Source organism: Solea senegalensis, linkage group LG16 (genome assembly GCF_019176455.1).
Source record: "Solea senegalensis isolate Sse05_10M linkage group LG16, IFAPA_SoseM_1, whole genome shotgun sequence".
Classification (NCBI taxonomy): domain Eukaryota; kingdom Metazoa; phylum Chordata; class Actinopteri; order Pleuronectiformes; family Soleidae; genus Solea; species Solea senegalensis.
This window is the reverse complement of record NC_058036.1, coordinates 2155608-2216555: the sequence shown is the minus strand read 5'-3', so window position 1 is coordinate 2216555 and position 60948 is coordinate 2155608. Positions and strand designations below refer to the sequence as shown.

The 60948-nt window shown below is 40.4% G+C and overlaps 2 protein-coding genes across 2 annotated transcripts; both read right to left on the bottom strand.

The window, feature by feature from the left end:
* Positions 1–243: 243 nt before the first annotated feature.
* On the bottom strand, positions 244–29578 carry dnaaf9 (dynein axonemal assembly factor 9). Its single transcript, XM_044047136.1, has 37 exons — positions 29404–29578; positions 27741–27820; positions 27443–27568; positions 27222–27346; positions 26200–26296; positions 25981–26087; positions 25817–25894; positions 25135–25236; positions 24933–24988; positions 24717–24852; positions 23564–23645; positions 23413–23449; positions 23251–23335; positions 23101–23177; positions 22940–22984; positions 22135–22180; positions 21918–22029; positions 21669–21739; positions 20960–21007; positions 20760–20850; positions 20562–20665; positions 19661–19804; positions 18860–18945; positions 18655–18756; positions 17446–17563; positions 17272–17360; positions 17033–17167; positions 16828–16953; positions 14064–14101; positions 12844–12979; positions 11807–11893; positions 10977–11083; positions 10644–10718; positions 9295–9458; positions 9103–9168; positions 7107–7200; positions 244–6483 (listed from the first exon to the last, which is right to left on the bottom strand). Exons 1-37 carry the CDS (start codon positions 29457–29459, stop codon positions 6377–6379), a joined length of 3435 nt encoding a protein of 1144 aa, XP_043903071.1. The 5' UTR covers positions 29460–29578; the 3' UTR covers positions 244–6376.
* A 5420-nt stretch (positions 29579–34998) lies between these two features.
* cfd (complement factor D (adipsin)) lies at positions 34999–38585 on the bottom strand. The gene is made up of 5 exons (XM_044046826.1): positions 38492–38585; positions 37808–37964; positions 36676–36817; positions 36306–36599; positions 34999–35354 (listed from the first exon to the last, which is right to left on the bottom strand). Exons 1-5 carry the CDS (start codon positions 38556–38558, stop codon positions 35175–35177), a joined length of 840 nt encoding a protein of 279 aa, XP_043902761.1. The 5' UTR covers positions 38559–38585; the 3' UTR covers positions 34999–35174.
* Positions 38586–60948: the final 22363 nt, after the last annotated feature.

Below are 60948 nucleotides of genomic sequence, written 5' to 3'. Positions count from 1 at the left end.
AGCAGCCCCTGCGTCCCTGTGAGGTAGAATTGTTGATTTTGTCAATGGACTTTGGCGTGAGGGCGTTTACATCAACTGCCGTCGTTTCTGACTGAAAGAACAAGATACACATCACCTGTAATATTCTATGATTATATTCTATTATATTCAAACGAAAATGTCCTCACAGAGCGGAGAAATAAACTTTCAAACTAAATCCATCAGAAGAACAGCAAAAAATAAAAGAAAACAACAAAAGAACGATTTCGGATCAACCATATAAATATTTAATGGATTACGAGGTGCAATAAATACAATTAGGTTATTATAAAAAGCATCAGTCACAGGAAAAAAACACAAGTTACAGTAGTTTTAGTGCAAATGCAATTTCAGTTTTGCTCGTTTTCCTCCAAAAACAAAATGTGGAAGTCAGTTTGGCACTTCAGAGCTTTTTCCTTTGATCACAATAAACAATAAGAAGTTTTTTGTCTTTGGACGGCCTGTAGACGAAGGGAAATAAATAAGAATAAATAATCTAATTCTGTCACCGTGACATCAAACACGTCCAGGCTTCAATCAGGACGTCCTATTTTTACACGCGCGCCAACAGAAAATGTTGAAACCACAATTTCAGCTGGGTTTTAACAGGGGGCAGAATGTGTAAAATCAGGTGTGGAAATAATTCTCGCACACCTGCGCGTCGGCTGCAAGGTGACTCCATATTACCGACTGCATCAGTCCGACAGTCGCCTGAAGGCTGGGAGACAATTTAAAAAAATCAATCAACTTCTGAGCCGCAAAAAGTACCATTAAAAGAAAAAACTTCCTCCGGAATCTCGGTCGTAAATTTTCAAAGTCTCGGAAAGAACAAAACCCCGCTCGCACTGCGCCATCGCGTCGCAGTACACTTTTTTTTTTTTCTCTCGAAATCAATTGACACCAAACTTTGTTTTTGTCCTATAACTTCAGCTACAAAAATCGCTAGCCTCCACACACAGGATGAAGACACGAGGGTGCTCGGGTCTTTGTTTTTTTTGTTGCCAGAGAGCTGCGTGACGGTGGCAGCAGGAGGCTTGTGGAGGGCTCCGTGGGCCCCCAGTGTGCAATAAGTAAGGGGTCGCCCAACTTTAGTCACAGACTCAATCCTCCTTATTTCTTTAAAATCGTCTGATACAAACAATTTCATATCCCAACTCAGACTGAGCATAAAACGAGACACATTTCAATTTCCCAGTATTGATTTTTTGAAGTAGAAGCAGTAGACACTCGCTCATGTCTATAACATCACGTTAAGACGGCGTTTTCAGACAAGAAATTGAACATTTGTGTTGATTAGTCAACCGCCGCCTCACGTCACTGCACCAAAGTCCATAGAGAAAACCAGCGATTATACACCACAGCACGACAGGAGTTGTTGAGCCACTGCTGCCTCTCTCTGAACACTGAAACGTGTTATTTTTTAGACTTTATTAAGTGTTTGAAATACTTTGGATTTACCACCGCGACACAGATGTATAAAAGGAGGCAGAAGCGGAGCAGCAGCTCCTGTGTCCCCCGTGAGTTTAAAAACGCTAAATTTCTCTATGGACTTTGGTGTGGGAGGAGTCGAGTGATTTACAATCTTTAGTTTTCAGCCAGAAAAACCTCGTCTTCCTCAGATATTGTAGACTTAGGCTGGTGTAGATTTTATGAGGTGAGGCTTTTTTTTGTTCAGTGGCTAAAATCTCACAGTTTAAGGCAGTGCTGATGATGTTATCAGTACCTAAATGAAAAAATTGCACCATGTCTCGTTTCATGACAAAATCCAACTATTTAGCTTGTGGTTTACACAAAACCAATCTAAATAAACCATCAAAAATGACGTACGACTGTAAACACAACTGTCTCGGTGCTCAGCCGATATCGCGATCTCTTCTTTTTTGTCGCTGTCGTTTGTTTTTGGTTCATTTATGGTCCTGAGCCCTCCGGTGGCCTTACCGCGCATGGCCCCGTCTACTTTACCCTCTGGCTTAGTAATAATATAAACAAACACACATTGCTTTTAAGAACAACTCCATGGATTCCTTTCACCAACACTGTTGAAGGATGGATCCTTGCCTGACCACACCTCCTCCTCCTCCTCCTGTGACAGGGAGCAGGAGGACGGAGCTGTGAACGCAGCGCTTTAATCTCTGCGTTTTCTTTTTTTTTTTCTCTTTTGTAGCCAAGGCACTGCTGGATCAGAGAAAACACAAAAACCTGACGTTTCTTACGATCGATCAGATTCTCTACTGAGTTTTTATTTTTGTACTTAAAAAAAAATTTGCATCTGCCTTGTGAAGCTTGTGCAGGCGGCGGCGCCGACGTTTTTCAAATTCACAGTCTTATAAAAAAATAGCATTTGTCGCGTTGAGGTAATTCGAATTCTCCGCCTGGACATTGTAAAAAAAAACGAAAGTCGTCATCGTAATTCTCTCAATTGTACCAGTTTGGTGAAAGGCAAATATTCTTTCCACTAGAATATATATATATATGTGTAATAAGTGGTGTCAATCGTGTTCACGTGACATCTTGACACATGCAAAACAGTATAGAAATACTTGTAGTAGAAGTGTATATACGTGTGTGTTCACGCTAAAAGCAAAGCAGGTTTTCCCGCGTTCGTAGCGTTCAAGTGCTTTTTTTCACACAATTTTTGCCCCAAATTTGACTTTTGTTGTGCAAATTTGAAGAGAAAAGCGCATCTATACGCGAAGAGTTAGCTTAGCGTTTTCTGTGAGTGCACCACCACCACCACCAGCAGCAGCAGCAGCAGCAGCAGCAGCAGCAGCAGCAGCAGCGGCGGTGGTGTTTTGATTGAAGTGTAACAAACATCTCGCGTAAAACCCCCTCGGCTCTTTAAGGACTTATCTTTTCGGGTCTCTTTGCCAATACTGCTCTTCTTCTGCCTCGCAGCCATTTCACTGCCAGTCGAGGTAAAAACCTCTGCAGTATTATATAACTGTCAGAGTGACGGCAACTGTTGCTGCCAACAGACGGCTCCGCAGAGAGAGCGATAGAGATAGAGATAGGGCATCTCAGAGCATACGGCCTAATCGGGCTTTTCTTTTTTGTCAACAAAGGATTTGTGTTGCATGTCATCCTCTGCGCTCTTAATAACCAGCTCTTTAATCCGTTTGTTCCATCAGTCATTTTGAAAGAGCCCGTAATGTTTTTCATTCAAACAAAGACAACACTTCTCTTGATTTGTGACGTTATTTTTTGCAGGACTCACTGCCGTGTGCTAGCAAGTCGGACAAAAACCCGGAGAACAACCTGGTCCAAAAGCTCCACGCGGTCCGTGTCGTGTTTCAACTGAACACGATCTGATTGGCGAGCAATCGGCTGGTGCATGTGCGCTCCCTCGGTTCGGATTAACAACACGGAAAGCCTAACTCAGTGTTGGGCTACTTTTACTGTTAACTGCACTACTGTTAAATCAACAGTAAACATCGCACCGCTCAATTTTTTACGTGCTTTTTGTAAGCGTAAAAATACCGCGTAGAGTGTTGGTATCTACTAGCATTGCAATATATATTTGACTCTGTGTAGTTTTCGGACTCGAGAGGTGACGACATTCCCAGCTCCGAGTTTGTGCTACTTTTTGTGAGGCTGACGTTTGTGTGTCGTGACACAGAATAAATCAAAGAGCAGAAATTTGCTTCACGTTCCACGACAAGAAGACGACTGCGCCGTCATAAACTTACGATTATTACGTATTGTGAATTGTATCGTTCAGGAATCGGTATCAGAGTCCAGATATCGGTATAAATTGGCAATCAATACCCAGCCCCTCCCACGATGCCGTTCAGCAACACGTCACAGTGCCGTCTGAGATACAAACACTCAAAACGGAAGCAGCGTCCGACAGAACACAGGCCGCGACATTTGTTTGTTTGTCCTTAAAGAGCTGTGCGAGGTTTCGCCAAGTAGAATATTTATACATGTATATATATAATAAAAAAAACACAAGGTACAATTGCACTTCTTTTTTAGAGAAGGACTGAAAGAGAGGAGTTCAGGGAGTGAGTAACTCGAAGTCTAAGCTCCTCCTCTGTGTGAACCCCCCTCCTCTGCTGGCTAAGTGGAATGTGCCAGGGTAATACAGTACATGCTGGAGGCGCGTACGTCTTTGATAATATACGTTAATCTAATCTCCTAAAAGACAGTGGCACATCTAGCGTATGGTATGGCTTTGTTGTTTCGGATCACGGACCCGATGGACGGACGGACGGGCGGGCGGACAGACGGGGCCAGCAGTGTTGGGCTGAGATCAGGATTACGATCTACTCACAGCCAGGTCATGTGGGATTAAAAAAAATACAACATTTGCCAACAGTGTTTTTTTCCCTTTTTATAACCATTTGCTGATTTAAAGCTGGGAATAAACAAACGTTTCTACTCTAATGTGGACTCTGAACACAAAGGCCAGTGTAATCTATCCTAGCGTTGTTGCCGCAGCAGTGATTAATAATGTATTTCACATAGAGCAATTAACCCACTTTGCGTATAATCTACAAAAGTAATTGCCATCTATTTCATAGATTAATGACTCTGAATAGTGTTTAAATGTGAATAAGTTGTGGTTTCTTTAAAAGGGAAGTCTGATTTGAGGAGGAAAGTTTTCACGATTTTGCGATCAAATTCACCGACAACTATTAAAAGGACGATTGGGCTCGACCGTTATTCAAACAGCGGTCACACTGCTGACCCCATCATTAATGAAAGCCATCATATCTCTACGTGTAGATGTAGCAGGGTCCCTACACGCTGTCCTAACCTGACCTAAATCCCACATATTTACCACACTTTTAACTCCTAATCGGACGAGAAAGCACATTTCATGACCACGTGCGCTGCTGTAGGAACCCTGATGAGAGGAACATACGGTTAAGTGCATAAAACAAACGAGTGCAGAGCAAAAATAAGTAGCGTCGCTCTGCAACATCACATCACGGATACAAAACCTCATCACCTTTCAGTTAAAAAGTTCTACTCGTGACCAGATTTCACCTGGATTAGTTCATTACCCTTTCCTCCCCCTGTGACCCATGATATATGTGTTAAAAAAAAGGGGAATGTTCAAACTTCATGAACAAATATTTGGACCAAACCAGTGAAATGTGATGTTTTTTTCTCTCTGAAATTTAGCAGCATTATAATAAACAGAAGTCAGTGCTTTAGAGACATTGCAGCGTCTTTTCTAACTTCACCGCGGAGACAGAAATCCTCCGGGTTTTTTTTCATTAGATTCACTTTAGGAGTCTTAAAATAAAGCGCTGGGGTGGCGTACAGCTCCGTGATTAATGGCATCATCCATCAGCTGTCCGCAGCCAACAGGCTGGCCAATGTTTACAGCTCTACGGCCAAAGCGCTCCCTCTGCCGCAGACGAGCCGACAGGTGGGCCGTGGATTGGGTGACAACAGAGGAGGAGCGATTCTTGAGAAACCCCACCAGGGAGCTCACCGGCATCACACGGCTATCCATGCCTGTCCAGAAATAGAGGCTTTAATTTGCCAACTGTGATAAACAGAAAGCTGGAGCGGCGAGGGCCTGGAAATTCCCTCTGATTGTGAGAGAGTCTCACGGCCCGCCGCGGGCTCAGCGGTTTGTGTAAAAACCGATGAGGTTCGCGTACGCGCTCCTGTGCTGTGTCGAGTTTCAGATTGGTCCGGAGCTGCCGAGCGACTCTCTTCACTGATTCTGATCCGAGTTCATAAGCAAGTGACCGCATCCGATTGCCACTTTTATTTGATAAACAACACCGGACTTGACAAACCGCTAGCCGCTCAATTTGGCGGAGTCGCTGAGGGACGCGAGGCGCGAACAGCCACCGTGTGGCATCACTGGCCTCTGATGGGTGATGTCATTTCATGCAACCACATTAGGAGACAACGTGACAAGGGCTGTAAAATAAATGAAACACTGAATAGCACCGTCTGAAACTGAACCAGAAAAGGCTGACGAACAAAGGCAGCCGACTGAAGTCAAGGCACCTAAAAAACAGGAAATACTACAGCTAAAAAATATGCCCCACATCAAACAACTTCATATTTGTGTTGTCATTAATTACTTGTTATTTTTGTTGCTATCGCCTCCCCGTGGTATCGCAAGTGGTATTTGGAGTATCGAGTATCATCCTGGCTATCGCTGTATTATTAAAAACAACCCTAAATGTGACCCAGTGCACAGAAAATGAACGGAGTTTTGTCGATACGTGCTGTGTGAACGCACATTGAACCATTCCAGTGGAATGTTTGCTAAATAAACTCCCTCCCCGACTCCCCGCCCTCCACCCTATGCCCTCCCACACTGGTTATCTTGGATTTGAAGACAGATGGAGGCAGTGGACGTGTACACAAACACACCGAGTCTCCATCATGGGTCAAACAGGTCAGGTTGCTCCTGCAGCTCCAGCTGACGGTTGAACAGCTCGATGTCTCTGTTGGCCTCGGCGACGTATTCCTTTAAAAACTCCTCCATGTCTGCAGTAACGGCAATGTAAGGGAACCAAGCAACACAGGAGGCATTATGGAGAAGACACAGTTCATCCATAAGTATGTGTATTTTATATAATTTTATATAAATGATATCTGATATCTTCTGGTATGTGAAGGCCGCCGTAGTTCAAAGACAAACTTAGGAAGCGTCTTCCATTTGTTGCAATCTGTAGTCTCACCATTAGAGGCCACTAATTCTTACACGCTGGACCTTTAAAATCATTTTGACTAAAAAACTATGACACATATCTTTAAGTACCCTTAAATTACCCATGTCCTGATTTGTAAACAATGCATGTAATTCATTTTTGCGCACAATTTAAACCGTATTTTGTATTTAGTCATATTTGACAGCTGATTCCATATTGGCTACATTAGTTTTGATATATTGTTGATCCTAAATAAAAGGTGTTATGGCTCTCCACCCATTCATTTGGACAGAGACCTGGTGTCATTAGTCTGAAATAGTCGCCTGTAGGAATTAACAAGATGGCTGCCAAGCGGGGAAGACTAATCTAGAGGGACTTTCACAATAATAATTACAGATAAAAGCAGATCTGCATAATCAAATTAGTCAATGAAATGTCAACTGCTAATGAAGAGGATACTGGGATGGAAGCTCTGTTTGTCTCCAAAGATGTCGACGTACTGGTAGCCGTTGTAGAAGAAGCCCGGTGGGAGCGGGTCCAAGCGCCTGCTCACCTGAACAGAAACACGATAACATTTCACAACATAAGCCAAAGATAATCCAACGAATACGTATTCAGACATTTTTATCAGGCATTTTACTGAAGGAATGGACTGATATCACTTTTTTTTATATTTTCTAAATGACTTAAGTTTAAGTGGGCAGATACCGATGACTGAGTCCTGTATTGGCTCACCCTGACTTCCATCAATCATCGTCTTTTTATATCTGGCCATGTGTGCGTGGGTTCTCTCTGGGATCTTTTGCTTCCTCCCGGAGGATTCGGTTATTTGGACACTTTTTAATTGACCATAAAAGTGAAGTGGTTGTGCCCTGTCTCTGTATGTCGACTGAGACTGGCTCCTCAGGAGAATAAAGCAGTTGAAAATGAATGAATGAATGAATGAATGTTTTCAAAAACGGAAGCCTCTCATTACAAAATACCCTCGGCTCAGTTCACTGTAGAAGTCTCACTGGCACCAATTACACCATTTTTTTTCTTCAAGGATAAATCTCTACAGACTTCCATGCACACATGGATTTGGCCAGTTTATCTTTTTCTTCCTGGCTGATCGTCACGGGCTCCATCGGCCTGGGTGACAGCCGCCACCTTCAGGTGTCTCCACACACATTTTATGAGGTTTTAATCCGAGCTTTGGCTGAGGGCAGCATAACAGTCAGAGTCCGTGCCCCGGAGCTGCACCAGCATCGACTTGGCTGGTGCGCTGTCGTGCTGAGCTCTAAATTTTGCTGCTTTCATGCTTCCCTCGGGTCTGACCACTCTTCTCGTCCCTGCCAGTGAGAAGCGCTGTGATGAGACCACCAACTGGAGAGATGGAATTATCCAGCGGGTGAGTGTTGAAAATAGATTTTCAGTCCTTTTCTTTTTTTTGTGGAGAGTATTTTTCAGTTTTGGGTTCTCACGTCCTTTGAGATCTCGCTCACATTCATGAATGACTACAGTTTAAGTGAAACATCCGGGAACAGTTGTGGTTCCTTCAAACATTTTTTTTTAAACACGATTGTGCTCCTGGGAACATTCACAGCCTCAGAAATGGTTTTACACTTTTTAACTGGTCTATGCTTCGTCACACCTTAATAGTGGTAGAGAGGTCTACAGAGACGTCACAGATCAGACATGTGGAGTAAGTGTGGGGAACTTGTGTATACACAGGCGTGTGCTTCTGTAAATTATGTCATTTCAATGTATTTGTGCCCACAGGTTTAGGTTCTTGACATTTCTCAGGGACATTTATGGCAAAGCTAATCAGAATATATTGTATATTTAGAGATTTTAATATTATAAGTCCAAAAATTAAGCCACAAATCTCATGCACAATGTGAATAACTTTTTAAAGGCAGTATAGCCAACTTCATAGATATGTTTACTTGAATGGCTACATTATTTCAATCCATGTTTACATCAGCTACACATCAGACACTTCTGCCATGAGAGCTTCTGTCAGGGCACACATGAAACCTTCAGAGTGGAACCGATTATATGCATCGTTTGCATACTCGTAATTCAATATATACCAACAAAACATTCCTCACAGTAGTTTTAACGCAGTTCAAATTCCATCAAATTCCATCACTGCTAAATACAAACGCTATAAGTGAGTAGTATGGAAGTTGTGCTGAAGTTGCAACTCTAACTTAAATAAATAAATGTGGAAAAACCTGACTCCGATTGTTGATCAGTCGCAGCTTTACACTGCTGACCCCATAACGACACCGGAGCAGAGAATTAGATCAGAAATAGATTTGAAATGACATGCTGTAATTAAACAAAACCCAAATATGCTACTGTAAAACCCAGTGGAGGAACGAACAGGACATATGAGCGACACACTGGATACAAAGCCTCATATCAGTAAAGGGACGAGGCTGTTTAATAGAATTATAAACACACTCACATGTATGATCTTGATTTCCTGTGGCGAGAGGGTATTTTTGGTCTTCTTAGGCTTCTTTTTCTGCCTCTGTCAAAACAGAGACAGCCTTGAGCTCACAAAAGTATGTATTCTTTCATATTTGACTGACTGAAATCATGACGGTGGATCAGTCACTGAGTGTTTCCATCAAAACAACAGCGTTTGAACGTCTACCTGCTTGGTGCACAGCCTGAGCCAGTCTTTCAGTCCATCCTCAGTCAGTCCGACGCCATCAAAGACAAGGAAGCAGGAGGCGCCGGGGTCACCGCTGTGGGCGGCGCCGATGCTCAGGCTCCCGCTCAGCGCGTTGTAGCTCACCTCCATCACTTGCTCCGAGTCTGGAGGTTCCAGAGACGAGGGGGCTAGTCACACATTAAGTTCACACCTCGCGCGACACCTTCTGCAGCAGCTTCGTATGGTAACAGCATGCTGTTGGTGGGGTGTTAATGCCTAAAACATCTATGCGGCCCCCCGCTGTGACTCCCAAAATGACTCACAGAACTCACGTGAGAAAGAAAACAAGATTGAAGACATGTCAAATATGCCCCGGGCTAAATGTAAAATTATTGTGCTTGATGTACGACGGCTAAGTAGGACAACTGAAACAAAGTAAAATAAGTGGACATAAACTGACACAGTCTCCACACTCACTCCATTCTTCATTATCTTCCCAACTCTCTACAAATCTCAGCAACACTCTCTGCACATCTCCTCACAGACAGCCTGCACTTTCTCCTCATGCAACAGCTCTTATAATATGAAACAAAAGAAAGAGTGAGGGGAAAACTGTGTGGAGGAAACTTAACAAGTGAACTATGAGCTTGAATGCTAAACACCAGACACCAGAGCGGAGCAGCATTCCTACCGTCTGGAGCTTCCTGTCTGCCTCGAGGGCAGCCTTCTCTAAAATAATTTCCCAAAAAGTGGGAAATGCAAATGCAGGTCAAATGCTCACCAAAGGAAAGAAGTCACATTTGTTTAGTAAAGCTGGAATTCAAATATTTGATCTGGAAATTCAAAAAGGTTAAATCTGCAGTGAGTAACTTTCGGTGATTAACAGAAATGAACAAATTTTACAGATGCAACGATTTGTCACGCAGTACTATCAGACCTGACTGAGGGAGCGTATAAAGCAGCAGCGCAGGGCCAGGTGGGGACAGAAAAAACGTTTATCCCATCAAACTGGTGAATGACCGTGTGTTTCGAGGAGTCAAATTCACTTAAGAAACTTTTCTTCTTCCGTGCTTTTCACTCACATTAGCTCACTGTTGCTGCTGACGCCATCTGTCTTTAGATAAAACAGATCACTCTCTGTGTGCAGTGTGTGAGAATGTAACCGGAATGTAACACCGCTATACAGAGAAGCAGCGCAGAGCTGAGAGACTCAATCAGCATTGTGTGACCTCATTTTACAATGATTTTAATCCAGCCGACACGTGTACGCGTTTGAAAGTTACGCACTGCAGTTTACAAAAAAATGCATTTGAATGTGACAAAAATGAAACGGAGACGTATACAATTACCAGAAAATGTGACTCTTCCCCAGACGTTGTACACGTTTCCGTGGAAGGGACTTGGCTTTAGTGACGACTTGATTGCTAGAAAAAACCAAATTGGAAGGAGATAATACATAACGTGAATAATAATGAAAAGCAAGACGCAGTGCAACCTGGTGAGAAAACAGATTGTTTCACTGAAAAGGCTGAAAACCACTTTGAGACTTCAGTTGTCTCCATATTTGGAGGAAAGGCAACTTATGTAATCATCATCAAAACCCTGCCAGCTCATATCTGGAGCCTGTGTCACGTGTAAGAGTCAAAAAAACGAGCACGGGGGGAGCTTTCTTTCCATCTCACCTTTACAGCGGGTAACAAACAGAGGCCTCTCTAGGGGCCGACTGAAAGCCACGCGCTGCTGGGTGAGGACCAGAGACCCAGAACCGGAGAAGAAGCGCCCTTTGCACCTGAAATACACAACACAAGCACATTACACAAATAGTGACAAGTTCAGTGGCTGGCAAGCCAAGTGTTTGTGCTCCATTTTGTCTTTTGGCTTGGGAAGTTGTTTACTCTACCAGCTGCTCACAGGAGAGCAGCCAGTGAATGTGATTTACTGTTAAAGTTGTGGAAGTGGATGATGGATCTGTAAACGCGGTCGCTTTCATGTGGACGGTGGAAAAGTTAAGACTTAAATGAAGATCTAAGAAGCATCTCAAACACGCTGATGTAAACAAACTAAAGCTTCAAGATAAGTACGTCAAAAATGGGGCCAGGCACTGGCCAGATATCCAGTGTATGATCTGTGGGGAGGATTTAGCAGAGGTTCATATTAGGCTGACCACTGAGGCATGAAGGCCGAATGGACCAGGTCCAGAGGGAAGGAGACCCCCTCTGTGTACATGGCAACTGCATGGCCAACAGCTTGTTACTGTGCAGCCAGGAGGCATCTGGTGATAGAACACAAGATGCCCTGAGGGACTTTACCGCAATCAGCAGCCGATACCCCCACCGCTGCAGTCAAGTGGCAATTAAACAGCAGGGAGAGAGAGAGAGAAACGAGGCAGGACAAGAGGAATGACGGAACGCAGGGACCAACGGCAATCTGTTGCTTAGCGGCTAAAAGTTTGAGTGTCGAGGACACGCGAGGGTCACAGCGTGCACAGTGGAGCGCGGAGGGAGGGTCTTACCATCCAGGGTAGAGGACATAACGTGCTCTCAGCATCTGTGGCTCGTTGAAGCTGCTCTCAGACAATATCAGATTCACATCTTCATTCCTAAACAAGAAAAGAGGGGAGAAAGTGCAAACTTACATTGCCCATGTTATTCTTCTTGTGTTCTAAACAGAAACAATGTGACGTTATTTGTTTGCCGTGTTCTTCACCTGAAACCAGGCTGGCTCTGTTAAGCAAAAACATCAGACCTGGCTGAGGGAGCGTTTGTGTGTATACAGCAGCAGGGCAGGGGGCGTGCGGGGGAAAAGGAGTGTTCATCCCGTCAAACTGCCGGATGACTTCTGAAACCTTTCGTGGACGCTTCCTTGTGTTTTCGGTCGTGCTGTCTCACTTTGCTAGCACAATATTCAAACAAATCACTTCCTGTGTGCAGCGTTCAAATGTCACTGGGTGTCACGAGATCTTAACACTGCTATACTAAATTACACAGGCTTCACAATTGTCAGGTGTCTTGACTATGTGTGTGCACTGCCGACTTTGACGCTGTTTGGATGAGAAATGCAAAGGCGCGCTTTCATTGAATGGAGCGGTGTGGTACTGTTCCATGTTTTAGCACAGGAAAATGAGGAGCGCACACCCCGCCCACCAAGTAAAGGAACTGTTCTCAGTCGAAAAAGGGCTTTATTGTTCCAAACCATACTGTACAATGATGGAAGCACAGCTCAAGAGAACTGGTATGGGTACTTCACGTGCATAAGGTAAACGGGAGATGTCTGATAACACAGAGACGACTGCAACGGCTCACCAGAGCATAAAATGAAAACGCTGTGGGACTCATTTAGAGAAAACAATTACCTTAAGAGTCGCACGAAGGATAAGTACTTGTATTGTGATCTCACAACATTCCTCACATTAAGAAGACTTTGAGAAATCAAGACGCATCCCTGTGCAAACAGATTTACCCGTGGAGCAGAGCTCCGTCGTGAATATTTTAGGCAAGGATACGTTAAGTGACTGTTTGTGTCACGGATCGTGATTCTGTGGGCACCCACCTGGTGACAGCTCCCCTCTCTGCTTGTATGAAGGCCGCGGTGGGGTTGGCAGAGCGTACCAACTGCTGAACATGCTGCATGAGAGGGTGCTTCTGCTCTGCTGTCAGCCCGGTGAACACCACTGTACTCACAGCACCTGACACCCAACAAGGCACAGAGAAGGGAATATGAATCACAGGAGAGCGCTGGCTCGCGTTTCCTTAAAGAACACTGTCTGTGTAGCCACTGCAGAAACACCACATTTCACACTGGGGCTGATTTGCTGGTGTTGCTGCAGCTGTATCCTGACAGCAAGCTGGAGATGTGACACACCAAGTGATGTGGTACTAAGGCCACATCCACGCTACTCTTTCATTTAAGAAAATGGCATTTTTAGATAAAAAGGATGTGCGTCCAGGTGAGCATTTTAGAGCCACATTAAAAGTAATCTGCATTCATACATACTTACAACCTATTCATTCTCTCCTCTGTAGATTATTTCGAATTTTAGAACAATGTTTGAGCAATAATTTCCTCTAATGGACCACACATACTATTGTCCATGTTGGGCACTATAACGAGTGGGTACTACCAAGAAGAGAATTGACACAAGAGCTGAGAGGTGGGCATTTCAGGATTATTTGGTGAATATTCTTAAATCCAGTGCATGAGAGCCAGTGAAAGTTAACAGAGGATTTGCAGTATGTTGATCTTAGAGGAGCAGCTAATGTGATGCATTCAAGAACACCGGTAAATGTCATCACTTCTGCAGGGTCGACAGTGTGTTGAGCTAAGCGGGGCAGGTTCAAGATGCATCACCAGTAATGTAGTTATTGGGTGGAAATATTATAATATATTATTGCCATCACTCGTAAAAAAAAAATCTGTATTTTTCATTTTTAGTAATTTAATATTTATGCCCATCTCTAGGGTAAACACTTCACAGGTCAGGTAAGCCAAAACCAAGGCACTGCTAAAATATTAATACACTTTTTTTTTTTAACTGGCTGCATTTTTTCATTATTTATTTTTCATGTGTGCAACTTTTGGTCAGACTTTTTTTCACAAAAAAACATCTCTTGACCTTTAAGGATAATGCATTACAGGCTGGCATACAGTACGGCTGGAATTGCTGAACTTCTAAAAGAGCAACACACAACAACAACAACAACAACAGTGATGATCAATGAGGTGTTTCCTCAGTATTGCATGAAATAAAAAGGAAAGCACACAGATCTCACCTTGGCTGCACTGCTCCAACAGCTTTGGAAAGGCAATTCTACAGCAACAAAAGAAAAGAGACATAAAAATGAGCAAGGTTTTTTTACTGCCTTATTTATCCGTTAAACATTAGTTAATTTGGCTTGAACTAAAATAGTCCCTGCTGCACTGTAAAAGGATTAAGCAGAAAATAGGATTAGTGTTTTAAAATGACACACATAATTAGTCTCAATCTATTTAGTTAAAAGGCACTGTACATAGCATTATACATTATTATTCATTTTGTGGTCTACGTGAGCTTATGGTGGCCTTTGATATGGAAATGTAGAAGTCACTTTTGACAGCTAGTAGGTGAGTTTCTATCGAAATGTGTCGCAAACTTTAGTCACATTTTCAAAGATTCCATGGGAATGGGATTATACACCACTGAAAACATGACCATAATTGTTGCGTTCCATTGTTACTTATAGATCCCCCTAAATCCTACACACCAGACCTGGATCTCATGTCTCGTTGCACAACATCACCACTAATGATATCTGTATTTATGACTAATGGGCGTTCGCCAAAGTTGTGCAGCCATAAACAGACTAATTCCATGTTATGGCCCTCGGCTAACGAGCCGGTTATCCATCACACGGCATTTTTCATCAGAAGACATCGCGGCTGAGACTGGCAACTGACCAATGTAAAAGCTTCCTGTAATCTCGTTTAATCTTAACATAATTTATCCTGAGTTTATAAATCGATCAGTGTTGTACAGCAGCGCTCTCTGAAGAACCGTGCCGAGCCAAGTCGCCCCCAACAGCCACGATGGATCTTCTCAGGGAGGGGGGGATGCGGAGGGAGGGGTCAGCAATTTGAAAGGCATTTATCTTTCCTGTCCTGATGTAATGAACTGTCTACATCCATCATAAAGAATGGATCATGACCGACTGATGAGCTTCACTGAGGACGGTGTGTTGGTCACACATGTGAATCTGTGGGATTAGAGAGCTATGTAGGGGTGTGTGGGAGGGGAGGGGTGACAGGCAGGTCAGGTCTAAGATGAGCTAACCACACCCAATTAGGGCCATAGAAAGAATCTGCAAACCCCTATATGATCCATGGTGACAGACGGTAATGGGGGCTCGGTTGAAGACGCCTCACATGGAGAAGTCAGCGATAACCACATTTGCTGAGTGAACCTATTATTACACATTTTTCCACAGCTGAGTCACTTCAGGCAGGAACATCGCAGCATGTTTATAGCACAGGGTCTCAAACACCTTTTAGATTTATTATTAAGTTTAAGTTAATCTGGCTAGGAAATCACCTCATCTGAAGCAAAGGTTCTAAACCAAATGCTCCATGGGGTCACGAAACCCTTTCAATTTTAAGGGTATGATAATATTATAAATAACCCAGCATTAAAATAGTAATTGAATGTAAGGGTTACATTCAAGTAATTATTTTTTAAAAAAACATGAAAATCTTGCAAGATTATTTCAAAATTTGGCAATTTCTTCAAACCTGAACCGTAAAAACTTGTTAGAGTTCAAAATATACAGCTTGGAGTGCTGTGTTTGGCGTTGGTTTGGTTTTGTGTGGAAATGCGTGTTTGGTCCAGTCGAGGGCGCTCTGACCACAGCCTTGCCTTACACGCCCACTTGGCATCAGAATAATAAAGCTTTCCCTATGCTTTCTTTAAATTTTTCACAACAAAACTTTTTGTTCTATTTTGCGTTTCGAGTCGTTTTCATGGCGTGCTGCAAAAAAAAAAAAACACGTGGACCTCAGTGTCACAGTGGCACTGGAAAACAGCATATTAACCAGAGTGCTATGTGATACTGTGTGGAGGAGCTCATTCAATCCATGACAGCGAGTGAGAAGCTCCATAAGCTACATCTAAAGCCTGCAACAAAAGGGGAGTGAGATTAAATGAGGGGCTGATCCTCTCAGTGAAAGGGAACCAGCCTTGAGATTTAATAGCTAAACGTGTCATGTGACCTTGTCGTGGAAACGACCACAGCTTCAACAGTTTATCAACATCCGGCCCTGTCTGTCATCAACCGCTACATTGCAAAAACACGCGACCGTTTGTGGCGTTTGTTGCAGCTCATCTTTGTTGCCCGACAGAGCCACAGTTAAGTGTTAACATGCATTACTTCCACTGTAACTGAAATTGTAGAGAATTTTCTCTGAGATTCTGTTCATTCAAAATTAATAGATGTGGTTGCTCAAAAGAAAAAGCCTTTGATAGAAACCCTGGAGAGAAATAGGATGTTCTGCTTTTCAGGATTCAGTTGAAATATGTTACATGCAGCAAAGATGATTGAACTAAATCAATAAATCACATTTTTTTTCCTGCATGTACAAGCCTTGAAATGTTGGCTGACATACTTATTTCACATTTAACTGGGATTTCTAAACCTGTATGCGTTGCACTGGGAGTGAATGCAGATCTGGTGGAAAAACCAGATTAAAAACTGCAATTAAAAAGGCTTGTTGACCAAAAGGAATTGGATATGTGTTTCTCGTCTAGGAGGTTTTGTTTTCTGGGCCATGTGTCTGTATAGATATGGAGATTCCTTTTTAATACTGCAACAGAAATAAGGCACAACATCAATAAACACGTCAAGTCGAATTTGGTGCAGAGCTAAATAATGAACCCGATATTAGTGTCGTCTGAAGTCTGTGCTCTCAGGGCAATTTCTCCTTCAGTGTGGTACCTTTCATGATTGTGACACATATTTGTTTGTTGCATTTTGACGCAAGAACTGGAGGATATGAGAGAAATCCCACCTGTGCTCCAAACAGGAAGCGACAGGGTCCACACAGGCGGTGACCGCACCGATGGCGAAGCGTGTCTGGACTACAGGGTCGGGGTGGAAAAGCACAGCCTGGACCACGTCGAGAACATCGGTGTATCTGTACAAGGAAGAAAACAGGCTTTTAGTTCAACTCTGCTCTCCACAACAAGTCTTGACAGATCAGCGGGTCTTCTTACCCAGGTGAGAGAACCAACAGACGGGGTTTTCCTCCTGAGCCTCTCTGACTCTGCAGGAAGCTGGACAAATACTGCTGGAGGTGAGATGCTGAGAAGCCGTCACAGCTGTCAACACCAGGCTCATAAACCACCCACCTGCAGATGCAATGAAATTATGTACAGACAAGTTGTTTTTGCTACTGTTTTAAGTTCAAAAACTGGGGGGAAAAAAAACAGATTATGTATGTACTAACTCGTACCGTCCGTGTTCCTTGTTCAGCTTGACCAGGTACTTGCACAGTCTCTCCTTGTGGCTTCCTGGCAGCCCGGTGACGATGCTGACGACGACCTTTGCACACATTAAAAAAGAGCCCACATTAGACATTTTGTTGTTAATTCACCATGTCATTTTCAAATATAGCCGACATGCTCACCCTGTCTCCCGGGGCGCCGACTGTGTTCCTCAGCTCTGTGGAGGGGAACAGCACCCCCAGGTGGTCGTACAGGATGGGCTCCTGACTGATGCTGCTCAGGGCAAAGTGCTGAAGAAACCTGGAGAGAGTGACAATCACAGCAATGAGTGCACACACGACATTGCTCACATTAGGACAGTTAAATGACTAGAATATCAAACTTAACAACCATTTTGTATATTTTTGGGGAAAATTTTTTTTTTTCCCTGCTTCCATTTTGGATTCAAATCCTGGTTTACATCATAATGTGCTTTCTTAAATTTCTACTTCTTCACGAGGAGGTTTCCATCAGTGTGAATATCTGCCCTTCTGTTAGCAACTTCCTGTCTTCAGCTTTTCACGGATCATTCCGACAAAATTTGGACTGATTTCCAACTAATTCTGATCCAGTTGGTCGCAATTTAAATGTAACATGGTTTAGTTCCATTAAATGGTAAATGGTCTGTATTTATATAGCGCTTTTCTCGTCTTGACGACCACTCAAAGCTGCTTTACACTACAGTTTAAATAAAATAATGGGTAAATTTTACCCAGGAGCAGCATGGGGTTGCAAGTGTCTTGCCCAAGGACACTTAATCTTGGCCCCCAAACTTAAACAAGTTCAGATCTGTTCATCTCAGCGACTGATCTGAACAGGTCAGGAAGAACTTAACCATGTTTAGGTAAGCAGGTAAAGACATATATAGATCCAGAAAGTTCCTTTGGATCCAGGGGATCAAAATGTAAGAATTCCAGGTGTTTTAGACTTGGCGGAGGTCTACCAGTCTGAATCTCTGGTGATACAGTAACGTTAAAAATTAGACAGCGAACGCACAGTTTTTGCAAAAGCACTGAGCACAAACTCTTAAAACAGTTGGATGTATAAGTTAAGCTGTGACAGATTTAAAAATGAAGAAATAGCTTAAAAAGTCCAAATAATAAAGCCGTATTATCGTATATCGTAAACAAAATATCGTATTATTTTGTTTGTTTGTTTTTGTTACCAGCAGAATGACGGAACAGAAGTGAAGATATCCCCGTGTCAAGAAACCCAGGCTTAATAAATACTATTTTTGGCATACATAGTCCTGATTAAGTGATACCCACAGCAGCGTCGGGTTTCATGGCTCGTTCACTTCTAACTCTGCAGATTTGCACTGTGTGTGTGTGTGTGTGTGTGTGCGTACTAACATGTCCTGCTCTGGCAGCTGCGAGTACGAGGTCTTCAGGCTGCCTCTGCGTTTGGCCACTGGGGGCTCCTGACTGGCGTGCAGCTTCTGCAGTCTGGCGTGCCTGAAATGAATTAAATAAAAGTTTGTTTTTTTTAAAACGAATGAGGTGGAAGGACCATGAGCGCTCCGTCTGGAATCTGGTGAAGAAGTTCACGCGCTCTTACATGTTTTTCTGGCTCCAGCTCAGTTGCTCTTGGTCCAGCAGCTGCAGATTGAGTCTAGATTCAGGGTTTTGCCACGCTGACAAAACCTGCAACAAGAGAGAGAGAGAAAAGTGTCACGCAATATGTAGATGGAGAAGTCCATTTTCAATTTAAATTGTTACAGCGGCAAATACAGTCAAGGTAAAGGTAATTTAACATCTAGGTGTGTTCAATGTAGAAAAAAATTTAACTAATGGGAAAACAAAATTAGTATAAAATATATACAAAAAATAATTAAGTAAGATAGATTTGACTTCTTGGGAATTCTTCAAATCACTCCCTAAAACCCATTTTTACAACTCTTTGCCCTTTATTCTTTTTATCTTGTGCTTTATTGCTTTTTTACGTTTATTATTACTCTTTTATTGGCTCTTATTTGCTTTTATGATACGCTTTCTTCTCATTGGTTTTATTTATTTTGACAATTGCAGGTCTGAAATTTTGCGACGTTGCCTTCATGTTGCGTTGTTCCTTGTTTTTTAAGTGATATAAATATTTTTCATCATCATCATAAATATTTTTACTCACAGTGATGGGTGAAATACTTATAACTATTGTATGGCGAGAGCCAGAAGATGTAAACGTGCTCTAAATCGTTCAAGTCAAACTTATTTCTGTAGCACATTTAAAACCAACATAAGCAGAACAATGTGCAAGATACATGCACAGCAACACAATTAACAGAAAGTCAAGTTTACAAAAACAAACAATAAGTGCATTCAACGCCTGTATAAGTCCATGTTTATGTTCAGCGTCACTTACCTTGGAGTAGAAGGCTCGGTGGCTCTTAGACCTGGGCTGCAGCGCAAAGACCAGACAGTGGTCGGCGCTGTGGAGCGGGAACGGGAGGTGTGGGAGCAGACTGCTGCCGTACTCCACAAACAGAGACGCCACGGCGCTCGAGTCCTGGGGAGAAGACGACACGTTAGGGCTGCGGCATTCGATCTTTTTCTTTCTTTTTACCCCATAGTTCCATTTGCGGTCGGAGCACGGATTTCCAACTCTGAAACTGCCACCATACAAACACTGCTACTTTTACCTTTAATAGCACTTATAGGTTTTATAGGTTTCAGAGTAAATCATACGGACACATCGTACTAAGAGTCATTTCTTCAACGGTCGACGTGTTGCTACACTGTTTTTGTGTGTAAAATAATGCTAACAATGACAAACCAGAGATGGATTTTTCTGCTTTGCCAAGTGGAACACAGTGACGTCACTCCCAGTTCCTACTTCCGATATAAATGGAACGCAGCATAATATCCGACTCTGACTCTCTCTACGCAGATTAACCGCGTGAAAATGCAGGATAAACAAAATAAGTTTAAGAACTGTTAAGAAAATCATCTATTTTGGATGATTTTGACAAGAACTTAAAAAAGTATGTTTCCAAACTGGTTTGAATTGATATTGTTTGTCATCTCTCTTAGTTTTTTTTGTGTTATTTAATTAGCAGTAATTGTAAAGCACTTTGCTTAAATGATGAGCTTCCAAAATCTCTTTAAAATTTCACAACAAATGCACTTTCATATAGGAGAAGTGAACGAGTGATTTGATGCAAGATGAACTAACGTGACAAAATTACAATATGAAATATATATTGTATATGAATATATAGATAGATATAGACATAAAACAGTTCTATAATATTAAAAGCACATACCGGATCATAGAACTTGATGGCGTTGATGTGATCTTTTGACATAGTGATGCTGCCATACTGAGAATGAATGAACAGGATTCCCTCGGAGAAGAAAATGATCTTCCCTAGGATTTAAAATTTAAACAAAGACATTAAGCATGATATTTAGTATTACGGCAAGATTGTAAAATAAGAACACATTGCGAGAGAGAATGTCACCTTCTTCAGGCGTGGAGAGCTGACTGCTGGAGAAGACATACGCCGCGTCTGCTACGGTCAGAGACGTCCCCAAACAAGTGTCCTCCTCGGTCTGTTTTTCGGACAAATAAAGCAGCTCATTGTAAGCACAATGTTAATATACTTACAGTGCTTACATTCAAACATGCCGCTCAGTGAACACGTGAAGCTTGTGATTATACCTTAGTGAGATGCTGCGCTTGTTCAGACTGCTTCACATCAGACTCCATCTAAACATAATGGGGGAAAAAACAGTTTATTTCTATTGTAGACTATGGGGTTATTCAAATAATTATATAAGACAGAGAGACTGCAGTCTATACTAGCACTAAATAGAAATAGAAAAAACTGCTGTGTGCTTTTTAGTTAGCTTGTAAGCCAGACTTTGGCCCAAATATTTAGTGAATTGTGTTTTGTTTTTTTCCTCCATTTGATAAAATTAAATTGTTTAATGATAACAAATACAACATGCATACAACACGTCTGCACAGCAGTGCAAATCCCCCCAATAATTAAAAAAATGGTATGACCTCCAGTTAAAACCATATAATCGCATCAAAACCAGCACAAAACCCAGGGAGGAGCCATTTCTCCTGAAATTCAGGTAACTAATTCTCATCTAATCAATAAAAAAGCATGCAAATTGACTCCTAAATAAATCAGTAAATTAACAAATACTGGAACAAATACTCACATAAGCAAATAAAACGGCTGACTTATTTATACTAACAAAACAAGTGAAGGGAAAAAGCCTAATATTGCAGTTTGAGCACTGACGTGTGCCAAACATCTTTGATGCTGAGCCCAAAAATAATATTCCGTGACCAACACACAGTGCAGTTTTCGCTGTGATTATAAAAACACACTGTATTTTCTGCTGCGCACACGTACCAGCCAGCAGGCGTAGCGCGGCACAGTTGTCGTCAGGATGGTGTAGCAGCTGTCTGAGGACACAGTGCCATCTGCAGGACAGGAGACAGACTTGTCAAGGATGGCAAAGGCAGAATAACTCATACATAAATGATCGTCACAGGAAAGTGGTTATTTTTATACCAGACAAACATGTTTAAATCAAATTTCTGGTGTGGAAACAATTGGTCGATCTAATTCTGTTTAGAGGTTATTTAATCCGTACTGTACCTTTCTGCTGAATGTTGATGCTGGACTCCAGGAAGGACTCAGAGAAGACGACAGAGCCCAGGTTCCCCTGATCCCACTGCAGGTCTGGGATGTCGTGCACAGTCATGGAGGCCTTCATAAACAAAGAACGATTAGTCTGGCATATTCATCAAAATATTTATGCCCAAGTCTTTTGATTGTTTAAAAAAAAGTTAAAAAGATGTTTTTAAAAACGTACTGTTTTTGCCACATAGCGGCTTTCTTCATCAGTCAGGGGAATAATCCTGAAAAACAAGAAAATAACTGGCCTGACAACCATTTTCACATGCGTTTGTCGACTTAAAGGAAACTGAACGTGAGGTCAAACAGTTGTGTCAATTTTGAAATCTTCTTCTCAAGGTGAACAGATAAAAAATGCAAAAAAAGCTTTTTATGACGTCACAATAACCTTAATCTTTGACATTAATCTTGGTCCAAGTTGATGTTTTGTGCTTATTGTGAGGAAATCCTCTCATCAAGTGCTACATTGCTTCTTATTTTTTTTAATCAATTAACTTGTAGACTATTAGATTATATTTTGGATCGACATCATATTATGATACGGTTTCTGTGTTTCTGATTTTGGCAGGTTTTACAAAGGCAAAATAATATTTATGATATTGACTACATTGTGAAATACAACTAAATATTATAATTATTAAATTAAATTAATTATTTGTGTTAAAGCTAAATCTGACAATTTTACTGTTTTTATCTCACGTAAATTTTGCCAAATAAATAAAAAGGTATTATGAATATATAAAAGGTAATAATAAGTGTATTTTACGATCATGTAATACAGATCATGAACCGTAGACCTTTTATTTTAGAGAGAAAAACTTTTACAGATTATTTATTCCATCATTTATAAGCCACATGAACCCAGCCGTCCCTTAAAGCTTGACAGGAATAATAATTTAATTTATATCATGATATATATCAATATCGAATAACATATAAAAGTAAATCGAGACAAGATTTTGAGAGGACGAGCCGTCACTCACCTTCCTTGCTTGTTCACGGCTTGAATGCTGAATTCACATTTTGACCTGAGGCGGGAAAAACGCACAAATCGCAGCAAATCAAACAACACGCTTTCACCTCACGCTCGGCTGAGAAGTCCAAAACAGTCAACACCAGCGAAACAACGGGAACCCATCTGTACCTGAGAGAGCTGCGGTACGCGCTCAAACCCATCGAGTCCAAAGCCACGAGGAAGGTGTTCTCTGCGACATCCTTCGCCTACAATATCACACATTTCTTAATCAGAATTCGCACAATCATGTGAAATAAATGAGTTTTTTTCCCTTCTTACCTTGGTGGCACTGGATGTAGAGGAGTAGCATTTGATTCCAGAAAGGACCGCTTGAACAGCAGCTGAATAAATCTGTGACAAAAGTCTAGGGGAAAAAAAATAATAACAATCAATGGCTTGAAGGAAAAAATGTGAATAAAAATCTTAATTTAAGTCACTTACAAGGCTTCTGTTTTCTTTTGCATGGTGTTCTGATTTCCTGTGAGTGAAAACAGTACGAGACAATTTATGCTGGGTTGTATTTTCTTCCTATTCATCAAAAAAATGTAAAATATTTTAATATAACACTGTAAGATAACGAGTAAAACCTCACCAAGGTACGGGGAGTGAGAGGTTCCAAAGAAATAGGTTCGAGAGCAGGCTAGCGGTCCTTTGGGAGAAACACACTGCAGGACCTAGAAGAAGACAGACATGTTGTTATTGTGTCATGTTTATACTCCACACTGTTACACAGTGATTTTAATCTGACGTCGGATTACACAAGACGACAAATCGGTGATGATTTGGTTTGACTGGGACGTTTCCTACGTGGCGTTTATTCATGCCGTCCTGTTTTGTCTGGCTTCTCTGAACGTGAATCCCTCAATTTGGACAGTTTGTCCCTCAATTTGAATCTGAAAAACTGCATTTCGTTGGGTTGAAAAAATCCAGCTCCCTCATTCGTTCTCACAGTTTACTTTCACTTCTCTCAATTCTGCAAATGAAGTTTTCGTGCCACACATCCGGGTCCTGGCGGTAAGGCAAAACCAATCAAACACAGATGTGTTTTCGGATCCAGTTTTGTCTGGGTTCTCCTGCTTCCTTCAACACTTCAAAGCGTCCTTTGTGCGTCCTAAGATTGGATCACTAAAATCCACATTCAGAGGAGGGATTAGAGTCCACCTCCTCAGCTGAAGTCCTCTGATCCGATGCAGTTACACAGTGTATTCACACTAATCAGCACTTCTACATTAATTCATTTCTATTTTTCCTCTAATGGTTATAATCTTATTTCTTGTTAAAACAACGCAAGTAGAGATTAAAATTTGCACCTTACGTAAATACTGCCTGTGCGTCATTCTTTATTCAAATTTTTTTACTTTGACTCCATTTATAACTTGACAGACTTGTTCTGTGTTCTGTGACAACTGCTCTATGTGCCTTGAATTACCCGCTAAGGCCAAATAAAGGGTTTTTAAAGTGAATTGAACTGAATATGCACAGCCACTTCCTCCGCTGTTTCCAGGTGGCTGTCAGCCACTGACGCAGAGATCTTCTGCGGTCGTTACCGAGAGCATTTTGTGACAAATGATAGAATTTACACAGAGGTGCTTTTGTTGTCATTTTAGGCCACGCTGATTCCCCCAGGGTTAACTAACTAATAAATCTCGAACAAGCAAGTGCACGTCGTCCATTCTGAGACACAGGTGTGACCAGATTTCTCAGGATGGATGTTGATAACGGGGTCTTTTCCCTCCTTTACTCACCATGTGTGTGGCTGCAGAGCCCTGACGCCCCGTGTTGCGGACCTGATGACTCTCTGAGGGGAAGTTGAAGGAATAGTTCTCCATATCCTCAGAGGAAGAATGCTTCCCGAACAACACGAAGGGCTGCTGACTTTTACTGGAACAAGAATCAGGGTTTTTATTTTCACATGGTACAGAAGTAGAAATAAACACGATAAACATGAACAATATCAATACCTTTTATCTGTGATGTTGCTCGAGATCAGTCCGTGGCAGTAATACGTGCGGAATGCCTGTGGATTTACGGGAAAACACTTTATGTAGACATGCAACTAAAAACTAAAAATGGGACGCCGAAAATCACTATCTGAAAATGCATTTCACATTCAATTATTACGTCTTAATATACAGACGTAACATTTTGTGGGTGTGGACTCACCTCGCCTGCCTGAGCTTCAGACAGCTCCAGGATGGACAGATGACTCTCCAGGTCCATGCTGGAGAAAAACTGACTCCACTGTTTCTCAAAGTTCACCAGGTCCTAAAATAAACAACACAAATGTTAAAAAAAAACTTCCAAACAAACATATTAAATATAATTGGAAGAGGTTCATGAAAGTAAGAGACCTCTAAATTTTAAGTAAAGGTCATTAATGTAACAATAACAGAAGAAATGACGGATCATTTTCACAAAAACTACAAAACAACTGATAAAAATGTGCGTGTTTCCTTTTTTTTTTTAATGTAACTGACGAGAACTTTCAGTATAAGCTGACAGTTAAGTTGTATTGTATTCTGTATGAAAGTTCGGGATGATCCAATAATGGCCAAAAATATTATATATTGTATGCTTCACTATGCCCAGAGTTTATTTCGTCTTTATGGGAGAAGAATATTTGTTACAAACATGGAGAATTATGTCTTTGAAATTGCTTGAAATGGCTGGATGTGGCAAATAACCTAGCAAAAATGTGTGGTTAACATCTGCGTGATTCAAAAGTTGTAAAAATGACTGTATTGGACTAATTTCGGTATCGGTAGAAACTCAAGATTGCAATTTTGGTATTGGTATGAGATATAGAAAAGAGACCCCTAATTATAATAACCAAAATCAGTGTTACCTCTGCGAGCAGACTGTCCAGAGACACTGGGTCCAGTCTGTTGTACACCTGCCACAGCTTCTCACTCATATCCATGAGCTGGGGAAAAAAAGCATAATATAGAACACAATTACACCAAGCACAAATAAGAAGCACATTTAATGTTAAACCTGAGAGCTTCCTACCTTGTATTTAAGAGTAAAAAAGCTCCCTTCACCGATGCCTTCAAGAGCAAACGCCTGAATCAGGGGCCATTTTTCCACCATGAACATGTCAAACTTCTGCATGTGTCCTAAAAAAACAGTAAAGGAAAAAAGCGTGTGTTGCAAGACAGTGAAACTCATTTGTGTTACAGGTTTACTGTCGTGATGCAACTCGTCGTGAATTAATGTGAGGATATTTACCCTGTGCGCTGAAAGGAACGCCGATACGATAGCAGTCCTGCACCATCGTGACAAAACTGAAGATTTTGAATTCCTCCGCTGCTTCCTCGTCTTCGTACTGTGTGTGTGTGCAAAGGTGGGAAATAATAATCAAATAATATGAGCTCTCGTTAAAACTATCACAAGCTATTAAAACCTTAATCTGATTGAAAATGATTCTGGATATATCAATTAGGAATACAACTGACGATTATTTTTTGTTTGGTCCATAAAATGTCAGAAAATGTTGAAAAATATTGATTGTTGTTTTCCAAACTTTGAGATTATGATGTTCTCTAATGTCTTGTTTTGTCCGCAAACCAAAATTATTAATTTTGAATGATTTTAGTGTCATATGGAGCAAAATGACAAGAAAAAAAACAACAGTGACGAAGCTGAAAAATCAGAGAACTATTTCATAAAAGAAACACTCAAACTGATTAATCGATTATCAAAGTAGGCCCTAATCAATATCTTTACGTGTGAGAAACAAACCATAATCTGGTTCTTTCACTATCTGACAATTTATCATGATAAACACATTTTGATATCGACTGATTCTACAATATGATTTTGTGACAACATTTTCGGCTTGAGCTGCATCAATTAATCAATTATTAACTGATTACTAAAGCAATCTCAAACTGTTTTAATAATTAACTTTTCTTGGTTTGAAAGGATAAACAATTAAAATAAGCTCTCTGATTTTTCAGCTTCTTAAATGTGCTTTTTTTTCTGAATTATTTGCCCCACCTAATAAAATACATCATTAAAACTGAATAATTTTAGTTTGTAGACAAAACAAGACATTTGAAAACATCATTATTTTGATTTTGGGAAACACTGATCAACATTTTTTCATTTTCAAAAATAACAGATTAATCGATGGTGGAAAATATCCTACAACTGCAGCCCCCTTTTCCAGCCATATCGCCCCGCCCAATCTGCAGGGGATTAAGCCGCAGCCTAAATAGGTTCCTGCTATGCTACTTTTCAGGACTGACCTCTGCCTCTGTCATGCAGTAGAGATGCAGGTTCCTCCAGTGAGAGATGTAGGGCAACAGGTAGCTGTAGTTCAGTGGGTTGCAGTACAGATGAACACACTCCGCCTTGATCAGCAGGATCACATCTGGAAAGCAGACAAACAATGTGTCGGCGCTGAAAAACACCACAGCAAAACACGAAGATATGACTGAAAAACCTGCGAAACAACATCTGAACTCACCATCCAGCATTTCCTCTGGGAATTCCTCAAGGGTGTGTTCTATATTCAGCGGGTTCTGCCCATACAGTCCGTAAAACAGGTATTTCGCCAGCTCAGTGCACCCTTCATTGTATCTGCTCTCAATTCCTGGAACAACAAGGCATTTATATTCAGTAGCTGGTCTGGAATGATTACATTTCTCTCATCTGCGGTGGAAAAAGCAGTTTTCTCTACCCTTAGGTGTTGACAGAGCGGCTAACCATGGCCAGATAAAAAAAACAAAGGTTCAGGATAAAACACCATTTGAGACTTCACATACCAAGAGAGCACAAGATGCCGTCAGGAGTGGAGACACCGCTTGCACGAAGCAGAGACTGGACCTGACGCAGGCGACAGCAACTGGGAAATATAATCATATATTGTTTTATAATACAGCCAGAGATTTCTTCATTATGACAACAATTTCAGATCAATAATCAGCTAAAAGATTAATTCTTAATGTCTGAAACAGCAGATAAACATAAAGGTCCAGTTCATGTAGTGATTCCAAAGATTTTTATGACATCTGGTCCTTCAATTATATCAATCTACAGAAGGTAAATGTTGAGCATTGACTGCATTTTGATCTTTTTGTTTAAAAGTAGGGGTGAAGATTGCAAGTGGGAGTACCAGATGCACTGTTTTCAACACGTTTACCAAATCGCTCATTACCAGCATTACTAATGAGAGGCTTTCATTTCTTCTTAAAGAAAGAGTAGAATAGAAATAAAAGACTTATTAGAAATGTTCAGCCTTTGCACAATCAGCCTATATGGCCATTAAATAATGCAATAAACTCTGTGTTAATCTGAAAACCTGCACAGATTTCCAATTTCTAAGCAATCATTTGACATATTGCAGCTGCCATTTTAATTCTGGATACATAGACATCTTACTCTACATTATATATTGTGTGTGAGTGAGTATGATCTTTATTTCTTGCCCAAGGACTAGATGGAAATTGTCTAGAAGTTGTTGGTTTATAAGGTGCACTTACTACTTCTGCTTGCTTAAGAACTAATGTTTTGGGCCAAGATTCTCTTGACTGTTTATGTCTGTGGGGGTGCACAACCTAAAATAGGATTGAACTGAAGTTTCTAAAAATGCTGTATTGCATTCACAAATTCTCTAAATTGTCAAACAGTTGTCAAACTTCCAGTATTTTCTTCATCCCCGATGGAGCACACAATTTAAACATACGCACAAATACACACGAGGGACTTACTACAAAACATACTACAGTACACATACACAACATTAATCACAAACACTCTTTCTTAATGTCCATATAAACTGGGCATTATAAATATTATTCATTTGGACTAATTGCAGCAAAGTCAAACTAGACTAATTGTGGCCAGGTGTACCTAATAAACATGGCCAGCAATAAATAGTGCAATTAACAATTGAGGAACTGAGACAAATTTGAATTATTTAGAGTAAGTCAGGACTTAAACTATAATAAAATAAGAAATAAAAAAAGCACTTGTGAGATTTTTCTCTGGTTTCTTTGCTCCAAATAACAAGAAATCACTAAATCCCAATCATTTAGGTTTGTGGACAAAACAAGACATTTGAGGACATAATTTCGAGGATTTGGGAAACACTGATCAACATTTTATTTTATGTAATTTTACAGACGAAACAACTGATAAATCGGATATAGGCAACCGTACTAACAGGCATCACAATAAAATGAATATGTAGCTGAAGCAGCTAATCAAAATTAGCAAAAGCATCACTATCTGGCTTTAATATTACATCTGACTTGTTATCATTTTTTTTATATTGGTGAAGTGTTTATACTTTCTTTAGCACGTTCATTTACGACATGTTTGTTGACTTATCGACTGTACATAACGGATACAGCGGTTGTGTCCCACGCTAACATTAGCTAGGTTAGCTTGGCTCGAGCTGTAAACACAGCTCGATATTGTCGTTACCTGACAGCTGGGTTGACCCCCGACAATTTCCCGTTAACTGTTCTTATACCGGCCATTGCGACGACGGTCACGGTGCACGCACAGTTCACGTTTTTAAACCGAACAACGTTAAGTATTTGTCTTGTCTGTTCAGGCCGAGAAACTACATCGTCTTCTTCTCCATCACCCTGGTGAACGTCCACATACACACACACACACACACACAGGAACGGCACGGCAACGGAGCGAACCATTTCACTCACGGAAAGGGGAGGGTTTAGAATATTGTAACGACGCTTTGACGAATTTCTGATCATATAAACCATGAATTGTGAGTCTATGACGACTTTTTAATTTTGTATTTTTTTGGATTTCATTCACAATCGGCGACTTCAAACCATTAAGGCGTGCTAGTATATCCAAATTCGGCAGATGACACCTCAGTTTTGCGGTGTCGTAGTGTCTTGTTTTGACAGAGGCAGCAGCGCGCGGCACAGCTGCTCGGGGCGATGGTGCAATCCCTCAGTAATGTCAGCTGTGGATTTCTTTTTTGACGATATGTTTGGTCGATTTTGACCGATCATTACGACAGTACATTAGATTCAAGATTCAAAGTGTTTATTGTCATATGCACAGTAAAGAAACACGTTTCCCTGTACAATGAAATTCTTACTTATTATGAGGGCCAAACTGAAGATTTTTTTAATGTTTCGGGAATAAAGTCGTAATATTCTGAGAATAAAGTTGTAATATTATTAAAATAAAGTTGTAATCTTTCCAGAATAAAGTCTCAATATTTTGATATGAATTATTATAATATAATTAATTATGAATTGTATACGTTTTTTATGATTTTGTAGGTATTTTGACACTAAGACACCATTTTGTTGTGGTTAGTTTGTTGCATGGTAACAAGAAACAATCATAGATAAATATATGATATGATATAAAATATATATTGTAATATTGGTATAATACAAGATACATATTTCATTTAAATACATTAAAAAATATCAAATAAAAAATAAAATGTAGTAAAATAAATAATAGTAATCAAAATAAAATATACAATACACTTATTACAAGATATTAAATGTGAAATTAAATTATGAAACAGATTTTATACTACTCTAAACAGAAATGTATTTTTAATGTTTGCATGTGCATTAAAATGTAATTAAAAATATACATATATCACATAAAAAAACCCACAAAGAAGCACAACAGAGGCTACATTTCAAAAGAAAAGATGAAAGTCCACACAGGCATGAGGAAGACACATGTTCATTCCAGGTTGTTTTGTGGAATGCACTTCCTTTAAAAAAAACCCCACACAAAACAAACAGTGAATGGCTCTGTCTCAGAGCCAGAGAATCCAGTTTCATGTGTTGTTTTCTGGAGCTGACAAGGATCTAAGAGCAGACTCGCTGCTGGAGCACCTGCCAAAAACATGTCCCACCGTGAGTAATGCTTTTCTGTACATGGAAATCAGTGTTCTGAGTCTGTCTGCAAACGAGAAGCACTTCAACTTTATTTGAATTGCTGCAAAACCTTTTTTTTCTCACTTTATAAGAAAACAATTGCTGTTTCAAACTCTTCTACCTTAATTTGTACATTTAAAATAGTAACTGACATCTCCTGACTGTTATTTGTTTTATCAGACAGTGCTAGTAACATGAGGAAGATGGTGGTGGTCATCGCCACAGTGGAAGAATGGTCCTCTTTTAAATCGCTGCTGCAGGAGAGCTGCGGAGATAAACACCACCACGTCACCGTCACCTCTCTGGGATCAAACCAAGTGTGTGATCTGACTGTGCACGGACGCTCCGTCGGTTTGCACTACGCAGATCTGGAACACGACACAACAGAAAAAGCCATCAGCCAAGCACTCGACGGTTGTTTTAAGTCTTGCACAGGAGGAGTCACTTCATTTCTGCTCCTGATCCAAGGAGGATTTTACACCAAGAGAGAAATGAGATTGATGGAGTCGGTACAGGCTCAGTTTGGAGCCGAGGTGCTGAAATTCCTGGTTATTCTTTCCTTGGAAGATGGAAACGTTGCCGAAGTGCTGCACGACTCCCTCCTGGATTTGATCCACATATGTGAGGGAAGATATTGTCGCATCACGTCATCAGGTAACTTGTGGTGTTCCTCAAGGCTCAGTGATGGGCCTGATGCTGTTTTTTTCTCAACATCAATAGTATAGTAGCAATTTGATGATTTTGATTGGTTTGTTGATAAATAGTATTATTTTTACAATCACATTTTTGATTATTAGTATTTATTTGTATTTCCTGTATACCTAATTTTGTTTAGCATATTTGAGTTTTTGTCATCTAATGTGATTATTGTGGGCATAGCAAGACATGGAATTCTTCATTCCTCTGGACATAAAGTAATGTAACAAAGTATTTGATTAATTCTTTTTTTATGGGCACTACAATTAGTATTCCCAAGGTTTCCAAAACTGCTAAAACGTCTGATATTTCCCGATGTTACAAAAAAATAACACTTAATCCGAGCAAATGTAAATACATTTATGAATGTCTAAGGTACTTAAAGTAAAGGACGTATAGGGAAATACTAAATAAAACTAAAAAATCCAGTCTTTATGGGGTGAAAAAAGCCATTAATATGACACATAGACCCAGTTCTCGAGAAACAAGTAACCCAATCTCCATTAAACTAAAAACAGTCACATTTGAAGATCTGTTTTTATGGCCGATCAATTATGTACAAAGCTAAAAACAAACTATTATCACTAGAAAATAAGCTTATATAACAATCAGATGTTAAACTAACACCAAATATCTGTGCGTTACAACCACAATAAAAGAACTGAAAACATGATCATTAAAACTGAACTTTACTCCTGCTCCTTTTGGACACACAACATTATGTATTTGGTTGACTGACCTGATTATTCTTGCCTTTTTAAGCTTTGACTTTTAATTTGTCTGTCGTCAGCGAGTGACAAGTTGCAGTTCCTCCTGGAGATGATGGACCACAGCGAGACTGGTTACCCTGAAATCATGCTGGCTGAAGTGAGGAGGAGGAGCACGGAGGACGCCGCCATGATGATGCTGAGGGAGAAGGTGCGGGAGGCAGAGGAGAAGGAGCAGACATTCCGGCAGCTGCATGAACAGCAGGAGGAGAGGAGGGCCAAAGAGATGGAGGAGCTGAAGTCCAAACATGCAGAGGACAGGCGGAAGGAGGCCGCAGAAAAACAGAAATATGAGGTGAAAAGAGAGAGTCTGGAGGAGGCGGTGAGGAGTCACAGAACCATGCTGCAGCTCCACACCAATGCCACTCATGGTAAGACTTGTTTGAACTGTTTATCTGTGAAGATAAACAACACAGAACGATCTCCTTCATACATATTCACATGTGAGGCAGTGTTTACTAGAATATGTGATCATATTTCATGCAAGTATTTCATGTAGAAATTAATTTAAACTTCTACCAAGATGAAAGTTTATGTGCTGAACCAGTGCTACAAATTCTGCCACTAGGGGGAGACAAGAAATAGACACAGAATTCTCTTAATTGCCCAATTCGTTTTATACTGCAAGGAACTTGTTTTGGTGTTTGCGTCAAAAACCAACATCGAAATAAGGCTAAAATAAGGTTAAAAAGACTGAAGGACTTTTTAGCTATTACTGCAAACAAAAATCACTCAAGAGGAAAAAAACACTACTTCAGGTAATAAACGAAAAAACCACTCATGAGGGGAAAACTATTGACAAAAACAAGGGATAAAGCTAGCAAAACAAAAAACACTCTTTCGAGGAAAACTAAACAAAAGCTACTCTTTTGAGGAACGCTAACCAAAACAACACTTTTGAGGAAAGCTAACAATCAAAAAAGCACTACATTCGAGGAATGTAGGAGTAGATCAGCAGCTTCTGTGTCACCATTAGCTAAAAATGCTGATTTTGTCTATTGACTTTGGTGTAGGAGAGTGACCGGCTAACAAACTTCAGTTTCTTGCTGTAGAAGAGCGAGATGCCACGAGATATCATGGACTTCTGCTTTTTTAGTCTCAGGCTGGTTCTCGGCACGGATGGTGTGCACAGTGGAGTCTGTGCTGACTTATTTCATGATATTTAACTGATGTGGTATTTTCCCTGCGTTTGTTAACCTCTTGATTTCCTCTCCTGTTTTGGCTTCAAGATGACGAAACAAAGAAGCTGTCCGTCATCCTGCTGGGCCTCAGTGGCAGTGGGAAGTCCTCCGCTCTAAATCTAATTCTGGAGCGGGCCTGTAATAAATACGCCGTTAATGAGCGCAGCCGTGAACCTCCACAGCCAACGACGGCTTGTGAGAGGAAGGTGGTGTTTGCAGCAGGGAGGCAGCTCATCCTGGTGGACACTCCTGAGCTTTGGGACGAAGACGGGGCAGAAAACCTGGAGCTGGTCAAGGACTGCTTGGCCTTGTCTCGGCCGGGACCCCACGTCTTCTTGCTCGTGCTCCAGGTGGGACGCTTCACGTGGGGCGAGAGCGAGATGCTGGGGCACCTGCAGAAGATCTTTGGAAGGGAGTTCACGGAGCACACCATCGTCCTGTTCGTACGCCTCGACGCAAGCCGACACGGGCCCCAGGGGATCGACGACTACATGGCTGGAGCTCACGCGGCCCTGCAGGATTTGGTGAGGAAGTGCGGGAGTCGTTACTACGAGCTGAATGTCACAAAGACCCAGAATGCTTTGAGCTACCCTCAGCTGAAGGACCTGCTTTCAGGAATGAACAAACTGGTCGCGTCACACGGTGGCCACTCCTACTCAGTGAAGAGGTTTTCTGCGCAGGAGCTGCAGGAAAGGAAGAAAGTGATTGAGGAAAGAAAGGAAGGGATGATGGAAGGAAACTACTTATTGAGAGAAGCTTGAGAGATCAACATCGCTACAATGTCATGCTATCCAGTACAATAGACCTGCAGAGTTGACATCAACTATGTGGACTGTAGAAATTTTGAATGAACAGGTGCTGCAAGTTCTAGACTACTTTGATTGAGGGGAATTAAAGGTAGTTCACATTTTTGGGTATTCTTGACACATGCAACTGATGGAGACTTTCCCCAGGTCTTTTCTAGAAGTGTGGTCGTATGAGGTGTTGACATATTATCAACAGATGCCACCTTAAGTCTACCATATCTGCTTTTTCTTGCCTTTTCTGGCTGGAATCTGACATACCAATGCCCATAGAGAAAATCAGCAATTTTACTTCCTGGCACACAAGGGTTGTTGATTCATTGCTGCCTCCAGTACTTAGTATCAGGACTTTTCAAACGTGCTATCTAATGACTTTGGTGTTTGAAAATGTTCATTCAGCTGGCATAAACTTCACAAACAAGGCGGCAGTAGACCAGCAGGTGCTGTGTGAGCTAAAAGGGCTGATTTTCTCTATGGACTTTGGTGCAGTGGGTTCCAGTGTTGATAATTGGTCAATACCTTATAGAAAAACCCTGAAATGTCCTTTTAGGTGAGGTTGACTATGTGCTATTGTGTGAAAATAGTGTTTTTTTCAGCATTGTAAGTTATAACATACAGTGTTTTACATCTAAAACCAAAAAACTAAAACAAAATTACTTGAACAACAACTGAAGACAAAAACAACATCTGAATGTAATTAAGTGTATTTTATTGACAAAAATTATGTGATATATGTTATTTTGGTGAATCTTTTGAGGTGGTTGAACATTAATGAAAGCTCATAAACATAATTCAGCCAAAAGGGTGCTTTATAGGATGTACAAAAATAAAATCCTATTAAACTGTCACCAAGGTCGTCACTGTTTAACTGCTGCCATCCGGCGGCGCAGTGGGCTGTAGTGCCGTGGTGTTGTCAATCCACTGAGTGTAGTGGGAGATGATGGTGTAAATCCCAGGCTTTCTCACTTGGCCACACTTCTTTCCACCGTTGGACGTGACGCCCACTGCGATGCCGCTGTAGAGCAGAGGACCACCAGAGTCACCCTGAGGGTGAGACCAAAAGAAGACAGCTTCAAACTTTAGCGAGGCCTGCTACCTACAGCTAACTACTGAGGATTTGGTAGCACGTACACCTGAACTAGCCCTTTGAATGAGCCTCTCGCAACTGATTACAACCCATAATTCTGTTTTTAACCCTTTAACACAAGCACGTGTAACGCAAGCGCACGTTGCACTACCGTACTTACGCGACGTCATGTGCCGATTATGGCAATTTCAGTCGGGCTGTTGCAGAAAGCTGACAAATCTTTGTCACTAGAGAGGGAAAAAAACTCAAATAATTTCATTTTAAATGTGTGTTATACTGTTCAAATTCAACATGCAAAATCTGGTGTTCATTTTTCTTCGTTTTAAATTGTTAATACACTATTTTAACATGCAGTAAATTGTAAATAACTGCTAGCTGTTGAACGCTATTCTGGAAAAATGGGCAAAAGGTGTCAAAGGGTTAAAATAGGCGCCTCTAGTGGTCACATAAATAACAGCAATCTGGTTCCTTGGTTGTGTCATCATCAAATAGTGACTCGCTCATTTGTGGTATTGTGCGTGTGTAACTTATTGCCGAACCAAGTCTTATTTAATCCTAATCTCACTAACACTTTTCCATGATGCAGTTCTAGCACGACTCGGCACGGCTCGACTCCTTTCGTGATAGTACCTGGCCACTGATCGGTCGGAGGGCGTCTTCACTGGAAGAGTCATGAGCGCGACGTCCGACACAAGAATCAAAGCGAACAATGCCGAAATGTAGGAGGAGTTCAGTGCTATTTCAGTTTTCAGTTTCAGTTCTGTGAAGAAATCTTTTTAAATCGACTGATTCTAATGATTCAGTTCCACAAGTCACTGGTTTGTGTGTTTGTGCCGCGTAGAAAACCACGCCACGGCATTTTCTGAACATGCAAATTGAGCATCCTTCATTTTGAAGTCAGTACTTACATCACAACTGTCTTCGATCTCATACGGTTGATCACAAGGGTCCGGGCAGAGTTTGTGCGCACACAACATGTTCGTGGTGAACTTTCGGCCAAAGTAGTCGGAGCGACTGCAGCGAGTCGAGCGGACCACCTTGACCACCACCTCTTTGAGCTTGTCCGGTCTGGAGCCCAGGTTGTTCAGGGATCCCCAGCCGGCCGTGTCCACCTCTGCGTCGGTGGTGGGGTTCGAGCCTCCGCCGGCTCGCAGGAATTCCACCGCTCTGACAGCCTCAGAGGAGACAAACGGACGGTCCAGCTGCAGAAGGAACCGCACAAACTGTGACATCGCATATCCTACATGTTGTACGACATGAAACACAGGATGCACCTACTTTAAGTAAAGCAATGTCATTGTCATAGTTTGAGTTTCTGTAGTCTGGGTGATTGTGGACCTCCAGGATGTCAAAGGTTTGCTTGGTGTCTTCAGGTTGACTCAGAGAATGAACTCCCAGCACCACTTTCCTTCCACTGGGCCTGTGAGCAAAAATACTTAATAATCCTTCACATCATCATAAATGTCACAAAAAAGGGAACAAAATCCTGAAATTATTAATAGAATGTTCCTCATGACATCATGAACAAAGACGACTTCATCAGTTCCTCCTTAAAAATTGAAAAAATCCAATCAATCATCGGCATCCCTATATAATCTATAGTGTGAGATATGTAGAAATAAAATAGTCAAAGATCAATTCATTTAGTAAATTGAATGATGAAATGTTCGTTAATGATTCGATTCGATTTTTCATATTAGCTTGATTTTCTTATTCAGTTTGGATTAGATTAGGTTAGTTTAGCTAGATTAGATAAATGTAGATTAAAATAGATGAGGTACAATATAATTACATTAGATTCAATTACAATAGAATAGATTATTTTAGCATAGTTTATCATTTGTTTTGCTTAAATTAGATGTGCTGAGATTGGATTAGATTAGGTTAAGTAGAATTGTATTAATTTTGATTGAGAGATTTGAATAGACATGATAAAATGATTGAAACAGATTAGGTTAGATTAGTTAGGATTAGATTAGGTAAAATTGTGTTACATTATATTCAGTTACAATAGAATAGATTGTTTTAGCATAGTTTGGAATTTGTTTTGATTAGGTTAGATGAGCTAAAAGTGGATTAGATTAGATTAAAATACACAAGATTAGAATAGATATAATTAGATGACATTAGATTTAGATGGATTAGGTTAGTTAGATAGGATGAGATTAAAATAGATTAGATTAGGCAATATATCCTTAAATTAGATTAAATCAAAATAGATTACATTTGATGTGATAATGTTAGATGATCTGAGATTAAATTATAATACATTACATTAGATCAGATCATATTAGATTAGATAATCCATTAGTCCCACAACTGCGAAATTGATTTCTTACTAAATTTACAAAAATAAAACCTTCAATAGGAGAATTTACGTCCACGGTGCTTTTGTTTTTAATGTTCTCACCCGCTGGGCAGACAGTGAGCCGCGGTCATCACCCACTGATCGGCCACAGCAAAACCTCCACATTCATGTTTCATCTTCTCGCCCTCTGGAACCTGGATGGAGGCCATGTACGGCCGAGAGTGAGGCGCCGCCTCTCTGCCTCCGATTATTCCCTCACCTGAGCAAACACACAAAACAACTCAGTTTATCTTAGATCACAAAAACTGGGAATCAGTTCACTGAGATAAGGATTTCTGAGGATTTAAGATAAGGATTTCAGGTGTGATAAAACCATTTTAATAAGAAATGCTGCTTGATTTAAATAAACGTGTTGCACAACACTTCAATATCCAACCTGATTCCGTCTCTGCACGACACTACGCCGATTTTAAATAGAAATAAAGTGTAAACTCATTATTAAATACACGAAACAGGAGTGCCTTAGCAACACTTAACAGGACAAAAATGTGTAAAAAAGTAATAATTAGTTGATTAATGAAAGATTACATGATTGAAAATGGCAATAACCCAACTGATGAAACACTTACAGGCCTTTTTCATGTTAAGAATAATGTCATAATCCAAATTTTACTATCAATAAGTAGTTCAACATGTAAACAAATCAGCAAAACACATGAGACAACAGCACAATACACATTTAGAAGTCCAATCCACAGGAAATAAACAATGTCAACACAAACTCACTCTGTGAAATGAGGGAGAAAACAAGAAGAGCGGCCGCAGCCACAGACATTTCTCTCCTGGACAACATGGTGTTGGTCGAACTGAAACCAAACCCACAGACTGAGCTGCTTTATAAAAGTTCCACTTGGAAAAAAAAAAAAAAGAAAAGAAAAGAGGACACATAAATCACGGAGATACGGAGCAAGACACGAGTGGGAGTCTGACGATTCCTCCCGTTCCCTGTTTCCTGGAATGAAAACAGGAAAACACTCAACAACTCACTGACTTTCACAGTTACGTTCTTCTCAAATGATCTTGTATAAAAGGCTTTAAATATGGAATTCATCGCTCATTCTTTACGACTTTGTAAATATGTACATTTATGGGGTCGTGCAGCAGAAACTTTCATTTTTTCCCCCACATATTTTGAAGTTACGTAACAGTGAGATTTGGACGAACCCGGCCTGACCTCGTGGAGGAGAACACGGTCTTCTGTTTCTTCTTCTTCTCGTAAATCTCGTAAAAAACAGGAAACCCAGCTAATGTGCAGAAAGTGCAGCACAACAACTACACAAACAAGAGTAACCTATAGTATTGTTGTTGATTTGTTTTTAGATGATGTAAATAACTTATCAAGAGATATGAATCCATCATTTCACAGATATTGAAGTTTAAAAAAGTAATAAGAAGTTTGTTCAAATACCAGCGGTGTGAAATCGTCAAAAACTGGGCATTCAATCCAAAATGGCCGACTTCCTGTTGGGTTTGGATCGCGGTCATAATGTAATTTTCTCTTCCACACAAACTGAAGACTCATTTTAAGGTCCGACATTTACGTTATTATTTTTACTTTCCAAGAAAAAGTCAAAATTCGGAGGAAAAAAAGTCAGAATTCTGACAAAAAAGTCAAAATTTTGCAGAAGAAAATCAGAATTCTGAGAAAAAAAGGTCAAAATTTGCAGAAAAAAGTCATAAAAAGTCAAAATTCTGAGGAAGAAGTTTGAGATAGAAGTCTTTTTAATTTTTAATTTTTTTATTATTATACAATATTTATGTTATTGTAATTAGCTTTGGATAAAAGCGTTTGCCAAATGACATGTAATGTAATGTAATGTTCTTACTTTGTCTTTTACCTGCTGCAGTGTTTTCCTGTACAGACGTGACCAACACCAGGAAACATCAGCCTCCACGTTTACATCAGAGGTGACAAAAGATTGATAACACATTACACCTGAGCTTCTCCACCATCATGTCCCTGTGCGAGGACTCTGAGCAGCTCACAGCTGGACGCCGACACATAAAGACCACGTTCCCGTGTGTCTTATTGACAGTTCACACGGACAGGCAGCGTATGAACAGCGTCACTGCCTAAGACTATAATTGCAGCGTTGTGAACGGTTCCCACCACGTCTTCACGACGACACACTCTCGTTCCTTTGACTTGTGAGAACAGTGAGATGTTGTTTTGCTCTTCAGATCAGATTTATTGTCCCTCAAGATGGAAAAGGGATGTACAGTAGCACAACACAACAGGAATAAATAGAATAAAAAGACTTCTTTCTCAAACGTCTTCCTCAGAATTTGGACATTTTCTGATTTTTTTCTGCAAATGTTGACTTTTTCTCAGATTTCTGACTTTTTTTTCTGCACATTTTTACATTTTTTCTGCAAATTTTGATTTTTTCCCTCAAAATTATGACTTTTTTTCTCAGAATTTTTACTTTTTCTCAGAATTCTGTTAGGCAGGTGAATACACTGCTTGGATCCAAATGCATGGGACAGGAGGCTCGATGAAAGATTCAAGGGTTTTAATTGTCCTCATAATCAAAAACGCTTCTTTCTTGAAGCAGAATTAAGAAGACAAAACTTGAGACTAGAGCTAACTTAGCAAAAGGCGAGACAGACTTGGACCCTGACGTATTCTCTGGAAGCATAAACGACAAACTGGCGCATGACAGAGGGACTGGGGACACTATATAGGGAAGAGGGAATCAAGGGCAGGTGCGAGTGATTACTTAAGGATCACCAGGTGAAGTGCATGAGGGAATTAGGGGAGAAAACTCCTTCTCCCCTAAGACTGATGAAGGAACAACGTGACAGGAAGACACGAACGTTTACCAAAATAAAAGGGGAAGTGAAAATCAAACCCAGCACCAAAAGTAAAAATTAAAAGTTAAAGTTAAAGACATAAAAAGACATAAAACGTGGATAAAATTAACATTCTAGTCTATTCCACATGATGCGAAAGAGATTGTGACGACTCTGAGATAACTGGATCAAATAAATGTCATTTAGTGCAAAAACTAATGTAAATCATGTAAAAATAAACGTTTTCCAGTGTGTTTTCTGTTGTAAATTTGCTTCTCATGTTTGACTGCAGTCACACACACACTCACACACAGTAGACCTGTACTGCCCTCTGCTGGTGAAATCACGTACTACTACCAGAACCATACTAATAATAATAATAATAATAATAATAATGATAGTAAAATACAGTTGACTGAAATAATGGATGTTTTGACTGTTTGAAAACGAGTAAAAAAAAAAGATCATAAAAAATGAATGAATGAGTTTAAAACCAATAAAACCATTATTATGAAAATTAAAGTAGTGAAACAAAAGCTAATGAGGAGCTTCCCCTGCTAATGTTTTTTAGGGAGGGGGAGGGGTTTGACTCGCGGACGATCGCGCGGTCGCGTTACTGTGAAGTGGTGAAATAAAGCAATTAAAGGCGTGAGTCATTCGCTCACAATTACAAGTTAGGACAAACTTAATGGGCTGCAAATTATAGGTTAAAACAGAGCAGAGACATCCACCTAAGTGATGATGATGATGATGATGATGAGTTAATTCAGCGACACAGACATTTTGTGGTCACGTTGTGAGTCATTTAAAGCTGCAGTGCGTAACTTTTGATGGTTTATTTTGTTGTCGTTGTTGTTGTTATTCTGCGTCCGCTTATGAACAGAAACCATGTGACATGGTTTGTTTGCTGCGTCCGGGGCAAAACTATCACACCCGGACCGAGGGTGCGTTTGTGTGTATGCAGCAGCAGAGCAGGGGTGGGGGCGGGGACAAGGCGCGTTCATCCCCGTTTTCTGAGCAGCGGAATTCACTTTGGACACTTTTTCGTGGGAGTTTACTTTGTGTTTGCGGCTGTCTCGCTTTACTAGCGCAATGTTGTTGTTGTAAAACAAACTGCTTCCTGTTAGAGCTAGAGTCATGTGGGGCTGATAAATAAATGAATGAATGAATGATTTCATTTTCGGTAAACTATCACGACTCAAACAAGAGCTAACTTTGCACAAAATGTAGCCAAATCTCTGAAACCTGATATTGTTTTTTTTTTTTTTTAATATTTAAAGAAATCAATTTAATAAAAATTTATTTTATGCATGTTACACTCTTATAAGTAAAATTCTGGAAATTTGTTTGGGGAACCAGAAAAATTATCCCGCGACCCATCTGTGGGTCCCGACCCTGTGTTTGGGAAGCCCCTGCTTTTTAAAACTTTTTCCTCATCATTATTTATATTGCACGTCACTTTTCAACTCGATTCTTTTTTCTTAACATGCACTAAATAAAAAGTGAGTGGTTCATAAACGATGAATGGATGGATTATTTGTGTCAACAGACAATACAAAAATAACATATAAATGAAGGAATGAATAATAAAGGTCTGCATCATTTAAAAATAGTTACAAACCAAAAGGTTGAAGCTTATCAACATCCACTCCTCTGACTGTACAGAATCAAATGTATTATTTTAGCAACAAAAGATAAAGTCTGTCATTAATATTGTCAGTAATTATAAAACACATCAATTTAAATATTCTAAATATAGCTTTTTTTTTTTGCCTGAGCTGCATGTTTTAACATTTAAAGACTAAATATTGTCTTCACCTTTGACAAAAATGACAGTTTCTATACTATTTTTAATAAATATGAAGCTGTTGTTATTTTTTTAATTGTCAGATAAATAAGCGTTGCTGTTGTTGCCACGGCGACGAGTGGTAATTACTACAACTGTAGCCCAGAGTGTCTGAGAGCCCACCCAGCCAGGTATACGTGTGCTTGTTTGTCTGTTACATGTGTCACCGTGTGTGTGTGTCTGTGTGTGTGTGTGTCTGTGTGTGTGTGTGTTGTAGAAATCCATATCTGTTCATCGTTGTGTGTGGTCTGGCACAGAACCAGTTATCAGAGATGAGTTAGTCATTTTCCATTTTTTTTAATTTTTCTTTAAAGATTTATTTCTCTCTCTCTCTCTCTCTCTCTCTCTCTCACTCTCTCTCTCTCTCTCTCTCGCCCACTCCACCTCCACCTCCCATTCTCAGACGCTGCGTCAGCGGGTTTGTCTGTCTGTCAGTCTGTCTGGCACACTCTCTCTCTCTCTCTCTCCATCAATCAATCATTCCCTCCGTCTATTTGTCTATTTTTGACCCCCCCGTCCCCTTTTTTTTTTTTTTACAGGTGAACGCCTTTGACCAATAAACTACAGCATTTACGTTCTACCAAAATAAAACACACACCTGCACACAAAGCACAACAAGACAACATGCTTTAGTTTGAAGTCATTTAACTCTTATATTTAAGTCACTTTTCAGAACATAAACTCAAATTTTTATCTACTATCACTTACAAGTTGACTAATATTAGTTAATTTTGACATGTTCACTATGTACTTTTATGTATTATTCTATTTATAAGAGCATAAGGTACGTCCTCTTTTCCATTAAAACATCCTGTTGCGTGCTTATTCCTTTGTTACGAGACGATATCATAAATAAATGGACATAAATGAGTGACAAATGCAAAAATTAAGTTTTATATGAAGATTTTCATGTTCTTTAGGTGACTTTTCAGGACATAAACATTTGCATAAACTCATATTTGAACCTGTACTTAAACTCCAAGTAGACTGACAGAGAACTTAGGAATGAATAACTCACACATTTTATGTTTTCCTGTTTATGTTTTTTTACATATTCAGGCCGACTTTTATTTGTAAAAATGCACGGAATGAGCGTTTAGATTTGGCACACATGTTGATATTCGGGCTTTTATGACTCATCCGTTTCTTTCTCCTCTTGTGTCTTTGTTTACAGAGGTTCCTGAGCAACTGTGTGCTGACACGGATCCTGTGACTGAGTGAATGTGACCTGTTTCACAGGAGGAAACAGGAAATGGGAGTTTTTAAATCAGTCACAGTTTCTGTCACGAGTCACAAAAAAATGCATTAAAGTTGCCTAAAATATGACTTTTTAATCACTTTCAACACATCAACACTGCTGAACTGCTGCAGTGACAGAGTTGTGTTGTGTATGTTCGTAAAATGTCAAAATTGCAATTAAAAGTTTTTCAAATGGTTAAAATGTGGGAGAAATATTACCGTTTTTGCCTTACGCTGAAATTTTTTTGATTTTACAGCAAAACAAATAGGATTTTTTTGTTTTTTTTGACAATATTCCAGAAAATGTACCTTTTTTTTTACAATTTGCAATTTTATAATTAATATTTCACAATATTACTATATACAGCCTAACATTTAGTAAAATTATTTAGTTTGAATGAACACACTCAAACTATCGTGATCCAAATCACAATATCATTCGTGACAAGAACAACTTTTCTACATAATGTAGCAACTCATTTACAGCCACATAATCTAATTTTGAATTATTTAAAACGAATTACGTGAGATGTTTGTAAAAGGTAATACAATGTCATTTTATAAATCTTAACCAAAAATTCTGGAAATTTGTGTGGGGACCCCAAAATATTACTCCGCGACCCATTTAGGGGTCACGACCCAGCCTTTGGGAACCCCTGCTGATCAGTTTATTGCATCATTGTATTTTTTTTTCCAAATTACCTGTTGTTTTAAAGAACTTTATTCATCTAATTGTTACTGAGTGACGTTTTTTTTAAAAAAAAAGTTGGTCAAGAATTTTTTTTTTTACAATTTTGACATCAGCCTAAAATTGAGCAAAAGCAACAAACAGTGTTTCCCAAACTTTTATTTATATGTAAACATATACACATAAATCTTGACTAAAAGTCTCAAAATTGGTTTCGGGGGTCCCAAAAAATTCATCCTATGACCCATTTAGGGTCACGACCCAGCTTTTGGGAACCCCAGTTATATTGTATATCTTTTCCAATTCCAATTTAACTGTATGCACTAAAAAAAAAAGGAAAATGTTTCACCTAAATGAATTACATTCATTTAAAGAGTTAAAGTACAAATACATTGTTGCTGTACATGTATCTGCACTTTATTTCATATTTCCTGTAACTTTTACTTTTTACTCCACTACATTTTCTCTAACTCTTTTTGTTACTAACAAATAAAATCAGAAGAAGAAGAAGAGGAGTTGGTATTATGGTCTGTATGCATACAGAGCTTTTCTAGTCTTGATGACACATACTTGGAAGAAGTATCATCGTTCACTGGACATTGTTATGTCTTATAATCATGTGTTAATGATGTTGTGACTTTTAATTCATAATCTCTACGGATTAATGACTTGAGCCACGACAATAATCCCCCGTTTCATACACTGAGTCACTTCACTGTGTGTCCCAAACTTGAAACCATGTGTTGCTGTTGGGTTTTTTTTTCTTCCCATGTCTCCGTGCAGAGTGCGAGGACGTCGGGTTGTGTGGGACCTCGGCCTGCCGCAGCAAAGACGGGAGATTAGAGAGATTACAGTTAAAGAGCATCTCGTCCCGTGGAGCCGCGTCTAAACACCAGCTCCCATCACATGCTCCTGCGGCGCGGGAGGAAACAGCCCAGATTAGACACGTTTAACAATAATCCCTCACTTCTTCTTCTTCTGGGAGAAGCAGACGACCACCGCTCCAGCACGGAGACGCGGACGGTCCACGTCTCTGATGAGACATTACAACTTTGACAATGATTGGACTGTAAAAAGAAGAGATACATACAAGAGAGACATGAAGAGATTAAAGAGTTATAATGTAAAGTTACTTTGTTTTCTATTTACCGGGTTGTTTACTTTGACCTTGAAATGAAGCCCCTTTACCTTAACCTTTACCATCACAGCTAAGTGCCCTAACCTTAACCCTTAAACCAGGTCTGGTTGACCCTGAAAAAGCCCTTTAAAGTTGTGGTTCACAGACAAAATGTCCCCTAAAAGACAGGTTTATACATTTTTGGACGTCACAAAGACAGAAATACACACTCACACTCACACAAACTTGTTGTTATATCTTAGTGAGGACACGTCATAGACATAATTCATTCCTGAGCCCCTTACCTTAAACGTATCCATCACAACTAAGTGCCTAAACTTTAACCCTTAAATAACAACCCTAAAACCAGGTCTTAACCCTAACAAAAAGCCCTTTAAAGTTGCGGTTCATAGACAAAATGTACCTTACCTTAACCTTTAATTTCACAACTGTGAATGTGCCTAACCTTAACCCTTAAACCAGGTCTTGCTGACCCTGAAAAGCCCTTAAAAGTTGTAATTCACAGACAAAATGACATTCTTTGGACCTCACAGCGACGTAAACGTGAGAACACACGCACATTTTTAATTTTCTCATTAGATGTAATGTGTCTTTAAATCGTCGCGACTGTGTCACTGTGGATTTGGCTGTTGTCACAGATTCAGCCATGAAAACTCTACATGTTTGAATCTGTCTCTCTCTCCGTGTGTGTGTGTGTGTGAAAGCCACCAGCTTGTTTTCTCAGGAATTATTAAAACGTTGACTTAACATCTGTAAAATTTCACTTCAGAAACAACTGCACCAGCCGCTGTATCTCTTCTTTTCCCAGGAGAACCCTCGGATCCCGCAAATCTGACATCTGTCTTCGTGGTGGTGGTCCCAGGAGGATCATCGGGAGATTCCACCTTTCCCACATCACTCCCTGATCCACCTGACTCCTCCTGGCCTCGCCCATAAGCCTGCCTTTTGTCCGCCAGTGTGCGTCGTGGAGCGCGGCGCTCACACGGTGTGTGTTCGTGTGAGAACGTGTGCGCGACGGTCCCACACCAGTGTGGAAACCGGCGGCTCACACGTTCCCACAAACACACGATCATCATCCCAATAATCATAATAATAACAAGAAAAACACGTCCGACACTTTTACTTTACAAGAAATAAACAAGGACAGATTATTCTGTAATTAGCTGCAGGGAATAAATAAACAATCCTTAAATAAACAACTTTAACTAAAGTTAAAGGTGAGTAAACACCTTTTTTTATGATTGGTTTAAACTCAAAGTCATTTTCACAGTTTTCTTGAACAATGTTATTGTCTTAAAGTGTCATTTCTATTTTATTTCATAAATAAATCAATAAGTTCACAGTAGATTGGACCGAAAAAGGCAACTTCAACGAGGATTTTGGTTTATTTTCATCACAAGAAAATAATCAGCTAATTCAGCTTAAATGAATAAATATCCTCTTATTCTGTAATTATTGTTGTTGATGTAGAAATCGATTTATGTAAAGTATTAGTTGCATTTAATCCTCTTTATAGTGTGTATACTATTGTTATACTTTTTTATTGTACTCATTTACTAAAAAGTTGATTTTATATAGTTATATACTCGTATATATTGTGTATTATGACTAAGATTATACATTTATTGTAGTATGTATATGTTTTTATTACAGTTGATAGATTCAGACGCATCAGATTCTGTTCTATTTCACATACAATGAACACAAAAGCTTTTCTTTTCTCTCTACATTTTAAATACTTCACTTTTACATGAAATATTAAACGACTTATTCATTGTTTATGTTGCACTGAAGGCTGAAACACGAGTGTTATTGTGACAATAAAGCAGCCTTGTTTGTTTACTCGGTGAGAGACGTTTGCCTCTCAATTCACTGTATAATTTACACTTTTTTTTTTAGCCTAGTCAATTTTTAAATTGAGAATGCGCAACATAATTTATCAATTTATGTCAAAACTGGATTAAATAACCTCTGTGTGAGGGTTAGAGGTGAGAGGATTTGGTTTGTGTTGCTTGAAATAAATAAAAATGAAAAATGTATTTTTAAAAATAAAAATATGGGGGGAAAAAAGAGGACAAACACAGTGACAGAGGAAAACAAAGAAAACAGGAGCGCACATACATACACACACACACACACACATAGAGACCACAGGCCTCGTCTGAACATGTCGTCAGAGTGAAGTTTTCAGACGCTGTAATTTACGCAGATTCAGATTCAGATCACTTTGGCAGAACATCATCGGACCACCAGCGACTTCCACACTGAGAACACAGAAAACCGGTTGTTTGAGTAAAGTGTGAGATGTGGAGGCCGACGGCAGCTCGGGGTACATCTGACGCTGACGCACACTGACACTGCGTTACTGTGTGTGTGTGTGTGTGTGTGTGTGTGCGCTTCACAGCAGCTGTCTGTGAGAACCAAGAAGAAGAAGAAGAAGAATCCATTCTCATTTGTTTATCTTAAAAAAACCCCCTAGATTCTCTGGAATTTTGGGGTTTTAAAGCACAAGGAACAGACTTACACTCGCCATGCAACTTTGGCACTGCCTATCAATCACGTGGCAGCGACTCATGTAGTGCATGTCGTCATGAAGACAAGCTGCTCAAATTCAAACCAGAAAGAATCATATTTTCAGATCACCAACAACTCAATTACCAATTATTAATTTGCAAAGATGTAGTAATACGTAATACAGATGTGGTACTACATAATATAGATGTGGTATTATGTAATACATAATACAACTGTAGTACTACGTAATACAGATGTAATACTACATAATATAGCTGCAATAATAGGTAATGCAGATGTAGTACTACGTAATACAGATGTAGTACTATGTAATGCCGCTTTAGTACTACGTAATACAGCTGTAATGCTACGTAACACAGCTGTAGTGCTACGTAATACAGCTGTAGTACTACGTAATGCAGACTTAGTACTACGTAATACAGATTTAGTGCTACGTAATATAGCTGCAGTAATACAGATGTAGTGCTACGTAATATAGCTGCAGTAATACGTAATGCAGATGTAGTAACACATAATATAGATGTAGTAATAAATAAAACAGATGTAATAATATATACTACAGATGTAGTACTACGCAATAATAGTAGCTGTAATTATACATAAAAGGACATAGACACAGCTGATGTGTAGCTGGACAGTTGCTGGTTCAAGTCCCGCACTGACACAGACACGCAGGTTAATCTCAAACGACGATAAAGCTTCATTGTAGAGGTCACGTGTCGTCCCTCTGGGACAAGAGGACATGACAGTGAAGAGGACATGCAGGAGCGTCTCCACTCCTCTGATGTCTTTGAAGTGCAGAGTGTGACGAGTCGCCCCCTTTTGAAGCTGCTGTGGCTGAGTGTCGGATGCCGACGCGCGACAGTCAGGGGAGCGAGGAGGAGACGGCCGAGGGTCACTGGCAGGCGCTGACCCTTCAGACTGAGAGTCACTCACAGAGAGAGAGTTTAGATCTGTTTTACACAATGGAAACAGATGTTTGTAACACAGTCCGCTCTCCTGCACCAAAGCAGAGAAAATGAACGTTTTTAGCAAGCAGGGACGGAGAAGCTGCTGGCTTACTGCTGCTTTGTTGAGTAAGTTTGCGTCACTGAGGTAAAGCCAAATAAATAAATTCAAACACCAAAGTCACAAAACAACACATACACAGTTAGAATCAGAGGCAGCAGTGGATCAACGACTCCTGTGTGCAGTGACGTAAAATCATTGATTTTCTCCATGGGCTTTGGTGTAGAGCGTGATTAGAGGTGCTAACCCTAACCTTAACCACAATCCAAATCTTAGTCCCAACCTTAACCAGTTCCTCAGCAGTGAGGAACTTTAGAGAAGGACAATTAAAAAGTTCAAAGTGAACTAAACTAGGTGCAATTTTCTGGGAAAAAAAGTGACAACTGACAATCAAAGCGACGACTCCAGTCAAGGTTTTCGCAGTAGATCTGGACCGCGAAAAAAGAAAAGAAAAAAAATACCAGGGACTATTTCAAACACAGTCTGACCCTCTGGCTATGAGACTGGTGTGGAGTCATCCACCTCGCCCATTCAAATGAAAACAAGACGCCAAATCTGACGGATCCCGGCTGTCACTCAGAGCGAAGAAAATGCCTTTTATTTTAAAACGAGCGCAAACCCCCGCGGATTCTGCGACTACTTTGTTGAACATAGTTACAGTCGTCGAGGTAAAATCCTCTCTCTCTCTCTCTCTCTCTCTCTCTCTGCAGTGTTGACATTGGAAGTGACTGATTCCTCTGCCTCGGGCATATTATGGCTAGACAGAGCTGATTGTCAATAACTGTCACCCGCAGAAGAGCGGAGGAAGAAACAGGTCACATCTGCCTTTGCCTGCCGTGTAATTAACACTTAAACAGAGTGCTTTGTGTTGAAAAGCAGAGACGGGCAGCGCTGCCAAGCACACATAGCATCGCGTGCCCAAAGAAAACATCAATGGGTGGCATGATGGAACACAATCACACCATTTCTAACTCATCGCGAGGTATGCAAATCATGCGGACCTGCGACACAAAGGCACTATTACTGGCTAATTAAAAAACATTTGAACTATGCCATCCTCCATGCGTTGTTGCCTCCTGGTGTGTGTGTGTGTGTGTGTGTGTGTGTGTGCGGGTTTGTTTCCAAAGAACGCACCAAAAATCCACCTGTTCCCCCCAGGGCTCAGCGCTAAACAAGGCCTCCTGGAAAGGCGGAGAAGCCTGAAATCCAAACTGGTAACAGAAATATGTGAATATTAAAAGCACTTAATAACATCCTGCCCTGCCCACAGATTAAAAAAAAACAAAAAACAAAGAGCCTTTGTGCTCCATACCTGTCTGTGTTTTCCTCATTTTTTTTTTTACTAAAGTCTCTTTGTAGCTTCAATTTGTGCAAAAACACTCATCATTTTTTATACATTTTCCATATACAAAATGCATGTGCTGTACATTTAAATTAAAAAGGCACAGATTATGTGCTGCCGACTGCTCCTGCGCCTGCTTTGAAATGCTGAGGTCAAAGGTCTCGTTTAGACTGTGGCCCAAATCAGATTTGTAAGCATATCTGATCTTCTGTTGACCAACTGTTTTAATAAGGTTATATATTGGATTTCTACAGTTACAGGCCACGCCCCCTGGAAAAACAAGTAGTCTAAACAAAATGGACGACAGAGATCTGTCGACTGCGTGGTTGTTGGTCTTTCAGAACATAAACTCCTCCAGGAAAAAGGTCATGGATGGTATAAATTAAATGCTAAATAGATTCATGAAACACAAACCAGTGGAGTCGCCCCCTGATGGCCATTCAAGATAAACCGGTTTTTAACACCCTTCAGCATAGACTTCATTTTTTTCCACTTACTTCGCTCTACAATTTCATTTAGACCTGGTCCCCATGACCAGGATTGAGAAACCTTGATGCAGTGACAGTAACTATCATCGTGAGCATGGTTGTACAACTGCAGGAATTCAAGCGTGTGTTGAAACTGGCCGTATCGCAGTTTCACCATAAAACCACCACATTTGGAAGACGTCTCCGATAAAGTTTTCAAAACATTTCACTTTTGTACTCACTTGACACATCATAAAACCTAATTAACATCAACCCATGGCGATTTTCCTTTGTTTTATTTGTGAGATCACGAATAGTCCCACAGTTAGTCAGAAGAGAAAGAGCGGCAGGATTGTACAGCGGCAGCATCACCACAAGGTATTTAACCCATTTAAGGAGACAAATCATCAAAATCCCGACCAAGTAAAACAAATCTGAGAAAGGCTTTTGGTTGTTATGATGCCACAAGACTCTCTTTGACAAATCATGTCAAAACAAACCACTGAGAAATACTTGTGTACAAGCTAATTATGTGCAACCAGACAATTCGTATCGGCAGCCAGTGGAACAGATCTGAGGTTAAGACTGTCCCACACAAGAGGATTTTCTAATCTGACTTGATTTTCCAAACGTGGGCGACCACAGACACGAAACGAATCCAGTCAAGACGCAGGACCACACACTTGGTGTTTCATCAAAGCGATTTCAGCGAGGAGATTCGCTGAAGTACGCAAAATCAGTTTCATCGGAACTGAAATCTGTCCAATTGTCCTCTCGTGTGGGCCGGGCTTTAGGATAGTTAAATTCCACAATATCGGGGCCCAATTCCACAATCTTGACAATAGCAACGACGTCAACGACTGAATCGGAGTGTCCCCAATTTCAAAAACTCAAAACTGGGAAGACGGTGATTGAACACATGATCAAAATCCCACAAAAACTAGATCATTAGCATCATTAGCATTTACCAGTAACAGGTTTTAGACTCACAACAAACCTTAATTTCTTTCTCTTTTTTTACATTTCTAGTGCAAAACAACACACACACACAAGAGCAATTAGCAGCTAGCAACTAACTTTGATCATGCAAGTTACCGGACGCTCCCCCAAAGCGTGTGGTAAAATCAGTTTTTATTTGAAAATTATCCACCACAGGATATTATTATTAATACTGTTTTTGTAGCTCCATCATCAAAGTTTTATTTAAAAATGACCAAACACCTACAACTAAAGATAATCCCATAAACTGAATATTGTTGAGCCTTTGAAAAGAGATCAGACATTGATAAAAATGAGTGTGTTAGCAAACATTAGCATGTAACTGTGACTATATTTGTTAGCTTCACTGCTGTGCCATGTGGACAGAGAGTATGTGATAGCTAGGTGTGTAGCGGTTAATAGATCTGGATCAATTATAGAATGTCCTAATTCTAACATTATAACACTGATAAAGAACCATATTGTTGACACACGTATGAAAAACCGACATCAGTTCAAGTTCAATCTCAGGCCCCTTGAATCGCAACAAATCAAATAATATGGTGGGTGTATGTAAGTATGAAAAACCACGTAAAAATCCAAATGAAATAAAAAAATACAAGTGGCTAGCTTTGTGGTCTACCTGCACATTGGATTAGATAAGACTTTATTAATCCCACACTAGGGAAATTCATGCTACAACAGCAGAGTTGGGAGGAGACAGGACTACACTATGACATAAAATAAGAAAAATAAATGCTTTAAGAAAAAAGCACATACAAATACATATATGTATATAGACATATATAAAATGATACAATAAGTGCACAATGGAACAGGCATCAACATATCAAAAGTAGTAAAAGAGAAAAATATTAAAGCCCCTGGATCCAGGGACTTTTAATTCTCTGTTTAGTTTTCAGTTCCTTTACTGTTTAATTTTGAAGTTTTTTCACATGGACCCAAACACAGTTGAAAAACAAACAAAATGACTCTTCAATAAACTAAACTAACAAACTAAACTAAACTAAACCAAACCAAACTAAACCAACAACCCCAAAGCAACAGACGGTACTGAATCATGTCATGAAACAGACTGAACCAACAGACGCTGTGGAGCACAGAGACTAAATATACTGGGCACAATCAGACACAGGTGAAACCAACGAGACACAGGTGAAAGACATCGGGGCGGGGCAGCCAATCACCAGGGAGGGCAAAACCTTCACATAAGATACACACAAGGAGAAACCTGCAAAAATAAAACAGGAAACAAGGAACTGAAAACCACACAGAGAACAAAAAGCGCCTGGATGAACCTATTTCGTACATGTTTACATTAGAGGGGGGGCAACTTGTAAGAGCAAGGGATTGTCCTTGGACAAAGTCAGTCTTTTTGAATTTCCTTTGGTGAGCCAGAGATCTTGGAATTTTCATCTCCCAGGCATCACGTGGTCATAAATCATTATATCCTATCATAATATCATAACCTTAGAATATGCGGCATGCTAAACTGATTTTCACACACAATCTGTACTTTATGAAATCACCACTCCTTCCTACCGTCGACCAGAACTACACCAATGACTTTAACCTTAAGATACAAGGGACACAAGGGGTCCACCACATCCCTTAGCTACTGCTATGATATTTTAACATTTAAATGTGTCTCACCCTGTGTCTAAACTTGCTGTCAACTCCTCTGTCGACCTAACTGTCTTTTCTGAGGTCCCCGCACCTTGAAGAGCCTGTTTGCTCAAGCCTTGTTCCAGCCTGTCAACGCGCACGGGAAACTCCTCCCTCCCTCTCTTTATCCCTCTTTTTCTCCTCTACCCACTCTCCACACAGCACCCGGCCACTCCCGCCCCACTGCCTCCCCTTGATTTATGGGCCTGTCGAGCTGCCTGGCCTAGGACGACAGGTTATTTCCATTACTGCTGGGATCGTCTGTAATAAGGGGATCCGATGTAATGGCATGGCACTGGGGCCAGCTGTCTTGTCCCACCTGGGCAACAACAACAACAACACACCTCCAGAGAGCGAAACTATTCAGACAGCCTTCTTGATGTTGTTGGCTTTATCTGTGGTAACACGTGTTTTCAGCTGTTTTACGCAAGAAACCCAGAGTGATGTGATGTTTTGGAATCAGTGTGTATAATTTATTGTTTGAGTCACTTTCGTAGGCGAGCAGATCGATGCTTGTTTGGCTTTGCCTTCAACAACGGGCCAAACAAAATAGCAGTTGTTCTGGAAGTGCGTGTGAGTGACGGCAGAGAAGTGACACCAGACCAAGAGACTTTTAACTTTTCTTTCACTCGCTGCACCACTCAAGCATCCACGCCTGTCAACGGGGCAGGACAGCTTGCTCGAACAAAGGCCCGGATCGCTTTGATTTTCAGTGCTGTGTTGTTTTTAAGTCTCCTGGCTCGAGGTTGCATCACTTCCCCTCAGAGACAGACTCAGACAAAAGGTATCACTCGCTGGTCGTTGTGTGTGTGGATCAGAGAGAGGTGAGTTCTCACACTGTTTGGAAACTCAGCAACTCTCACAGCTTTCAACCAAATGATCAACCAACCAATCCATCAGCAAACCAACCTACCAACCAACTAATCAATCAACTGACCCACTAACCAACCAACCGAACAACCAACTAATCAACTAGCCAACCTACCAATATACCAACCAACAAAATCTACCAACCACAACCAATCAACCAACCGACCCAGTAACCAACCAAACATCCAGCTAATCAACCATCTAATCAATGAACTAACGAACCAATCTATCAGTCTAACAACCTTTACATCATCCAACCCATAAACCAACCACAATCAATCAACTGAAAAACAAACACACAAACAAACAAGAACCAACCAATCAGCACACAAACCTACTAACCAACAACCCACCCACAACCAACAAACAAACAAAACAACCAAACCCCCCACTAACCACACAACTAAAAAACAACAAACAAACCAACACTATGCAACCAACAAACCGACCAAACAACTAAATAATCAACCATCCAATCAATTAATCAACTAACTATTTGTTATCTACTAGTCACTAGTTATCTCTAGCACAACCTGCGCTCACAAATAAATGTGCCTTGAACATTTGATGGTGGGCGGGTCTGAAGATCGGTGCTGGAGGCGGCTAATGGACGTTAGCAAAGCATTGTGTGTCATGGCCGACAAAAAAACCACCCTCATCTTGTCTGAGAGCTCTGTTTGGACACCTTGCTGTTTGAGCTAAGCACGTAAACATGATTTCATTGGCTAGTACCCATGTCGGACTGATTGCATAACGTGTTGTGATTGGACGGCACTCTCGCTGCCACTTGGAAAGTTGAATATTTCTCAATTGGTAGCGCTTTTGTCAAAGTGAGCCAGGTCATTCCAAGGACCCACGATGTACGGTAGTCCGTCGACGACTTGACTCCGCCCCATTCATTGTGAACGCCTAATTCTATAATACTATATTACACTACTAATACTATAATACACTATAATTATAATAATAGTGTATGTTTTTGTTTTGAGGAAATGTTTTGGAGTACGTTTGCGTACTTGTCAAGTAGGTCAATAAAAAAAAATCTTCTTTTAATGGTTGGATGGCCGGATCAATGAAAAGACAATCAACAAACCTAAAAGAAAAGGTTCCATGGCCGGTGTTTAGCAGTGTTTAGCAGCAGCATCCAAAGCTAAAGACACCAAAACGCCTGGTGACGAGACAGACAAAGCCTTAAACTTCATTAGGAAGTGTAAGATGAATTGACAGAAGTTTGGCACGAGGTGCCAGAAGAACCATGCCACACACTAACTTTTCAGCACAACTCATGCATGAATCTCTTGGCTTTGATGAGCTGTTCACCGCAGCCCACAATGAATCACTGCACTCATTAATAATGGGAAGTTGTTTATCAGCCTGCAAAGGTAGAAGACTTATTATTGTCACCGAGGTGTTGACAGACGCTCTGTCTGCTCCGTCTGCCTCGCCCTCTCTGATGGTTTGCTCGCATACATATTCATATGCCAACATCTATATCCGGGCATTAGAAGGCAGTTAACAATGGAGACCTTTGTAAACAGACTATAATAACTACTTGTAATAGTTGCTAATGTGAGGTCAGGTTCACACAGTTTATAGTTTAATAGCCGAGTTGAAGCGTCGATCATTAAGTTCAAACTCAGCTGAATTAAAGGCCACAGAAAACTTGTATGCCTCTAAAGTTCGGCACACACGACACAACACACAAGTTGTAACTGATTTTGACAAACACACTAAACACACTAAAGCAGATTGTTTTGTGACGACTGAAAGACTGGGGAGCACACATTTAACGACTGACGAGGGTTCACAACTCAACTGAACAGGGTTAGCCGGGTTAGGGTTAGGCTAACCCTTGCGACCACGTCTAAGAGGGCAACAGTTTTGATATTCCCACCGCTTCCCAACATCTCTTTTTCATTGGCCGTTGGCAACATGTGTGGCAGGTGGCACGTGGGAGACATTTTTTGGGTCCCCCAAAAGGTTTTCTGAATTTTCTCAACCTTTTAATTAAGATTTACTTATATTTATATATAATCACAAGCCAAAAATAAAACACCTCTTGGAAATGTCTATGAATTAGTGGCTATATTACAGTAGAACAGTATTTCTGATTTTCTTAATTTTGTCGCCGATTTACAGACGGCGACAAAATTGTCTGCGTTTGGCTGTGAGGAGGCCAAACACAGATATGTTTCCTCATAATAAATCACTCCTGTGTTCTCGACAGCTGCTAAAAACCTGTCCGTTTGCTCCTTCCCTCGGTTGCCAGTCTCCAAATGTGTTTGCAAAGGACATCGTCGGATGTTTTCCACATGGATCCGAAAATGGAATGCACGCTAACGCGTCTAAAACACAAATATTAAGTGAGTTTTAGTTCAACTTTCTGTTTACGTGGTTGTAGTAAACAAACACCTCACTCACCAAAGTTAGTCGCGTTGCTAAAAACCCAACCCTGCCGACGAACGCAAAGCCACACTCTGCCGGGTTCGGTATTCATCAGGCGTGTCATCATAACACTGCGGTTTCCACGGTAACTGTCCGCATTTATGGCCATGGGAACAAATTGTCATCGACGACGTGAAACGAGGCCTTAACCTGTCTGCTGTTGCTGCGCGTCTGGATGCCAAGTGCAGGTGGTGCACCAGGAATCCGACTTTGTTAACTGGTGCTGGCACATTTCGAGGCAGTTACACAATGCATGAGAAATAAAGGGAAGAAAGAAAGAAGGAAAAGAACTAATGAGAGGACCTCACATTAAGTGCAGACATGATGTACAATTTGACAACAGACAAAACAAAAACACAGGCATGTGTCACTGCATCATTTGCTTATATAAACTGTTTGCTGGTGTGTTCATGACAATCAGGCTTCTGTCGATATGCAACATAAACTTCAATGTTAAATCTTTATCGCGTAAAGGCACGTTACAATTCAGTTCCGATTCATTTTAATTCTATAAGCAAGGAATCACAACATACATTATCTCAAGGCACTGTGCGTAGACAACATCATGGAGGCAGGGAAACCTCACAGTTCACACAACAACTCCCTTTTAACAGAAGAAATTTCTGACAGAACCAGACTCAAAGATGTGCGGCAATGTGCCAAGGCAGGTTGGGGTGAAAGGAAAAATGGGGGAGGAAAAGGACAATAGGGAGGTGAGGTAGAGACAGAAGAGAGAGACCAGGAGCAGAAATACAACAATTGTATCAAGTTATAAGTTTAGACAAGACTGAAGCCAAGAACAATTCTTACAAAAAATGAGAATTTCTATATATTGAAAAAGTTTTTGAAATATTTTTGAACATTTATGATGATTTTAAAAAGATTCTTTGATTTGTCCACTTTTCTGAGCATTCAAGTATTTTTGAATATTTATGGAGATTTGAATAGCTTTCATGTTATTGCCAACACATCATTTTTATAGTTTTTGAAAATTAAACAGCAGTAGCACACTTTTTCAATAGATTCCATGTGACCCAATGGCTCCAGACCATTGCTGAACTGGATTTTGGATTTGAAAAAAACAACAATAATAAAATTAGCTAAAACACACATAAGAAACAAATCACTCTGGTTTAAAAGCCAACGAAAATAAACGTGTATTGAAAAACAAGAAGATCACAGAAACTGTCACTTCTGGTGTATTTACTGCAGTTCGAGCTGTTGGTCACACGTCACACCGTCTTCACCTTCCACAGATGGAGCTGTGCACTGGACCTGGTGGAGAAACTTAAAAGAAGAGAAGAGTTCTTCCCTCTTTGACCTGCAGTTACTCGACACGGAGACACCTGGTACAGAGAGGGAGGCAGGCTGAGGGCGGGGAAGCATTGTGGGTGTTCTGCAGCGTCTGGGCTGGACCAGGCTAGCACTGCGTCTGTGGCTCAGCAGGTGGGCGTGTGTTGTGTAACCTAAAGCTGTGGTTGGACTTTTTTTTTTTTTTTCTTTCTACCCACCCCCCACCCCCCAACATGAGTTGTCAACTGGCATCGTGGTACACAGAGAGAGAGAGAGAGACGGGGGAGAGCAAGAGAGCAATAATTAATTCAATTATCTTTACGCTGACAGTTTTGTTCACGAGAAAATAATAAATGATATGATGTCGAACAGGAGGCACAGATAAAACTACGAGATTAGTGTGTTTCTGTCAAACATCTGCAGAGGTAAAGACAATATGGACCATCTGCTTTTTAAATGAATAGATCAGAACAACACTTTCATTTACGCTGTGACGTCAAATCAGCGATTTTCTCTATGGAATTCAATGCAGGATTTACCAAGTGACCTTTTTAGGTAATTGTAATAACAATTTTGCTGACATTATGTGGAACAGGGTCACTCTATACAGATTTTTTATCTCATTCCTGTAAATTAGAGGGTACTGAGTTGGGTTCAGTCTCCATTACATGCTGAAATTCACCTGGTTGCTCGGAGAAGGATGAGTAATCACAATGTAATTGAGCAGAAAGGTGTCATTTTTCCTGCCAAAACCAATAAAATAGATGCAGATTTCTTTACTCTCCTTTCTCCACCTTTCGCCCCCCCCCCACACACACACCCAAACACGGTTGCTCAGTTGTGTGGAGGAGAGGGGACCAGGGCTGTAATTTAAAGCTGAATTAGGACCTTTTATACTGATGCCATATTGTCAACACAGCCCATAAAACCTCCTCTTCCCTGCCCCTTCAGCTCCTCTTTATTTGTTCTAATTCCAGGGACCAGCTCGGTCTTGCCTGGATTTGGAGAGTGCTTGGTTTCAAAGGGTAATTGACACCTTACCTGTAATTTCATGGTTTCACTCCACCTGCCTTTGATGTCTGGGTCTCGGTTGGGGCCTGGGATGCAGAAAATGGAAGAGACTGTCGTCGGCTGTGCTTCTGCATGCTCCGCTGCCGTGAGTCTCTTCCAGGCCGCCACCGTCTGTATGAGCACTTTTCTGAACATGAATGACGTCTCATGTGAGCGCAGGTTATTAAAGAAGAAGAAGAAGAAGAAGAAGAGGAGGAGGAGGAGGAGGGGGCTGCACGGCCTGATGAAGAGACGTGAGGATCACAGAAGAGTCGAGGGCAGGGATGTACGTTACATACATATCATGAAAACCACATAAAAAAACTGTCAAAAATGTGCTTTTTAAATGTAATATTTGTCACAGGTTTTGCTGTTGGAATATCTCAATAAAGGATAGTTAATTCAGTCATTCTCCCATTCATTCATTCATTCAGAAATATAATTTTCAACTTTGATTCTGTTTTAATAGTCATGGTTTTTCTGGTTCTTTCAAGGTGAAAATGCTAGCATGCACTTTTTTGTTTTATTATTTTATGTATTATCTAGTTTTATTAGGGTGAACCCTTTGAGATGCACAGTCTTGTTTCTAATTGGTTTCCACAACACACATAAGCAAAATAATACTATGACATAAAATGAGGAAGCAAAAGATAAAGAGTGTAGCATTACAGAAAACAAGTCATTTGTGTTAAAAAACTATTTTCTTAACAAAATATGAAAATTGCATAAAGACAAGAAAACAATTGGCCCCAAAGTGGAGCCCTGAGGGACACCGTTTTGTTAAGTTAGAAGATCGGAGTTACATGAATCTAAAAGTTTATTATTTATTACCTTTACCGTGACAGTCTGTTTTGGTATCTTAAATATTAGATTTTTTGGAACGTACCAGGCTGATTTGGCGGAGCATTTTACCTCCTGTGCTCATGACGAGAGCTGAGCCCAATGGTAATTTATTTAAGTATTTTTATCACTTTGTCCTTTCTTCACTTTGTTTTCCCTCTTGTTGGTGGAATTTGAGGTTCTGTTTTTAAGAGACAAACAAACTATTCTAATTATTAACAATTAAGGTATCTCCCCCCAGAATTGGAGGTTACTTATCATGGGCTGTTATCGCATTACTGTATTAAAAATATGAAAAATTGTTTGAAGAAAAGAAAAGAAGAGGCCCCAAAATGGAGCCCTGAGGGCCACCATTTGTCGGAAAATGTCGTCATTGTGGCTCTAATGATTATCTTATCTTGTCTTAAATATATCCTGTTTTCCTTCTTGGGTTTTGAGGTTCTATTATAAAAAAACAGATAAACAAACTATTGTAATTATTAACATTTGAGGTATCCCCTCAGAATAGGAGGCTACTTATCGTGGGCTGTTACCACGTTAGTGTGTTTGTTTGTGGCTCTTAAGCAAAGGTCAGGTTGTGTGTGTGTTTGAATACTCCCACTTGTTGTTTTTCAGCACAGGGGGAGTTGTTTTTTTGTTGCATGGGATGGAAAACAGTCCACGCTGGGAGCTTCGGTGATGCCTGAATTTGTCATCAGACTGAACATTAGCTGAAAAGTGATGGATTTATTTATTTTTTTTCTCTTTCTGCTGTATTGTTTAACACGTGTGGTTAGCGCAGTGAGAGATGCTCCACGCCGCGGTAAGAGCAACGCTGCCTGCAGATCCAGGCGAGCAGCAGTGAGTGATGAGAGGGGAGTGACAGGAAAATTGCATTTGTGCAACCATGAATCATTACAAACAGGCCTTTAAAAGACACCCCTCACTGTAATTACCTCCTCTGCCGTGCTCTATTACTGGGTACT

Coding starts and splice junctions, on each gene's coding strand:
- dnaaf9 (XM_044047136.1), bottom strand. CDS start 29,459: ATGGCCGGTATAAGAACAGTTAACGGGAAATTGTCGGGGGTCAACCCA. Junction 24,853..24,932: donor AGCAACATCACAGATAAAAG/GTATTGATATTG, acceptor TTCTTGTTCCAG/TAAAAGTCAGCAGCCCTTCG. Junction 22,030..22,134: donor GCCGCTATGTGGCAAAAACA/GTACGTTTTTAA, acceptor TTGTTTATGAAG/GCCTCCATGACTGTGCACGA.
- cfd (XM_044046826.1), bottom strand. CDS start 38,558: ATGTTGTCCAGGAGAGAAATGTCTGTGGCTGCGGCCGCTCTTCTTGTT. Junction 36,600..36,675: donor ATGACATTGCTTTACTTAAA/GTAGGTGCATCC, acceptor TTCCTTCTGCAG/CTGGACCGTCCGTTTGTCTC. Junction 35,355..36,305: donor AGATCGAAGACAGTTGTGAT/GTAAGTACTGAC, acceptor TCTCACCCTCAG/GGTGACTCTGGTGGTCCTCT.